We start from the raw sequence: 64514 nt of genomic DNA, 5'->3' as shown, positions 1-64514 counted from the left end.
AACATGTTAAACATAACGGTTTAAAATGTCCGTCAGCCCACAGCCACATGAATGTGACTGTGCTCCAAACACTGAGCAGAGGCCAAAATTGTTTTCCAAATGGTGAACAGGAGTCTAGATAAAGTTCACTCAGTGTACCAGTTAAGTCAACAAACATGTGTCTTGTGCAACATTAGAGTTATTAGAGTTGTTATTGCTTTACAATGAAATGCAACTGGGTGGTCACCGATGATTTGTAGCCTGCACTATAGTTGATTTGTTTTGAGAGGTTTCTTATTTTACAGAATGTAGCTAAAAAGTGCAGCTGTTGTACCTTTCTTAGTTAAGCTCCCTGATTTGAGCCAAAGTTGACGTTATGCAAGAAAACAGAGCCAAAGTAAATGAAAGTCAACAAGTACCACTGACCCTGATGTCATCAGGGCCATGAAAGGGGTAATGACAGCTAAATTGGGTCAGTGCATTCATGTTTGTTTATACAGTATGTTAGGACACATTTCAATCAACATGTAAAATGAAATAAGTAAATTTAATTTGTTTAGCATACCCACTTTATCCTGTTCAGGGTCACGGGTATGTATCAGATCCCTGCTGTGTAGGGGGAAACGCTGTATACTCGAGGGCTCTAGTTTTCAGAGCTGAAGCCAATGAGGAACTAGGAAAAACTGCAGTTCATTGAATAACCACTAGGGGCTGGATCATCAAGGCCGTTTCCATTGATCCCCATCTTTACAGTAGTAAATTAATTATTTACAGCCTCCATCAATAAAAAGTTGTGTTCTCTGTAGCTAGCTGGCTATGGTTGATGTCTAGCTGTCATCGCTTTGCACTTCGCATTGTCTTGACTTCTTAGTTGTGAATAAGGACCGAAACCCTAACCATAGCAAGGTGTTGAGCATAGCTACAAAAATAATATATTTTTTGTTGCCGCGACTGGTTCTGGGTTAGACTGAAAGGGTACGCAGGTAGCAACTGCCTTCCCCCACAGCCAAAGGCTGCGATCTGGTAAATCACGCCAGCAGCTGCCAGAACAACTGGCTCCTCCAGCATATGGTGCTAATTAGCATCATAGGTTAATATGAGCTAAGCCAAGTGAAAATAGCTAAAGCCTGCAAGTTCCGCCCATTTGCCCATTTTTGGATTAACCAGCAGTTGGACAGAGTGAGCCTCGGCAAGATGGCAACCGACAGAGAAAATCAGGCTTCAAACTGACTCTCAGAAAACCTATGGAAGACGACAGGTGAGTTTGTCCAGTTGTCTATGGGTGTATCCTGCAGGCAGAGCCGCCGCAAGGGGTGTGCGAACCGTGCGACCGCACGGGGCCTCGCGCCCCAAGGGGCCTCGCGCTATGGGCCGTTTTTTTTTTGTTTTTTTTCAAAAAAAAATTTTTTCAATTTTTTTTTTTTTTTTTTTTTTCGTTTTTGTTTTTCGTTTTTTCCCTTATAGATATCAACAGACACGTTCCATTACAGACCTAAATGTGTACTAGTCTGTGCATATCAATAAATATATGTGCAATGATGCGCGTGTCTGTTGTTCAATACAACTGCGTCAGACACAAGCTGCTCTGATCCAGACGGTGGAGTTGGAACAAACTGCCACACAATGTCGAGAGAACGAGACAGATTCAGAAAATTTCCATCAGGGGATGAAAAAAGAAAAAAAAACTAAAGAAAATGGAAGAGTTTAATGCCTCTCTGAAAGGCACGTTTGATAAATTTGTTACAAAAATCACCGATCCGCCCGGGTCTCAAGCAGCCGTAGGGCCCCGCGTCGAGGCAAGCCCAGATGATGATGAGGCAGGGGAAGGTATCCAGTATTTTGCTAATTGGAGAGTTAAAATTGCGCATATAGACACTCAATCCGACCCGAAAAACCCAAAAATGTTGCGCGAGGGCCCCCCCCCCGCCATTTCGCACAGGGCCTCGCAAATCTCCCAGGCGGCTCTGCATGCAGGTCAGGCAAAGAGGAAACAAACCAATGTATAAACTGGCATAAATTCACCTAATATGCATGATTTCCGGTTACAAGAGGATTTACCTGGAGAAAAACCCCACAATTACAGTGAGAAGTACTATAAGTACGATATTTTTTATTTTTTGTATTTATTTATTGGTTTTCCTGTTTCATCAGTTTTCTTCTATTATTTTCTTCGCAGCCTTAAGTTCTCCTTCTCTGCCTTCCTTTAGCTCCCATTGTCTCCTTCGTTATTGACACCTGTGCCTCGTTTACTTGTCTTGATTGTGGCACCTGTTGTTTTCAGACCTGTGTGTGTATTTTTTTATATATATGTATATATAATACCTTGACATTGTCCTTTTATTTTTTCTTCTTCACAAAATAGTCTGTTCTTATATCTACTTTTTTCTTTTGCTTCTGTAGCTGCCTGATGTGACTTATTCTATTGATAAATTACACTGTTTATAACTTCTGCCTCCACTTCTTCAATTCTGTGAGGCTGCAGACTTTGATAGCACTTTTCTTTACCTCAGAAAAAAAGGCCACAAAAAAATCTAAAGTGGTCTTTTTAAGTAAAAAAAAAAAAAAAAAAAAAAAAGGAGGGACTTTAAATGCTTCCCTGAGTTTGGTCAATATTTCTAGTAAGGTGAATCAAAGCTGTCTGCAATCATCTTTCAAGAGGGTTGGCTGTGTTGTTTTGGTCTGTAGGGACACCCACAGAAATTTGTCAAAAGAATTTTGGGAGAACGTCTACTCCATCATCTCCACAAATGTTTGGATCAGAAGGTTATAAATGAACATCAGTCATGTGATCTGACACCTCTCCAGCTGCAAGGCACATGTTATGCATGGAGCTTGCGTGGCAGAGACAGGCACGGATAAGTCTCAAATACCAGTAATTTTGGAAGCTAAATCCACAGCATCTGTAAAACAACTGAAGATAAAGAGCAACTAGAGGACTAGTTCCAATCATGCCTCAAAATCTAAACTGGAAAAATGTTTGACTCCTCTTTACCATCAATGACATGCCAAAATTTTACTATGAAAAGGCTTAAGTGCCCGCACCTGATTGAAATAATTAATGATATACTATCAACTCTCACACAAGACACATGAGGATTTTCACCCAGACAGCTCAGTCGCTACATGGACAGTCAACAGGAAGATGTAAGCCTGACATACATAGCAATGTAAAAATCAGAATACTTGCTGTTAATTGGACCACATGTTGATTCTGTTTTGTGTTCTTATCTGACATGAATGCAAATGTTGGAAAATAAGGCTGTCAAGGCTTCAACCAAGAAGATAACACTACGGAAACAGAGGAGGAGAAGGTGAAGCGGAGGATTTTTCAATTCCACTGGATGTGACAGAAGAGCAAATAGAAGATGATGATGCTCCGATGAGGGTTCTGAGACCAGGAAGGCGCTCTTGTTCTTCCATCCTACAGGAGTTGAGTAGAATATCATCTAACAACCACCAGAAAGATAGGAAGAATTTCGCTGTGGCAGATCCGAGAATGAATGATACACACTACGGAAACAGAGGAGGAGAAGGTGAAGCGGAGGATTTTTCAATTCCACTGGATGTGACAGAAGAGCAAGTAGAAGATGAAGATGATGATGCTCGGCTGAGGATTCTGAGACCAGGAAGGCGCTCTCATTCTTCCATCCAACAGGAGTTGAGTAGAATATCATCTAATAACCACCAGAAAGATAGGAAGAATTTCTCTGTGGCAGATCCGAGAATGAATGCTACAGATCTGAGTGATGACGACACTCCACAACCAGTTTTGAAAGCTAAGAGGAAATCAGGAATTGGAAACCTGAAAATAAAAGTAGGAATTACCTTTCTCACATTTTTTTTTAAACATCTGACAATGCATATTTGTGATGGGAAAGTTATTGTGGTCTGTGTAAAATCTCCAAGATTAGGTGCAAAAAACTGACACCTGCACCATCAGTGAAGAGGAAAAGGCAAACCAAAAAGAAAAAGGTAGGATTTGTTATAGACTTGGTGCGAAAAGACATCAATTATTTCCTCTTTACTAATATTCTTTCAAAACTTTCCCAGATGGAGCCGTTACCTAAATGGCTAGTGGACCTGATGGTCAACATTGAAGAGGCAACGACTCATCAGCTGGTGGTGGAGTGACATCATCACAGGTGCTGCGAGCAGATTGTTAAACATGCGGGAAGCATAAAATTAACTCTTTTGCATTATCTGTAAATACTGTATGTATGCAGAAAGTACTTGCAGCTTAAATCTTTGTATTATCCAAATCAATACAATTCTGTTATACTTAATAAAGTTTGGTATCCTTCCTGAATACACTGACCGCTGTTGACCTTTTTGGTCTTGTTGTTTTAGCTTCCTTTTTTTTCACATGTGATTTAAAAAAAAAAAAAGTGAGCACTTATTGATGAACCTGTTTTTGAAATAATCTATGCATATATTTGCAAATCATTTTAATAAAAGACTGAAAATGGAAGAGATGCAAAACCATTGTTGCATCCGCAGAAGTGTTTTATTAGAATGTCATTTGAAGAGCAACGTATATAAAGCTGCAGGCTCCAGGTTGATTGACTGCCGGTCATATTTCCACTTGGACGTTTCCTGAAATGATCCGTCGTGACTCCCGGCTCTTCGCCTGTGCCAGCTGCCAATCAAAAGTCCACACATCTAATTCTACATAAATATTTCACTTTATATCATTTTACCTGATGTGGTATCAAAAAAAAAGTGTATGCAGCAGATGGGCAGAAGGTGGACTGTCAGGAGATACAGTATTCACTGGATGTGATTGAAAAGTGAAAATAAAGGTTTACTATATGATACTTACTGATACTTTTAAACACAGACATGTTCTGCCAAAGAATTAAAGTTTGAAACAAAGATGTGTGGAAACCCACTTTCATCTTATAATTGAAGCTCCACATGGGTATTACATCTATTAAAAGCCATGGTTCATATTCTTTTGCCAGTCGTATTTTACCATTCAAAATCATACATTAATTGTAAACTGACGTGAGTGTGAGCATGTGTGATTATTCTGTCTTGTTTGTCTGTGTTGCCCTTCGAAGACCTGCCCGATGTACAGTATGTCCTGCAGCATATCATCACAACATGCTGTTTTTCAAACAAACAAAACAGGAATGTTCAAGTCCATCATCACATCTATCCACGCGGATCATGAAAGCTTACGTTGCAGCATTACCGGAGTGCGGCATGTATTTGTAGTTCAAATTATACATATGTCATTTGTGATGCATAGTTGTGACAAATACTACACTAGGGAAACAATCAATTGCGCCTTCCTTCTTTTAGACAAACATGTTGTGAATCCAGCAACAAAATCCATAATGCTATGGTTATGCAACTCTGGAGGGGAACGATCCTGTTTTTCTGTCTGCCTGATAAGAGGAGTTTTCACCAATAAGAGTATAGGAGAAAAACAGAAATTTAGTGTCAAAATAGTCTGCACAATGTGTCAGCATTACTTTCCAAGATAGATATTAAACAACAATTAGGCAGATGTAGCCTCAGATGAACAGTAACACATGGCCTGTAAAAGTGTCACTATTTTGCTCAATGAAAACAAAGCCACAACTAGACATTGATGACAAAATGATTCACAAGCTTGTTGAACTGCCTTCATGAGCAGAAATTAGTTGTACAGTGAATAATCTAAATCTCTCATATATTTGGATGGATTTCAGTAATGATCTTCGATTGTTCTTGGGATCTTTGTGCTGCATGACCCACTTGCAAGCTCACTTTAGCTGTCAGATTAATGCCTTACATTTGTCTCTAAAGTACTTTATGCCGATTCAGTGATTACAAGGTGGCCAGGCTCTGTGGGTGGACAACAAGCCAAAATCATCATCCTTCCATCACCGTACTTTACAGAAGGTATGACATGTTTTGTTTTTGATTTAATGGTTTTGGTTTGTGCCAAACGTTACTGTGTGCATTACTGAACAACCAAATATTTCCAGTTTTGTCTCATGTGTCCAAAGGACATTGATCGAGAGGTCTTGTGGTTTATTTACATTCAACTTTGCAAACCTGAGCTGTGCTGTGGTGCTCTCTAAACCAAGAAGAGGCTTTTTCCTTCCTTACAAACTGACCAAACAATCCATACTTGTGCAGTCTTTTTCTTATCACACTGTCACAACCTTTAACATTTGACTTGCTGACTAATGGCTGTGAAGCATCAGATGTAGTTTTTACCCTTTTGCAATGTTACCTGAGTACTGTATGGTTTGACCTTGAGGGGAACTGGCACATCACAGGACATCCACTTCCTCAAAGACTGACAGCTGTCTAGGATGCTTTTTCACTTATAAATATTCATTCTCACTAAGGAATGAATGACTTCAAATACTTTGGAAACAGCCTTAGAACTTTTCACAAATGGATGGGAGGTTGCAATTGCTTTTCTTAAATCTTAGCTACTGTCTTTACTTGGCATTGTGTTGTGCACAGATACCTGAATGCTCTAGACCAGCACCAGAGGTGGTCGTGCTGGCTGATGATCAGCTAATGGAGAGTATTTACTCTCTTAATCCCCATGGCCTAAATGTGTAAGGTTATTAACTAGTACACTTTTTGTTAAATAATGAAACATTTATGATAGATAGTATATTGTTGTTCATATGAGGTTAAATTCTCCTACTTTAAAATCTGGTAAAGACAAAGTATTTTTTTAATCATGTGTAAAACTTTACAACTTAGGTTTTAATAAGGGTGTTTTTATGGATGTTTTTCATCCGTAACTGTTTTCTTGACATCAAACATAAAGACAAGGACCAGTGATTTTGTCATCCCAAAAAAAAACACGGCTGTTTTGATGTACAGTCACTTTATGATCCTGTGTCAATATTGACGATGGACCTTGTGATCCCGGATCTACCTACGTCATGCAGGGTGACCCAACGTTTACATTAGCTTTGTCAAAAATATTTTATATCTGTTGTCAGTGTGTCAATCATTAACCCGTATGGAGGTCAGATCCCCGTACAAATACTGCTGGTTCACAGAAATCGCTTAAGAAGAAATCTACAGCCATATAGAGCAACTTTAACGGACAAGCCCAGAAAGGCAAAGAACTTTATCAGAAGAACTGAAGATGCCTGGATTACATAAGAAGCTGATATTTGTAGCAGCGGTGACCCTGGCCCTGGTCTCGGCCGTGACGAGGTCATCCCCGGTGGTGGGGCCTGAGCCCATTCGTTGTGCCCCCTGCACGCAACAGAAGCTGAACGACTGTCCTGCGATTCCAGCAGAATGTAAGCAGGTGCTGAGAGAGCCCGGCTGTGGCTGCTGCATGGCCTGCGCTTTGGAGAAAGGAGCTTCCTGCGGGGTTCACACGGCCTCCTGTGGCGAGGGTCTCCGCTGCACTCCCAGGCCAGGAGAGGCCAGGCCCCTGCACGCTCTGACCAGAGGACAGGGCGTCTGCGTTGAAGACGAGGGCCAAGGTAGCCGCAACAGCTCTTTTATTATGTTAAACCGATTGTTTTTAAGAGCAATGACTAACTTGTTTTCTAAATCTCTGCGGAAGCTGCTGATGGAGTCCCGGACCATGGCTCCCTGCACTACCTGCTGGGACTGAACGCTCCCTCTGACCACCAAGAAACTGCTGAGGGCCACGAGAGCATCAAAGCCAAGGTCAATGCCATCTTCAGCAAACTGGTACAACAGGTGAGGAAAAAAAACTAAACGAAAACTCAAACGTGACTTATCAGTTATGTAAAGAGTAATTTGTCAGTCTTTCCACAAGAGGGAGTATATAGCCCTATGGGTCAGTGTTGTTTTTCTTGAGGTATAACTTCAATTATGGGATTTTCTCTGGCATTGTGGTGTATTTGTTATAACGCAAATATGGTTCTCGCTGTTTTTCTCTGCACAGGGTCCCTGTCATATTGAGCTACACGCAGCACTGGACATGATAGTCAGCTCTCAGCAGAAACTAGGGGACAAGTTTACAACTTTCTACCTCCCCAACTGTGACAAGCATGGCTTCTACAAGGCCAAGCAGGTGAGATTTCTTTCTTCTTCTTTTTTTAATTTTGAGAAAGTTAACGTCATTGCACCTCCCTGGGAGGGATTCCTCCAAAGCCAGCGGGTGATTTATTTGTGAGGGTTTTCCTGTCTGTTTCCATTTCAGTGTGAGTCATCTTTGGTCGGGCCGCCTGCTCGCTGTTGGTGCGTCTCTGCTTGGAATGGGAAGAAGCTCCCAGGATCAAGCGACCTCGTCGGAGATGCAGAGTGCCACCAAGAAGTCACCCACTGAGGGATGAGCTAACACATAATGCTCAAAACATGTTTAAACACAAGAAATCCTGCTTTTTAACTCAACTTTAGGTTAATGTATAAATCTTCAGCAATCTAATCTGAAGACTGGTATCATAATGGGAAGTATCTTAATTTATTAACATGATGAATGGTACACAACTTTATTTATTCTCTACTTGTATATTCCGTCTTACATTAACCATTTGTCATTTTTTGCATTTTTTTTTAAATATTTGCCTACTTTTTCAGTTGTAAATAGGGCAACACTGTATACATTGGTGTTTCTGACTAAATAACTCCATTGCACAAAACCTCAGGTCTGCAATCCTGCCAAGCCCATTTCAGAGTCTTTAGGACCTTTTTTTTCTTTTTCTTCTTCTTCATTCATTCAAAACTGGAACTGCGTATGGGAAGAAACAACACAGCTGCTCATTCATTCAACCTGTTGACATTGTCTGAATGTATCTCCATTTCCTCGATGGGCATTTGGGGGAAATACTTAAAGTGCCACAAGTATTTACATGGTGGCTGAGCACAAACATATCAGGACTCATCCAGACCGCCGTGAGGTTTGGGATGGGTTGGTCAGCATTTATCTACCTCTGCTAGTCTCTGCCGTTGCCCTGGTTGATCAGAGGGCTCTTCTCAGCTTTTTATCACATTATTTGACTTATTTTTTTTTATCTATTCCAGCAGATATTCTTTTGTACATTTGTTTATGCCTTTGTTTGTTTTAGAGGTCAAGTGTGTTGGACCAGAATTTTACTGAAGGTTATGTGCATGAAATGCTGCTATTTAGTTTGTGCTTTTATTGTGACAGTGTATATATTTTTATTATGAAAGTGCATAAATAAAAGGTTATTTAATCACAATGAAATCATGTTTATGTGTCCAATCTGTTCAACTGAGGGACTGAAGAAAAACAATGACATATATGTACTGCCTTTATTAAGTAAAAATAGACTTCTGGGCGGGGGGGGTGGGGGTACATGCAAACATATTTACTTAAGTCAAGACAAAACAATATCATCATCTACACAGAAATCAAAGATAATGGCAGAAGACTTTATATCAAGTACTCAGCTTATGCAAGGTAACAAAAAAAACAAATCCACAGAGAGAGAATCGTCCCGGTCTCCGTAGCTTGATATCCAGCATAAAAACAACAACAACATCAACAAAAAGTTAAATTATATCCATGGTAGAGTTTGAGCTGCACGGCCCCATCCGACTCCCCAAAGCAGGAAGCAAGTGGGAGCAAAGGAATTTACATGAACAGGAATTCTTAGTAAGACACTGCATGCTTACACTGAAGGACAGATTCATACAGACATACATTTCCTGGTCACCATGACCACAGGCAATGCCTTAATAATAAATCACAAGCATCCTGTGAATGATTACGCATCACCAGCATGTACATATATGCAATGTCAATAAATTGTGCGTAAATAAAGACCACATTCGTCACCCTTTGTGACATGTCTCTTTGATTTATGATCAGTTTAAGGCCTCTGAGATGAATGGGAGTATCGTTTTCCCAGGTTAAAATAATAATAAAAAAAAAAAAAAAAAAAAAAAAAGCTTAGTCCATCCTTTGCATTTAAGTCCAAGGATTTCTTCCTGGTACACTTTCTCTGTTCCCCTTGCTCTTCCTTAGAGAGAAAAAAGAAGGTCCTGCAGGCAACAGATAGAAATAGAAAATATCCATACATTGGCCAAGCCTTCTCTTGAATTCTTTTCCAATATCCTCAGTGTCTCCATTTGTTTACAATTCTTCTTGTTCTGTCCCAACCTCCCTCCCTCCCATCCCGCTGGACTCCTATTGGATCTCAGAAATGTAGTACTGGGCGTCTCCTCGCTCCTTCCCATCAAACCCTGGCAACGGCTGTCCGTATTTGTCCACACACCAGCAGAAGCCTCGCTTTCGGCCTTTTGATGGACGGCACTGAAAGCAAAGGGGAGGGAAGGCAGATGTGGCACAGTTAAATGTAAAAAATCCAGAGGAATGTGCAGCCATTTGAGTAACTAGCCACTTTAGTCAATGAAGTAGAACAGTATAGTTAAGAGGTATTAATGTTCAGATTTGTGCTGAGTCGACGCAGTCTTGGCTATCCAACATGCTGTGGTATTTTGAGCTGCTTTTATGGTCTACCTCCTGTTACACACACATATAGAGGCTTTTAAGATAAACAGAAACCTGGTAAAATATTTGCTCAGTCCCGTTTGTGAACAACTGTGAACCAAGATCTATTTTCAGAAGCCAGTGGCCAGTACGAATCATCTGTTGCTGATTATACCCCACAGCTCCAAATTATGGGTACTACAAATGACTTACAGAGTCTGTGGAGCTACCCAAGGGCTGCTATTTTACTGCCAATTTTACTAAAGGTCAACCTCCACTCCAGTAAAACATGCAGCCATTCATTTCAAACGCTACAGCGACCATACTGCTGCTCCACCGAGGAGCCGGTGCTGATCAGGGGGGGAAGGCGCCCTTATTTGGTTTGATATGTCAAATACGGGGTTGATTGAGAGGCTGATCAAAGCCTATAGATGATTCAGTGGTTTTGATATTATTTATCGCTATGAGTGAATCCAAGCTGCATAACTACAAGTTCTGCAGCAGGAAGGAATAGAGCATTATTAAAGTAATCTTAATCTTCAGCATGATTTACTGACAAACAGTATTTGCTTCCAACTTGAAATCATTACTTTTTTCCCTTTCTGAGAGGCATTTACTGTTAATAAGAGCTATTTTTATTTATTTAAGTTATGCAAGCATCCAAATTAAACTGTCCCAAGATGAAATGTCTGCCACTCCTTCAGCGCCAGAGGGCTCAGCGCGGCGAAGCCGGCCCATTCTACATAAACACAGACAATGAGCCTGGTGTTGTAAGGCTGCTTATGAGATGATTGCAGGTCAAGGAGAACACTTCCATTAAGCAGGAGGGACTGCTATGCAAGAAGAAAAAGCTGCCTCGGTGATGCAGCGGTGCAGGAGCCTTAAGTGCCTCCATATGAATGCATCAGAACCACTCATTTATTACAACCCGATCGTGGGTGAACCATGTGAGCGTGGGGATGGCTGCAGCTCTATTTCTGTGTCTGCCTCTCAAAAGTCCAGCAATTATGGGGCGAGCACATGGGGTGCCGGTGGCCACCTTGACGTCTGTCTCCCTGGGAGATGGCTGTTGTCCCAGTCGTCAACCCCGCTGGGGTTTGGCCCCTGTGGTTCCTGTTTTCCAGAGGCAGTGGCTAGGGTCTGCCTCACTGGTGTGGTGGTGCGGTGATGAGGCTCTAATAACTACCGATGACTACGAGAGGACAGCAACAAAGCTGTAATTGGACTGCAGCAAAAAAACTAAGGTTGGAGACACTAGAACCCAGGATTTGATCTCAATCAATGTAGCCTATAAGGAGGCAAATGCCAGTTTCCTTTATGGGTCATATCAGATCGAAGGGATTACCTAACAATGAATTAAAACCTTTTCTTTACCTGCTTTTTCTTATAGAATCCCTTCTTGTCACAGTTTGGTATGCGGAAACCTCTGGGGTTGAGGATGCTGGTCATTTTGAAGCTGCTGAGAATGCTCTCCATCTCTCTTCGACAGGGACCCTATAAAATGAAGGGGACATATAATCAGTTGGTTTTAAAATGTGCACCCTTGAAACTCCTGTGTTGAGAAATACAATGCAATTCACACTTTTAGTAGCTGCATTTTCTTTGAGTGCGATTTTGGACATTTTTGTGAACAAACCAAAGCTGACTCATGCTGTATCATGCACTGCCCACTTTTAATACCTAAATAATGGTGGCGGCAATATGAAAAGGGCGGTGGATGAATTAATCTGACTTGTAGAGGCTTAGCAGTTTGCAAAAGCTGCTTAGAACTCTTACAAGTAACACAAAGGATGGGGGGGGGGGGGGGGGGGGGACTTTAAACAGCTCAAAGATGGAGCCAAAAGGTTTGTCCTCAAGTCCAAGTACTCCAGTCACTAATCAGAGCAGCCAGTCAAAGCCCATTACGAGAGTGTGCTCACTTCTCTGGCCAAAGAAAGATCAAAATAGCAGCAGGGCTTCCCAACAGGCACTCACTTCGGCCAATCCATCATTCACTGGCTCTCAGTACACCCGGCACGCGGACGCCTTGTGGCCAAACAACCGCCTGACCCAGGTCAGCCGCAGGGCCATGGTACCCGTTTGCTGCCATGCCACTCTACTGCTCCAGATCCCTGCCAACCATCAGCACCGCTACCCAAAGCATTTCATCACCCGCAGGAGGAGAAAAACACCAAAACACAGTGGAAGAGGAGGAAAACATTTCCCTAGTGTGCTCTGAAGGCAGGAAAAAAAAAATGTTTGCGGTACTTACATACTCTGGCTCCTGTTTGGATTCTAAAGAGAAGTTTTGTTGGTCTGTGATGACTGGTCCTGGGAGACCCTCTATTTTAAAGACCTGGGTTCTCTTCTGCTGTTCCCGTCGCAGCACATCCGACTTTGCAGAGGAGAGGAAGGGGTGCAGCGGAGGCCTTAGTGGTCCCTTGGGTCTGTGGGTGCTGTACGAAGTTTGGAGACATGAGCTGGTGGGATTCTGCTCCTTATCCTGAATGTCTGTATGCTCTGTGAACAGTGTGTTTATTAACAAAACAGAACATTATTTATAATCTATAAAAGAGAGCATTTGTCTTCATATTTTCTTAGCAAGCTGTGACTCCACGAGAGTTTTTGAGATTATAGATGTACAATATGGGTTATCTGCACTGCCAACAAGACTCAAAACAGGTCGTGCTATGTGAAAATCAGGTTTGAATCTGAAGATGAAACACAGTTCCATCAATAGCGTCTCATCCTCACACTTTTCATGAATGTAGAGGAATTGTAAAATTCCTCTCTAGTTGTACTAAATCAAAATATCTGAAAGCATCTACAACTCCACTGTTTCTATTAGAACTTAAGGCTGATTTATGGTTCCGCGTTACACCAACGCAGAGCCTACGCCGTAGGGTACGCCGTGACCCTACGGCGTAGGCTCTGCGTCGATTTAACGCAGAACCATAATTCAGGCTTTAAAACAAACAATCGACGCACATTAATCTGTAAACCCAAGTACTTTCAAATAAGACGCGCAAATTTTTTTTTTTTTAACATAAATTCGCTTTTTTTTTTACCTGGGACTTCATTGACCGGGGCGGTGGGTTTGACCGTCAGCGCGCTCCGCTTGTTAGTGGCGTTCGCACAAGCGCCGCGTCCCTCCAGCAGAGCCTGCAGGGGTCTCGTCTCCCCCGGCTGATGCTGACATGTGAGCCCGGAGCCGCACCTCGCCGTGTACACGCCGCACGGCTGGCCGCGGCTGAGCGCGCAGGTCAGGCAGCAGCCGCAGCCGGGCTCCCGGAGCCGCTCCGCGCAGTCCTTGGGCAGCGGCTTGCACAGCAGCCGCGCCGCCGCGTCGCACGGCTCGCATCTGATGACCGGCCCGCCCGCACCTGACCTGCGGACCAGCGACGCCACCAGCAAAGCCGTGCAAAGTGCGAAAAAACAGGAATCCATAGTGTAGGCTGCGATATGTGGGCAATGTATGATTAAATAAGAGATAAAAACAAAAGACAACGAGGGGGGGAGGACTTTTCACTGGTCAGTTTCCCATTCACATAAATCCAACGGGCAAAAAACGTCTCAATATATATAGACCCCAATGACTGTAGTCACACCCCCGAATGGCTTGTGGTGCCCTGATGAACTGCCTCGACTCAGATTTGTACATCACAGACAAGTTGCAGCCTATTCGAACCCTTGAAGCCCGGCTCGGTCAAATAAAATAAAACACATGTTGCCTATTTATCTTTTGTTTCACCTACCTTTGCAAATCGATGAAGCGTACTAGGACCACATAACCCCTCTGATTAGTACTAAAATGCCCCCCATCTGCAAAGCAATGTATCAATATCTGTCTCCCTCGAGCAAATAACGCCAGAAAATCCACAAAAAGAACATTAGATCTGCATCTCGTCTGAAGCGTCCACACTCTCGTCCACACATCTGCTGTGCGCCCTTTTGTCCACAGGGGGCGCCAATGCACTCATCAACTATGGGTTATGCTGTGTATCTGTCTGAAAGACCCCGTGACCCTGCACAGGATTAAACGGGTATAGAAAATGGGCGGATGGATGGATGGATGAATGGATGGATGGATGGATCTGTCTGAAAGAGACACACGACCCAAACAATACAAGAATACACTGAAACAGGGGCCATGTGGCAGTAAGGGTCATATCGATGGGAGGTGAGTTATTATTTTGAAACCATAAATAGCTTTAACAGTAACATTAAGTTATCAGCCCGTGGAGTAAACACATTTACAGATCTGGGCCTTGACAACACTAGAGTAAAATCCACATTCATAAACAAATGCCGCATTAGGGCCACAACACTGTAATGTATTGGATGTGCCATACTGATTGATGATTGTTGACCGTGTTCAAAAGTCTTTTATTGTATGTAAATGCTGGATGTTAATTGTTTAATGTTGTACATTGTTGTAAAGTTGTGTTGATACTGCTCAAAAAACTGTTAGAAAGATTTGTACTGTTTTTAAAAACTAATTTTTACTGAAAAGAGGCACATTTATTGTTTGGGTTTTGATTACCTTTGTTAACGTTATTGTTAACATTATTACAGCTACCTATAGTATTTAAAATACTCAGTCATTGTAATTAACAGTTGAATACTGCTGTTTTAAATTTCAATAAATATTAAGATTCAGATTCAGATCACTTTATTCATCCCAAAAGGGAAATAAGTGTGTGTGTGTGTGTGTGTGTGTGTGTGTGTGTGTGTGTGTGTGTGTGTGTGTGTGTGTGTGTGTTCACATATTGCTCCATAGCTCCAGTATTTCTCATTTTCTTTTCCAAAGGAGTAATAAAGGACCATTAGCATGGTATCTCCTTAAAGTCTCAAGTATGACTCCATCTAATTATTCTGTCTCACTTATTTCTCATAGTGAATTTTAGGAGAAATTTAGGAAAAACATTTAAGACAAAATGGAAACTAAAATGAGGCTGAGATGAGAATCTCAAATTTGTCTGCCGAGCTGTAGAAGAGCAAACTTTGAGCAGTAAAATTTTCCTCTGGAGTAGGACCAAATGCTTTCCAGCAGAACATTAAACTCTAATTATACTATAAGGGTTGTTCACTTAATCTATCAGTATTTTGAATCTTGAGACCACATGGCTAATTTCTAGATATAATTTTGTAATGTTTTGTTTATATTAAAGTCACTGAGAGACGTAATTTTAAAATGTATGATAAGGACTAATATCTAATTAGGAAAATAATGGTGGCAGAGCACTGAGATGGGCTGGCGGCCTGTCCAGGGTCTACCCTTGCATTTAACCTGAAGAAAGCTGGGAAAAGAGTCCAACAAAAGCTCATGGCTCTGAGTAGGAATAAGAGGGTATAGATAAAGGATAAATGGGTAGATGGTTACAGAGTTAATAAATCAGGTAATTTTCTCCCACATGTCTATACAGTCTGACTCCTGTGGGCAAATAAAGCGACTGAAGGACATTGGAATGCATGCAGGATGTAAGTAGAATATCAAAAAAGCAAAAATGATAGGATCCATGTCTGCCGGCAACATCTTAATACGTGCTGATATAAGAACACAGGTACAACCGCTTATTTCAGTAATAACCAAAGCAGTCTACCTCGAGCAGCTCAATTTAGCACAGAGCCACAAGCAAATGGAGGAGCCTGTTATTTACCCACAATGCAGATGCAGCTTCTTTCTTGAGCACTAAACCTCATTAAATGTTCAGGTAAAGGAGTTAAGATGTTCTTGTTCTGGTTAGATCAAAAAAGACGCTGCTAAAAAGAAAAAGTAATCAAGCCCTTGGAGTTAATATCTGCTCGAACCTTTTTAAGTGGCAGCAGTGACTTCAAGCAAGTGACCTTTCCTCTTCACAGTCGTTTCAGCTCATCTATGGGATGTTTAGTGTGAACGTCTGTCTTGAGGTCAGTCCACAGAATCTCCATAGGTTTCAGTTCTGGGTTCTGGCTGGACCTGCTGCAGCAGTGCTCAAGTTATATCACGCTTCAGTTGTCTTTTTTCCTGACGGTGACAAATAATCCAGGTCCAAAGGCAGTAAAGCAAACTTCAGGTGTGCAGCAATGTTTTTTCTTGCATTTTTTGTTGTTTTTTTTTTCCTTTGGAGAGCAGCTACTTTCTTCATAGCTTTCTGCCTGATGTTTTCCAGTTGCAGTGATGTCTTCAAGCCTTTAACTGTTAAAAAATGTAAAAAAAAAAATAAAAAATAACTCTTACTCATGGGTTCATCTTTACATCACTGAGGATTCTGCATTGTGACATTGAAGTCATCTTGGCTGGATCCCCTCTAAGAGTAGCCACAGCACTAAACTGTCTCCTTTCATAGGTAATATGTGTAACAGAAGATTAATTAATTCCTTAATTGAATCCCAAACACCTTCAGATTCCTTTGTGTCCACTTTCAGTCTTATATGTAGCTGAACTGATTTAAAAAGAACTTTATTGTCCACCATCGTGGGAAAAATCTTTGACACAGAAAAAGCTGAAACGAACATACAAGAACTAGCAGATAAGGTCTCACAACATGTAAAACAGAAATTAAGAGATTTTTCTTCATAAACTGAAAGGTTTATGCCTGAATAGGGATGACACCCAAATGGACTTCCCCCAATCCTCATTTTAACTCCATTACGTGTTTCAAAATATATTACCTCAGAATTTGACAAAATTAAAAAATGGTTTGACAATAAAAAGTTATCATTAAACTTAAACAAAACGAAAATGATGGTATTTGGAAACAATAAAAACAATCAAGCACAGGTACAGATTGAGGGTGTAAACATTGAAAGAGTACATGAAACTAAATTTCTTGGGGTAATTATAGACTAATAGGTAATTATAGGCTGGAAATCTCATATTAAACACATCCAACAACAAAGTATCTAGAGGCATCTCAGTTCTGGCCAGAGCAAAGCAATTCCTGGATAAAATCACTCCGCATTCTGTTCTGTTCCCTAGTTGTGCCTTATCTAAGTTACTGTTTAGAGGTTTGGGGAAATACGTACTTATTCTTCAATTCTAAATTAATCAAATTTTTTGACATAGTGGAATTCCAAACTGCACAATTCATGTATAAAGCTAGGAACAACGTATTACCATCCTACTTGCAGGAAATGTTTTATGACAGAGAGGGGAGGTATAATTTAAGGGGTTCTCTAAATTTTAAGACTATGAAAAGATTTTCTATATCAGTCAGTGGAGTTAAACTATGGAACAGAATGGATTCAGAATTAAAACAATGTCCACACATTAACCAGTTTAAAAAAAAAATATTAATAATGAATTAATAATTTAAAAACATGACTCTCATGAGGTACAAAGAGGAAGGGGTTTAGCAGCTTTTAGAGGCCTGATATAACACTATTGGGTGAATGGGTAGATCTGTGTATATCTATACATAGATATAGAGCAGATACAGTATAGTGTAAATAAGTATATTTATATAAATATTTATATGGGTATGTGTGTACAAATATATAGAAATATTCAACTATGTGTATGTGTGTATGCATGTATAAGTATGTGTGTGAGTATAATTACAGTATATAATAATAATAATAATAATAATAATAATAATAATAATAATAATAATAATAATAATAATAATAATAATAATAATAATAATAATAATAATAATAATAATTAAAGCTGCAAGCAGCGATGAACGGGCCCTCGCACTCACGTCCACCGCCCCCCATAAGCATATCAGAAATGACACCACCCACGACTCTCTATGTCAAACCATTCAAAAGTTATAGCAGAAAAAAGGAACAACCAATCAGAAGAAGGGGCAGGGCTAATTCAGGCCAATGAAGGTCAAGGACTCCATACAGAGTATGATGACACCACTCACGACTCTCTATTTCAAACCATTCAAAAGTTATGGCAGAAAATCGGGACAACCAATCAGAAGAAGGGGCGGGGGTAATTCAGGCCAATGAAGGTCAAGGACTCAATACCGAGTCCCATGACACCACCCACGACTCTTTATGTCAAACCATTCAAAAGTTATGGCAGAGAAAAGTATTCTAGGGGGCGCTGTTGAGCCGTTAGGCAACGCCCATTAATGCAAACCATGAAATATCAAATTTATCACCAGGCCTGGCTTGCATGCAAAATTTGGTGACTTTTGGAGAACTATCAAATATGGACCAATCAGATGAAGGGGACGAGCGCTTTTTCGCGTCTAGCGTCGCCACGGTAACACTTTTGAAAGAGAAAAGTAATGCGTGTAGTCGCAGGATGGAGACGCACATTTTGATGTATAACACATCTGGGTTCACGATACGGTTCGGGCTGAATTTGGTTCTCGAAGGAATGGCATATATTGCTCCAAAATTACGCGATTAATTCAGAATGTTCAAAATGGCCGACTTCCTGTTAGGTTTCGGCCATGGCGCCAAGAGACTTTTCTTTTAGTTGCGACATGATACAGGTGTGTACCGATTTTCGTTCATGTACGTCAAACCGTATTATGGGGCTTGAGGCACAAAGTTTTTTCTGTCGAACCAATCAGATGAAGGGTGGGCGCGATTTTTGGCGTCTAGCGCCGCTACGGTAACGCTTTTGAAAGAGAAAAGTAATGCGTGTTGTCGCAGGATGGAGACGCACATTTTGATGTATAACAGACTTGGGGGCACGTTACGGTTCGGGCTGAATTAACTTTCGAAGGAATGGCATAAATTTCGCCAAAATGACACGACTAATTCAAAATGGCCGACTTCCTGTTCGGTTTAGGGCATGACGCCAAGAGACTTTTCTTTCAGTTGTGCCATGATACAGGTGTGTACCGATTTTCGTGCATGTACGTCAAACCGTATCGTGGGGCTTGAGGCACAAAGTTTTCAAGGGGGCGCTGTTGAGCCATTTTGCCACGCCCATTAATGTAAACCATTAAATATCAAATTTTTCGCCAGGCCTGACTTGCATGCAAAATTTGGTGACTTTTTGGGCACGTTTAGGGGGGCAAAAAGGCCCTCCTTTCGTCAGAAGAACGAAAGAAAAAAGAAAAAGAAATTCCTACAGATACAATAGGGCCTTCGCACTGAAGGTGCTCGGGCCCTAATAATAATAATAATAATAATAATGTTATTTAGCAGTGTGAGTACAGTGTGTGAATATTTATAAATACAGGATCAATGATCAGTGAATGGGGGTAGGACCAAATAAGTTTACACTTCTTCCTATTCCTTTTTTGGCACATGTAAATCAAGATAGCAAGTTTTAAAGGAATAAATTCTTTGTTTTTGGTTGTTTTATTTTCTTAAACTTCTCATGAAGTGCTGCTTCTTTTTTTTTTACATGTCCAAAAATAAAATAAATCAAATCAAATCAAAAAATCGAAATGTCGTTTCAGTGGCAACATGAACCGAGGTTGGTTTGACAGGTTTGACCAGAGTGAATGTAAGGTGACATTAGTTGGCATCATAGGTTATTTTGAGCTAGACCAAGAGAAACTAGCCAACTTGCAGTAACTGAACTAAGCTGGTTGTGGTCCAGTCGGTTTCAGGCTTGCTCATTTCACCCATGTGACTTAACACAAAAAAATGAAAGCGTTCTCAAAAGCCATCTTCAAGAAACCTGTGACTAGCATCACAGGGGGACTTGTCTGTTACTGTGACTTAGATAAAGATCAGTGTTATTTTTTTGCTACTGCATCACATGTTTTTTAAGATTTCTCACTTCACTTTGATTACACTCAGCTGTTTTTTTTGTTCGTTTTTTGTCTTTTGGGCCCAGGATTGGACAGCCAACCATAGCAAGCAGGGCAAAGCAACACTAGCAAACAGCCAAATGACAATAATAAGAGAAAACAATCATGAAGAAAAAACGTTCGGACTTACCCACCAATCAGCTATCAACATAGTCTACTGTTAACCCGTGCTATATCTGTAAACAACTATTATTTCACAAAATGAAGGCGTATGAATAGAAACCTGGCGGTGCGTCACTGCCTTCTGGCCATTTGGTGACGTTATGTTTATATTCTTGTAAAACAAGCAAACAGTAATATAAAAGAAGAACAAAACATTAGGAGCTCTTAAAAGTTCTGGTACAGCAGATATTGCATGGGTCCTTCCATTCGGTCAGTCCAGGTCATCTTATGTTGTCCAGTCAATTAATAAATAATGCAGCCGGTTATATGTTCGGATCATGTCTTCCTCTGGAACCACATGTTGGCCGACTTTACTTTTCATTTGACAGTAAACCTCTCTGTAATAGTAGTGAACTGGTAGCTGTAAGTTATTTTGGAAAATGATATTTATCAAGCAAAATCCTATTGAATAGTTTACATTTTCTGCAGAAAAACGTGCATAGATTATTATGAGAGGTATATTCATTTTGAATTTGATACCAGAAGTATGTATCTGAGTAGCTGGGAAAGTTATAATAAAGGAGGTCTAAAAATGCTTCAGCACCTCACAACTAATTAAGTTAATTGGCAACAAAACTAACATCCCAGTGAGTCTTTCTGAGATAAAGAATAGGGAAAGGCTCATCACTCTTTGAACAAGTATGTGAGAATGTGGTTCAACAATTCAAGATTTTCTCTCTGTTCCACCTGCAGTACATGGAATGAATTAAATATTCAGAGAAATCTCTTTACACAGGAGACAAGGCCAAAGGTTTTTCATTAGATAGCTATGACCTCTAAGCTCTAAGGTAGTAATGAATTAGAAATATCTGCAGTTCTGCAGTGGAAATCATTGCATCAGGGCTTAGTAAACACCCTGCATCCACGAATGCAAGCTAAAACTTCCATCCATCTGTCCATTTTCTATACCCGTTTTATTCTTTGCAGGGTCAGCCTAAGCTTTATAATACAAAATAAAAACATATCAAAATCAAACCAAGAGACTCAAAAAGCGTCTCTGAGGACAAGATCGACTCTCCTATGGTTTGATGTAACTTGCACATTTAAAACGATGCCATGGATTTATACAAAACAATCCAAAACTGCATTCTGTACATATTACGACAGCATAGTTCTGTACTAAAAGATTCTGGGTGCTACACTAGCTCATCTGGAGTCCAGACCTGTCACTCATAGAAAATATCTGCCTCTTCACGACACTATAAAGATGACACAAGAGATTAATTCCCGCCCAGCTGCTGAAATCCTTCATTAAACAAAACTAGAACATATTGCTTTTTAATAGACACCAGCTTGGCAAAAAAAAAAAAAAAGTCTGTTTAAAGAAACGCAGGCCGTGATGACCATGGCTCTACTTCAACTTTTTGAAATATTATATGTGCATGGTTCCTTCCATAATTCTTGATTAACTACATCTGCGGTGTTTTAAAGGTCATTATTAATAAGTCAGAACAGAGAGGACTGCACAAAATGTGCAGTCACCTCAAGAGAAAAACAGCACTAAGGTTGAGGTGTACCATTCTTGTGTGCTTTTGGAACTTCTGGCAAGTCAATGTCAAATCCGTTGCCAACACGCCCTGGCGCACTGCCATCCGGTAACAGACAGCTCTACAGCAGAGCAGCGCTACTGGAATGCCAAAAATTTCTTTCATTTACTGAAAAAAGGTTTGCTGATTTTCCTCCCTTTCCTCCACTCTTAGCTATTTGGATTGTGTGTGTGTGTCTGTGTGTGTGTGTGTGCGTGTGTGTGTGTGTGTGTGCGTGCGTGCGTGCGTGCGTGCGTGCGTGTGTGTGTGCGTGCGTCTTAGCCACCTGTGCATATTCAGCATTGCAAAGAGCAACGTACTACAGGAATGTCGTCCCGTTGAGCAGCCACTCAATAAAGAGGGAGCGTGAAGAATGTGCCTTGGCATACACAGGATATTACTGTACATGTGTTTAACATAACCTGCTGTCAAAGGCTGCACTGGCCAACCGTAACAGCGTGTCAAATATTAATCTGGTGCAATTTTCCGCTGCTTTAAGATGATTTGGATAAATCAGATATAAAGCGCTGCAAGTGTGGTTTATTGGCTCCAGAAACCAGACTGTCGACTGTGTAGAGGCCACTTGCTAAATATACTCACAGCTACTTAATGACTGCTTCTAGAAGTATTACTTTCGCTCTATTTCATCAAAAATCTATTAAAACCTTGTTGTTGTTGTTTTTTAGCACAGCACTTGTTTTCCTCACAGTGCTTTTAGGTTTAATTCTTGTGTTTAGAACTGTACAGTCGCCATTTAAGAGTTTAATGGAGAGCAGGGTTGGCCTACTTGCAGATGCAGCTCTTCCATCTGATTTTATCTAGTTATACAAGAGTTTTGCACCCGAAATGTCAGTAAATGTATTATGTAACATTATGGTCCTGCGGGCTCACTCTCACGAGAATACGTATATTGACCAAAGACCGGTCAAGGGTACGTCTTTAACTCGCTGCCTAGAAGAAACAGGAAGACTGGTTAACTTTTCTCATTGAACTTCTAAGTAATGTCTTATTATCGATTTTTGGCTAGCTGTGTTTTGTCGCTGTTCGTTTCTTGTTTTGATGTGCCAATAAACTTGTCCACTCTGCAATTTTGTTTTTCTCTTCTCTTCAATTGTCAGCAGATGTGCAAACAATCGATTTGGACGAGCATGCGTACTTGTGTCCAAGTTCAATGTGTTTTGCTGAAGAAAGAGTATTTTTTTTCTTGCCAGTTCTTGTAAAGCTGTGCGGGCTATTGCATGGCAAACGTGCAGGTTTTGTAACGTAAACGCAGCAGAATAGCTGTTCTATGTCGATTACCATCTCGGCTAACAGACGTTAACATCTAACAGATGCTAAAAATGCCCACAAATTTGTTATTCAAGTGTTTGCTTGTTTTTTGTTTTTTTTTGTTCAGCTTTCATTGCTTAGGATACTATTATGAGTTGTGTGCACTCTAGCCTAAAATAAAATGCTTCGCCATTGGTAGTCTCTGTAAGTTACGACTATGGCTGCCACTTTATATGCCAGTTAAACTGGACTTTAGCTGGTGAACTTGTCTACATGCCCCGCTAGATTTACGCTGTACTGATGCTAGATGTAGCAGTAGTGCTAACAAGAAACTGCACTACCAAATCTCCTGATCTAAATGCACATATCTTAATCAGCTGAAGTTGTATGAAACATATCTGGTGTGTTTTACATCCCTCACTTCCAAATATAAACTATGCTTTTCTCAGTTGGAATTTGAGGATGTCTGCGGTGGTCTAGTGTGCCTGTGCTGATTGAGCGAGTGTGCAGTTACACACTGTATAGAGGTGTGTTGCTGTAAGAGTGGAATGAAGGACACAGCAGATCACATGACAACATCTGCTACATTTGCTGTTACCCCCCCACCCCAACGGTCTCATGACCGTCTCGTATAATTGCCCCTGTCTGAGGGCTTTTCGAGAAGACCCCTCTTCCCAGATGAATTGGAAGCAAAGGTCTCTATTGTGATTAATATGATAATCTCTTCCTTTTGATTCTGCTCTAACTGGCACCCATTCTGAACTTCAACTATGTTCTGATTATTAGATGTGGTCGGAATAGTGAACAATATAAAGAGCCACGAGGCCAGAGGCCACCTTTCATCTGAGTCCAGGGTCGGTTAATCATTTTTTGGAGTGGTCTGGTTGTGGAGTTGTCATGGCCCCCATTTCTGGAGGCTTGGCCCCCGAGGCAGTCCTAAGCTGTAATTATGCCTGAGCAGAGTATAGTGCGGAGGGAAAGGAACTCTCAGCACTCAGCCTGATTGGGCTGAAAGTGGCGCCGCTCTCTTTGGGTCCCAAATCCCCCCCCACATACCCCCCGGTCCCAGATTGCCACCACTTCCTATGTCTAATCTAGGCATAATCGACATTTAAGCACACATCGACGCAAGTCCTTTATGCACATTTACTCTCATGTGCAACATAGTAATTACACAAATCTAGAAACTTTTTTGCAGTTTTAAAAGTTTCGAATTTAATGCAAAGTATTGTGTCGTTTAATGAAAAAATACATCATTTATATAATACATATGATTAATAGGAATTTTGAGTGTTTGTGCCATGACAAATGGTTAAACTAAAAGAAATTCATCAGAAAATATCATTTTCTCTGGAACAGTCATGAAATCCTTTTTTCCCTCATTGACACTTGCAATCTATTATTCTCTTTTAAACAATGAAAAATTATAGTTCATGAAAGGAACAATGTGTTTTGCAGATGCAGGCCGTTTTGTGCTTCATCTGAATGTGACCTGAGGTTTTTGGCTGAAATGAAGAGAAAAGATGGAAATTTATCACTATTGGTTGTTGAGCAGTCAGCATAAAAAGTTATGATGATTGCACCAGACTCTCGAAAAATATATATCAATAAATCAGATACTCCTTTGTCTCCTTCCGTGTATGGCACAAAACAATTGCAGTCTTGACACATTTTGAAGTGTGTTCATGTTTTTATCTCATGAGGTCTGTTATAAAAGCCCATTGTTGGTGTCCTCAAATCCTTTTCAGGTTTGGTCTCCACTGAAAACCAAGCAGGGGCCTCATATTGTGCAGCCATCCCATAATGAACTTTCTATTTTTGTCCCTCAACGTTTGTTCTGCCTCAGAGGAAAAATATGACCCCTACCTCTCCAATTAAGTGGCCATAAAAACGCTCAGAGAATGAGAATGAGTTCTGCCAGCATGATAAATAAGACCTTTCACATCCACATTAGCTGCATAATGTAACTTAAAGAGACTGGTGAAACTGTGAAATTTATTGTAATGCTGCTGTTTTGTTGTTTTGTAAAAGTCTTAATTAAGCCTTCTTCCCTCTACGTGCTACAGTACGTGCAAGCAGGAGTTACATCAGTCGATCCTCACAACAGTTTATTTTAACCAGCCAAGCATGCACGCGCTAAGCATGGTGGATGGAAGAAGCTGCAAATACTTAATACTTAACGACCCCTGAAATATAAAATACCACTTGAGAGCATTTTTGTGTTGCCAGAAATGAGCATCCCTTTTCAATTACTTGTGCTCTTTGGTTGCAACGTCAGTGTCAAGATTTTATTCACTTTTCAGTGACTCCAGCAACGTCATCAGTGTACTCTGCCTATTTAAACTACCGTAGACATTTTTAGATCTGTGTGACCCTCAAACAGTTACAGGGTTGTGTTATGGCAGATTTATATATATATATATATATATATATATATATATATATATATATATATATATATATATATATATATATATTCAATTCAATTTTATTTATATAGACCCCCAAGCAATTATTCCATAACTTATCTTCTTATCTTTTGCATGCGTGTTATTACATGTGTGAAATAATGGCTTTCCTGACACGTTCCTGTATTGTTGAACAGCTTGTTGGACTTTCCCCAACCCGCCCCCCTGCTCCTTTTTTTTATTTCAAGGCCACTAAATAACAGCATGAAGTAGGGTCTGGGATCTCTGCAGTCACCACGCCACACCTGGGCCTTTGCTTCCTTCCTGCCCTCCCCGGGAATTCTTCACTTTCACCACCTGCCAAAGGACAGTATGGGGTGGAGAGGGGGAGGGGGGATCTTTCCTTTTTAAGGCTAGGCTGTGCAATTTTATTCCCTCTCCAGATCATTACAGCAACCTGTACAAACTTGTGAGGAAGTAAAAACTTGATTTTACAGCACTTCTCACTTGAGGCCTTGCATGCGTGCATATGGATGTGCTAGTACGCTAAGCTCTTTAAAGACTCCTTTGATTATTTCATTTACAAGAGGCAACAAGTCAATAAATTAAATCTGACAACCCCTACAACCACAGTGCTACTCCAAAGGTTTTTTGTCAGTACTGTCCTCTGCTGGCTGCAAAATTGAACTGAAGTTATTCATTTCATTGTACATATTTTTTACCAGCGTTGTATGTATATGCAGAGGAGTATACCATTACCAAAACGCAACGATGCAGACACTCACCGGCAGTTTTAGATTCACATGCCTTCATTTTACGACATAGTTTTGTATGAGCAGTTTAATTTAAGGGGAAAGTTTGGGAAATAAGGAGTTTATTTATTATTGCATGCCTGAGTAAAAGTCTTAAATAGATCTTAAATAGATCTTAAATATCTTCAATGAACCAGTTCCTTGCAGTACATGGCACCTCTTGTGGCAACAAGAAACAAGTGTCTGTTGACTATGGATTACAAGCACCTGAAGATCAGTCTTTGAGACTTTAAGCAAGTTTGTGTTGCTCTTTATAAATTGAACAACCAAAGATCAAGAGTTGCAGCAGGAATGTCTCTGAGCTTCCTTGGATTAAGTCGGTAATCCAATACATAAATCATCATCAATGTATAGATCCGTTTTTTTTTTTATAAGATCAATTTTCTTTTTCCCCGTCTGTCCCCTTTGCCGCCTCACTTGACCATTTTGATTAATCTTTCAGCTAAATTAAACCTAACCTGAGAAGAGTGATGCAAGCACAAATAAGCAGAAACCTGTCCTCTCAAGACGCCACTCCCATCTCACTGTGCAACCTGACATGGCGTAACTTCACATACCAATATAAACACGTGTCTCTTTGGGCCTGGACTTGTGGTTGCAAACACCCATTCATTAATCTGCCAATGTGTTTTGGATTAAAACATAAATAGCGATAAATGAAGCAAAGTAAAAGGTTTTTGTCTGCACCTCTCGCGTTCCAACAAACGTAAGCATTGTTTCTTTAATCAAAGCCTGCTCTCTTGCGTTGCCACCTCAGGTCTCCACCAGTAGCTTCTGCGAATATTTGCCGGTTGCCTGGCAACTGCCTGGCAACTGCAATAAACCGACCTTATCAAAATTAAATAATATGTCACTGTTTAATTACACAACAATCGAACAATTCAATATCAGAACACACATAAGCTGTTCACTTGTAACATGTTATACACAGAGACACAGATGACATAGTTATGAGGTACAGATAATAAGTAAAAAACAAATAAAACAGTGTTCCCATAATCAATGCAAGAACACCAATAGCTTTGTTGTGATTGTACATCCCTCTCTGGATACAGCGGTTACCCAACACAGAAAAGTACAAAAATATCACGATAGTCATCTAATACACGATGTACACAGTTAACTTGGAGAATTAAAAGCTCTATTGTTTTCCCAGAGTAAGTATATTTTATATGTCACTGACAGATGACTAGTTTAGTAAGCAGAATACAAAATATACATGTATTTGTGCAACTGCAACCCTTTTCTCCCATACTTCCTGCAAACATTCGTTCTCCCAATACAGCAGCCTATTTTTAATTTGAGTAAAAACAAAACATAACAGAGTAGATTTTTAAAAAGTACCTTTTTTTGAAATACCTGCTCTTACTGGAAAAGGAGCAATTAAAATAGAAACATTTGATAGTAATAAATAGAATACCAATTGTTCCATCTGCCCTCCACAGTATTGATGTATTTTTAACAAATGTATATATACTGTATATATATATACTGTATATATACACATTTTTTTAAAAATACATATACACACACATATATATATATATATATATATATATATACATATATATATATATATATATACACACTTTTTTTAAATACATACATATATATATATATATATATATATATATATATATATATATATATATATATATATATATATACTGTATATATAAGGGCTTCATTAAAACATTTTCTACGGTTTCTCTGATGTGAACACACACGCTCATACACTCATGCTTGTATAAAAATCTCAGAGACAGCTTTTAAAGTGGTCACGTTCAAAAATCTAACAGAGTTTAAAGAAGCCACTTACATGCTTCACATGTTTAGAGGACCATAGTGTAAAAAAAATATATACATTGCATAGATTAAAAAAGAAAAAAGGAAACATAGTCATAATTGCAATGCCACTGGTTCCAGAATCCAAATAACACATATCTGCTATTTGCTTTTTCCTTGTTTATAACTCTGTACTGAAATACTGGACAGCTGCAGCACAAATGTGCCTCTAGATTACCTACAGTTGTACAGTTTGTTAATAGCTTGAATGAAGTTTGTTTTGGTTAAATATAAGATAAGAAAATAAACAACAACGTAGAGCTTTCTGTTTTTGTCCATTAAATGCTATGCACGAACTGGAAAAGCAGCCATCGTGTACTGAATGTTGGACTAATAATTATCTATGAGACATTACAGTACATACATATTTATATATATTGTTTTTTTTCCTTTCCTGGCTAATTAAGGGTTCATACAGAAAAGCGAAGCATTCATATGTTTCCTTTTAAAATAAGTCTGGTGATGGTAATCATTAGCCCGTCTGCCACATCCAGTTATTATCCAGGGTTAAAGTCCATGTCATCACCAGCTTTGCTCCTTATTCCGTAGTCCTTTGTCCAGTCTTTGTCAACATTTAAACCTCTATCCAGGTGATCCAATCTTTCTTACTTGCTCCTTTGCGAGCCAATCATCACCTTGGATACAAAGTTGACTATGGCGCTGGCTGGCTGCTCAGGGTCGTGCTCAGCAAACAGATGGCATACGTTGTCCATGGAAGTGCCAGTTTTCCTCGCCACAAAACCGAAGATTCTGCAAAGGTGGAGCAAAGTGGTTAACAGCAGCACCGTCACCTACCTCAAACTGACCAAGTGTCTTTAAAAATAGCTGCTTCAGCTGCGTTCTGGCTGCAGCCCCGGAGAAAATTATAATCATTTACTCACTTTGCTAACGGGTGCCCGTCTTTCTTCCACCTATGAGCAGTAATGAGACTGTTATTAGCAGAACACCTAAAATACAACTAAAATCAAACTAGATTTGAGTCATTTCTTTTACTTTTTCTGCCTGATTGGAATAATGACATTTTTTTCTCAGAACTGATACTGACCACAAATATTCAAACAAAAAAAAAAAATCACTCACTTTCTTTCATCTGGGTCCAGAGCACAAAATATCACTGTGTTAACATTGTAATGCCTCCTGAAAAAGAGTCTAAAAAGAGACAAAAATGATGATTAGGATGACTGGACGTACAGTAGCTTTGATAAAGGGTGTTGAGGCAAATGTTTTACGCACTTCCTCTGGTTGTCCGTGAGGGTGATTCCCTGAGAGGAAACTTTGAAGTGGACCACCGTGGAGGTCGGCGGAGGGTTGACGCTCAGGGTCATGCTGGTGGCTTTCTGCACTGCCTGGCCGCCTGTTAGCGACTCCATATCCACAGAACCCAAGTACCACACATTACACGCTGTAAAGACAAAAACACATTCAAAGTTTAGGTTTTCAAAGTAAAAAACAACTAGAGTGAGTGCACGACAACAGGACGGAGAACACTGCTTGGTTCCAAAAGTGAGCGAGGGCACCGCCGAGCAGAGGTGTCAAGTAACAAAGTACAAATACTTTGTTACCTTACTTAAGTAGAAATTTTGGTTATCTATACTTCACTGGAGTAATTATTTTTCAGATGACTTTTTACTTTTACTCCTTACATTTTCACGCAATTATCTGTACTTTTTACTCCTTACATTTTCACGCAATTATCTGTACTTTTTACTCCTTATGTTTTAAAAACAGCCTCGTTACTCTATTTCATTTCGGCCTTTAAAGAAAAACTATCCAGTTAAATTGCTCCATCCGGATAGAGTGAATTTGGTTGTGGTTGTTTCAGATGTTCTTGTCCAGTTTTGTTCTTACATCCGTTCCCTCAGATTCCTGCAACTAAACTTGGATGTACATTCCAATAAAGGTTAGGAGAAATGATAACATGCCTATGAAGTTTGACTTTTTGCACCATTACAATACTTATAGGCAACTAGTCATCATATCTTCTGCTCTCTGAAACACATGTTAATGCTCAATAGTACACATATATGCTTCTTTAATATATTTGCATTATACTAAGATGCATTGCATTCATTTTCAATAGCTTTTTTCCCCCTTACATTACTTTTACTTTTATACTTTAAGTAGTTTTGAAACCAGTACTTTTATACTTTTACTTGAGTAAAAAACTTGAGTTGATACTTCAACTTCTACAGGAGTATTTTAAAACTCTAGAATCTATACTTCTACCTGAGTAATGAATGTGAATACTTTTGACACCTCTGCCGCAGAGGGATTGTGTCGGTGTTTACCGTCTCTCCGTGCATGTCTCATAATGTCTATTAACAGCGAGTGATCTAAGATGCTACATTACCTGCGCCCTGCTTCAGCAGCTCAGCGGCAGAGTTTGTCACTGACTGGGAGGTATTCTCCACAACATCTTCGAGAGGATCTTTGAACAAAAACATCGGAGATCAACAGCTACACCAACAGCTATAATTACTAAACGGCCACATAAAACAGTCAGCTATGATTGTCAGTTGGGAGAGGCAACACAACTTAAAATAATGGCAACTTTCTTTCCTGGTCATTATCTTGAATAAAATAAAATGTGCAGGATGTGTGTGGGTGAACGTTTACCTCTGTCAGGTATGATAAGTTTACACGGCAAAGCCAAAGGAGTGATTGAATGTTGACAGACCAGCGCGGTTAAGCTTCCTGTAAAAACAATAGCATGTGAGACCAAAATTACAGTTAACTGGGAATGTTCACAAAGCACCACTGACTGTCTTGCATCATTACCTCAATAAGAATGAGGTAAAGATAAAAGAATGATAAACCATTCATTAGGATCAAGTTATTTATTGCACTGCCCTTATAAAACACACACATACACACACACACACACGCACACGCACACACACACACACACACACACACACACACACACACACACACACACACACACACACACACACACACACACACATGCAATTATTATTGAGCGTACTGAAAAATATGACATAATTTGAAAGAAAAAGGATAATAGTACAGTACACGGACCTCTAGACCTCATTGTACAGTATTTTTTGGGATTATACAAAACAAACTACCAATGCAGCAAACACACCAGCAGAGGGCAGTGTTGCTCATGAAGTCTCGATATGTATTTAAAGCGTACTCAAACAAATGTCACTCCTGTAAGATGGCTGCAGGTTTGAACCGAACAGGTGCTTACCAAAATACGGCTCATTAGGACAACCCTTCAGCCGCACTCCTTTCTGCGTGCACTCAATTAGGAAGTGGCGCACCAGTTCGTTGGACAGATCTCCCCCTGTAAGAAACATGGAGATGTCATCCGCCTGACACCACAGATACACTGTACCACCAAGCGTGAGATCACAGCTGTCACTAGTTATGTGAAACATATTAAGTGGACACATTCACACGGTACAAGAGGTGCAAGAGCAATCCTACGTGAGGAATGTCGACACAAAGGCTCGGACAAAACCGTGCTCCTTGAGGTGGGTTAGGTTTCACACCTTTAAGGAGTTACAGGGCTCTCAGATCAATGGAAAAATACCATATTATCATTCCAGAATTTATCAGTTTCCTTCAAGTAACCGAAGTTCAGTGCGCAACATGGCGAAAAACTACAACATATTCATCACTAACTGTTTTGATCCTGTAAAACATGTTCATGTACAGTAGGTTTATAGAATGATGATTCTCCTGATATCATAAGTGCATTTTATTCCATTTGAGCAACACTGAAGTAGACATTAGACATTAACGTAACTGGCGCATGTGATGCAGTATAAATGCATTCAGTAGAGCCACTATGAACTTCATGAGGTTTTAGGTTTTTTAAAAGGTAAAACTCCTTTCATTTGATGGTCCTAAGTCTAAATAGCGGTTGTCGAAGCTCCCCATTAGAATTCCTGCTTGATTATCTAAATCCGAAGATTACCAAAAATTACTGCAGACACCGAAGACTGAAGACGCTGACTCACAAGAGCTTCACACACACCTGCTTATATATATATATATATATATATATATATATATATATATATATATATATATATATATATGTATATATATATAAACTGTTTAAGAAAAAAAAGGACAAAAAGCTGTCTTTCAGCAAAAATTCATGTGTGAATCTCTGTCGCAAATAGCTCAGTCAGTCTTTGTTTTTGCGTTGACACATAGCCAGAGAATGCTTGGACAGTTTCCTCTCTAGACTTTGTTTTCTTTCTATAAAAAAAACAGACAAAAAAACCCCAATCTTGACAATGGTTAGGGGAATATACTGTAACTTTTATATCGAACAGTTATGTGGGGCAGGGAGCTTCCCTAAAGAATGCCCTGGGATCAGAACAGGCTCATGGGGCCGGCATATCCTTTGTTTGGGGGGTGAAACATTAGCCGTACACCGAAGACTATCGGGAAAAGAGAGGTCCGCTTGTTTTCGTCGCGGTGATGCCCAGGAGAGAAACACATAATCATGAAAGTTCACACACAAACAGAGAGAGAAGGGGACTCTCAGGTTCCACAATGCGGGTGAGTACAGTGGGCTGTAACTGAAGATGCTGCGGCTGTTGTTGTGTCATGCAAGACTCGTGTGGATGTGCACGGCTCTGTCTGGAACAATGTGCACAATCCTAACAACTCAAAGGCCTGAAGTGGTGTCATGGGGAGTTTAGCAACTTAGCGAGATATTTTAAAGGGGAATGTTGAAGACGGAAGGAACGAATTTCTGCATTTCTGCAGTCTTTTAGTATTTAATTGTACCACACGATTCTGTGCATAATGAACAAATGCAAGAGTGGTATCAAATAAATCAATACTGCTCCTATGATCCTTCCAACAAACCAATTTTACATCAACATGCCCTAACCACATGGACCGTACCTTTTTTGCTCTGTTGGAGAACTGACGGCGGCGGTGTCGCCACCTTCATAGCCAGACCGTAGGCCCCCTTAAAGGAGTGGCTGTCCCGCACGATGAAGCAGCCCGGCTCCTTGTCCTTCAGGACTGAAATAGCTGAATGAAGAAAAAAAACAAACAAAAAACACTTTTAAAACAGGCAGAAAAAGGTGGGCTCCTGGCTGATGCTCAGAAAAAGCAAATGTGGGGTTCCTACCTTGATCCCTTGAGATATCTGGCTTGTACCAGAATTTCGATGTGTCCTGTACAAACTTGACCGTAACTTGCTTGACAGCTAGCACATCTGGAAAACAGGGTAATTATTAGGTAAATATACTTGAGTAACATGTGTTACGACCTCTTTAAAAGCTTGTGTTTTGGCAGTTTGCTGATCTGGAGGAAAGACGTCGGCAGAGATCTTAGAGAAGAATCTGCGGCTGCCTATTAATTAAAAAAAGGTTATACGGCCATTACCAAAAAGCACTCAATACAGCTGCTGTTTTTCACATTAAACCACATGACGCCTGGAACAACGTCCTTTACACAGAATAAGAAGCAAAATGGAGACATTTGGTGTTAATCCACAGGTGTGGTGATCTGAACACGCTGCAGTCAGCCGTGTCCACCATGAACTCCTCTCTTTACATACATTATTCATGTACTTAAATATGAGGCATCTGTGCAGAAGTTAATACTTGGCTCAAACTGGATAATCAAGTGGGACGATGACCTAAAGCAAGCAAATGTTTCTCGGATAAATCGACAACAGAATGGCTGAAAAAGGATAAGCATCAAGCTGTCGCAATGGACCAGTCAAAGTCCTGACCTCAGCCCGGCTGAACTGCTGTGGCAGGACTTTAGGAGAGCTGTGCATAAACAAACTACAGGAATCCTCAATAAAGTCAAAGCGATGTTGTAAACAAGAGTCTGAGCCGGAATTGCTCCACAGCAATGTCTGAGAGCGGCGAGGAAAATCTGAAAACATGTTATTGTCCCTAAAGGTGCTTTTACAAGCTATTTATTTAGTTTGCACATGCTGCTTCTGATTGGCTCCTTTTTGGTGAAATAAATAATTATGAAGGGTGATTTTATGTGTTGTTCATATAAGATTGATTAGATTAAGATAAGATACAACTGTCAGCTCCTTTAAATCAGGGTTAAAAACATTACTTTTTACTCAAGCGTACTCCTAAATTAAACGTACCTGCTGTATTCTACTGCCCTTATTTTTAACAGCTTGTGCTTTTCATTATTTTACTTCTTTTCTTATCATCTTATTCTTATTTTTTTCAATCTTATTTGTTATTTACTGTCTAATTATGTCTTGCCGCTTTTAATGTCAATGTAAAGCACTTTGAATTACCTTGTGTTGAATTGTGCTATATAAATACATTTGCCTTGCCTTGCCTAAGATTGATAGAATTTGGTAAATATCTAATTTCATGACCTGGTAAAGACCAGGATTTTATTATTTCCTGATAGGAAAAGCCAACAGCATGGTAGAGTGTACCTTCTTCCAACCCCTAGCTTACCTGGCAAAGGTGAGGTTGCGTGTGGCATCTGAGCCGACAAGTCGGGCAGCACATTGGGGAAAGGAATACTCAAGGAACTCCCACTGTGTGGACTGGAAAATCCGCTGAGGGCCGGAGAAGCCGTCCCCAGTGAATGCTCTCCATCCGACACCCGCTTCTTTTCCGGCAGAAGTGGGGGCTGCATGGGAGGAGTCTGTGACTGGTTCTGCCCATCCAAGGAGGTTAAAAGACCCCTGGCGATGCCCATGCTGGGGCAGGCCGTGCCGTAGCACTGGCCCGAGTCCTCGTGCTCGTCAAAGCTTTGAGCGGGACTCCGGCTGAGGGCGTAGCAGGCCATGCGGCTCCGCTGGCTGCTGCGAGGAGAGCTGTGGGCGTTGGGAGCAGGGTGGACGTGGGGGTGGTGCAGCGGAGGAGAGTGGTGGCAGTAGTCCAGGGACAGGGAATGCTGCAGGGGCTGTCGGGTGGACGCACAGCTGCTCAGGGAAGAGTGCCGGCTCAGGAGGGGATGTTCTGGCCAAGGCTGGTTCACGGAAGAGCTTGAGTTGCAGCAAATGAAGAAAATAATCGATGATTATGATGATTTTTATGAAACATCTGCTTTTACCATCAGGTAAAAACAAAAAACTATTACTAAATTTAAAAAAAAATGAATGATGCCCTAAGTCAGATCTTTACCTGTCAGTTTGCTGATGGGAACATGCAGAACTTAGCATCCTGTGGCAGTTCATGGAGGACTCCGGTAAAGTTTCCATCCCAACGTGACTGATATCAGAACATCCCTGGGGCGCTGTGTGGATGCAAAACAGAAGAATTCACTTGATGGCATTTCTTCTTTGAAGAGAAAAAAAACATATTTGGAACAAGGAGAACCATGGAAAATAAAATATATAGCCAAGGAAAATCTGAAAAAAAACAACCCCTGTGGAGCACAAAAGGAAGCTCTGCTTTTTATATGATTAGTGGAGATAAAATCTAATGATACCCCACATGGCTTTGAGCTATTCAGTCGATACGCAGTATAAAGTAAATCAATGAGCAGGGTCACCGTCTAGAAGTTTAAATAATACTATCATAATTCCTATCTAAGTCGGGTATAGCCTCAAGCGGCAAATCAACTCAATGTTTTTCACTCATGTTTATTTGTGCACAAGTTTATAAACAATAAGCAAGATCTTCCGGACACCTTTCATAATTTCTTTAGTTTTTCATCTGACTTGCATTCATACTCAACTAGACACAGTGTCAATCTACATTTACCCTTCTGTCCAACATCTTTTCATCAGTTTAATATTTCATTTAGAGGTCCTAAACTCTGGAACAATTTAGATATGTCTCTGAGGTCCACATTGTCATTTATATCCTTCAAAAAATTGCTGAAAAAACATCTCATGTCCTAATTTCTCAATGTATTCTCTATTATGTATCCTTGTTTTCTTTTCATGTTTATAATTAGAGTTTTCCTATGTTTGTACATTTAATTTTCTGTTTACAGTAGATGACGGGGTGGAATTCTGTACAAGCCCTCTGGGCTTCGTTCCCTCCTTGCACTATTTTTTTAAATTGTGCTAAATAAATAAATACAAATACAAATACAAATCAACAGAAACACAAAAGGTTTTAACTCGGTCTCCAGTTTTTTCTGAGTTACTTTTACAGAAATCATAGTTGCAAAGCTGAAAAGACTGATGAGTTATCCACGTTCCCTTTTCCCCTCTGTATACACAGAGACACTTTCACAGGGGAAGAAAAGTTGTGTTTTTCCCCTATACCAGGTTCCTGACCCACGGTAACCATGGAGACGCAGCAGAACTGAATGCAGGGCTTGGTGCCAGGATGCTTAAGGTAGAAGGAGGCACAGTGGGAGCACAGATCTGCTCCCAGGCCTCACAACCTTTAGACATACTGTAGATCTCCATAGAAACAAGCCAATAAGAGGTTGAAAAAGGAGGGTTTGGTGCCACTTGAGATTGTGTTTGTGCATCAGGTCTGACATGACGAGTTTGTTGTGCAAGTCATTACCACAAGGACATTCTTCCAAGTTCAGAGAACGGTTAGGAATCTCCCTTCTTTGTTTTTTTCCTTTCCCTCAAAATACTGAACAAGATGAACCAACAGGAATGTCACCACCACTCAAAGTATGTACCTCTCCCTCAACGTCTCTTTTGAAGTTCTCTGAAGTTCAAGTTCAAGTTTGTATGTGTATATTTATGTATGTGTATGCATATGTATGCGTATATATACGTATATATATTAAATATAGTAATAATGCACATATATATACCTTTGGTTTCTACCGTCATGGTATCAATCATTAATATGTGTGCAGACAAGGTAAAAAAAAAAAGAAGTTCTCTGAAGTTCAAGCAAGAATAAAGATACAGAAAAGAAAAAAAAGTCTTTTTTTTTTTTTGTCTTTTGTGCAACCTCTGTTAAGATATATCAAACCCGAAACAATCTCACACATTGTGGCACATTGTGTTGAATAAAAAATGGTTGAACTGTAACAGTGGTGTCGCTTTCATTTTTTTCAAACATTATTGACTGAGCTGAGGAATATTAAACAATTTTGAGTGTATTTCCCACAGACTATGAGTTGAGGAAAATAGAAAATTTTGTGGAGTTGTGGAAACTTAAATCATTTAAAAATATAACTTAAATATTTTGGTGTAATCAGTTACACAAAAATGTTTGAGTTCTTTGAACTTATTCGGGTTAACAGTGTACTGTTAAGATATATCAAACCCGAAACAATCTCTTTCAGTTTCATGGAATGTTTTCCTTTTACAAATCGATGAGCGGGACAGCACATTGGATTAATTCTGAACCCACCGTGACTTGTGCCGAAGCCTCCGTACGACTGCGTGCCGGGAGACGGGATTTGCCGGAGGTCGGTCAGTTCTGACATGTTTTTCACTGTAAACACACACCAGGATGGGACGAAGGTCACACACAGTTCAATTGTCAGATAGAAACCCGGTAACTACGATGGTGAAAATGGGCCGCACTCACCGTAAGGCGTCGGCGGAGAGATGGGGAAGGCGGGAGTGGGTGGAGTCATCTCACTGGCAGCCTCGACTCCGCCGTCCACATCTGGGCCCTGGACTCTGTAATCTGCAACGTCACTTCTGTAGAATATGTGGTTCTGCAAGGAAAACACACAAATGTAACCCAGCTTAAGGCAGAATGACACAAGAGAAGAGACTAACGTGTGCACTAGGGCTGTTCGATTTTGCCCAAAAATAAAATCTCGATTTTTTTCTCTCAAAATCCGATTTTCGATTACGATTATTTTGTGAATTGACAAAAGGCAAAGAAATTATTTAAAATATGCAGTTTTTTTATTGAACATTTGCCCCATTGGGCTTTAAGTGCAAACTTTGCTCTTATTAAACCAAAAATGAATGAATAAAGTGCAAAACTCTGTAAAATAAGTTGAAAAAAAGTTTAAAAAAATATAAAATATAAAGTTTTATCTCTGAAAAAAAAAAATCAGCAAATCAGCACTTGCAAACATAGAGTAAGTTATATTTCCAATTGAATAAAACAAGACATTTTCTAGGTATTGAGAGGTATTTCCATCAATCATTAATATGTGTGCAGACAAGGTAAAAAAAAAAAGTGAAAAATCGATTTTACGAGTTTCACGTTTTAACATCGTTCTAATTACATAATCGCGATTACGATTTAAAATCGATTAATCGCACAGCCCTAGTGTGCACATGCGCTGAATTCACCTGGGACTGCGGGACACGCTGGGGAAACGTCCTCGGGCCCCGGTACTCCTCCGTCTCCCCCCACCTTGAGTTACATAAGCCTGTGTGATCCATTAAATCCCTTCCTTGGAAACTTGGAGTCCGCGTTACACCCGCTCGCCCATCACTGGACTCGACAGCTGCGTACACACAGGTGGACACCAGCGAGAAGGTCATCAAATATTAACAGGTTTAATCGGTATCACTGCTTTCAGGGAAGTTGGCACAGAAAAACAAGCTGAAAGGGAAAATAACACTGCCTTGGCCTCCGGTAACTTTCAGGCTTTTGTGGCATTTTGTTCCCTTCTTTTCCACCTTAAGAAAGCTTTTGATTACCTTTGCTTCTTCACCTAGTTTTCAGACAGGGCAAATTTGGCCAGAAATCCCACGGCTACGGCCGAGGTTTGCCTCTCGCTATGTTTTATGAGAACAGCTGAGGAATGCCAGAGGTCTGGACGGTGGGCTGGTGGTGACCAGCGGGTTGTGTGTGTGTCTGGAGAGCGCGTGTGTGTTGGGGGGGTGGGGGGGTCAATGTTGTGACTCTTCTAGGAAGCGCTGCCACTTATCACCACAGTGTTAATTTGAGCCCTCCCGCCGAGCTCCAACCTCCCAACCCTAAAGAATGCTAATGATGCAGAAGCACTAATGCCTGAGATCATTATTCACTTGGTCTGCTGCAAGCATGGCTGACAGGGACAGTCGGTACGTTTACATGCACGGCTGGGTCAAGCTGACTGGCCCATTTGTTTGGACTACTGTCCTGGTTCCAATCGGTTCCTAAGCCCTCCTCTGAAAGGGGAGTCGATTCACTGAACAAAGGCTTTCCATAGACGGCAATATTTCCCCCCTTTCACCTTCCCAGCTTTGCTCTTTTTCCATTTGACCTGTTACTTCACACACTAGAACAATTCAATTATTTAAAGATGGTGCCAAACTGGTACCACGCTGAACGGTGAATCGGACAGCTATGTAACCCTGCAACATGTTATACTTTATTTATCAAAAAAGGTCACTCGTTTTGTCTTCGGTTTCCTCTGAATACATTCTTCTTCTGGTGTTTAGGAGTTGTAGAGGAACTGCAGAGTGACTTACTTGGCCCCTTCGAGTCAACTTGGACAAGAAGTATTTTGACTACTGATTGTCGTATTATCCGGGTATGTTATCAGAAGTAATATCTGTCTTTACTTAAATGAAACAAAACGTGCTCCTTTTCCCTCAAGATGAAAAATGAATATGACTTCCTGTCGTCTAAATATAGCTGGGATGCAGTGCTACAACAAAACCTTCTCAGCCATGTCTTTTGACTTCTTTTCATAACAGCCAGTTTTAAATGACCCTTAAAGCTGGATAGAGAGTTAGAGTTGGCTTCAAGAGGAGACTAAGAAAGGAAGTTCAAAAGAAACTGGTTGTTTTAGATTGTGTCTAATGGTTTTAGCTTATTGATTTAATTGAGTTAGGTGTTATATAAATAAACATATTTTCTTGTTCTGCATTTAATTTCAATTCTTAGTATTTTATTTTGCTGAGGTTTTGTGACGTTTCCGGTTATTTTCACTATTTTTAAATTTTCTTCTATTGAAATACGTTTCTTTGTTTTTGTTTTTGTATTTGCCTCATTTAGTATGAACTTATTTATCTTTAGTTGTACTTGGATTTATCTTTAATCTATCTGTTTTTGGTTGTTATTTGTTTTTTTTCACTTAGAAAAATTCTTGTTTTTTCATTTTTTTCTGCTTATTATTATCTTTAGTTTTTATTTGTTTTTGTTTTTTGTCTTGTTTTTCTTTTTAGTTGTTGTTCTTTGTACTTGTTATCTACTTAGTTTTATTCTGTTTAACTAACATTTTGTACTGTAAGTTTTATAGAAATGTATATTTGTACTGTTGGACCCCAGGAAGAATAGTTGCTGCTGAGGCAGCAACTAATGGGGATCTGAAATAAATAAATAAATAAAGCTGGATAAGTTCATGTAGGGTACAATGCTTTCAGCAAAGACATTTCAACACATGTGGTTTAAGCGACCCCCCCCCCCCGTCATGGCTGTAATCTCTGCCAACAACACAAGCATGATGGGAATCAATAATCCTGCAGAGATCAACATGCTGCACATATGTAACTAAATCAAGGTGATTCAGGTATATAAACCAAAAGACCTCAATCTGGATCAGTCATCGTGACATCTCTAGTCTTGTAATGAGAGCATTGGTAAGAACTCAAATATTCTAGAAAGCTAAACCCCACGGTCAAGTTCATTTGGGGGGTTTACACACCTGAATGATCCTAGGAGCTACAGTATGTTGTCAGGAGCAGCTGCCCCTTGTAAGGTCTTTCAAGGCAGGTTGACCCTGTTGGATGAGCGATTCAAATGCATGTATGAACAAGTTAAAAGGAGGAGTACAGCGTCCCTCGTATGCGCGTGGGTTAATGGAGCCAGATCTGGGGGATCACCCATGCGGCCGGATCAACCAGGCTTAGCCCTCCCATGGGCTAACACTGGCAGGAGGAGCCATATGAGTCAGGTAGGTGTTGTGTAGGTGGCGTGATGGAAGGGGCCTTGAGCTTGCAGAAACTGGCTCGTTCCACCTCAGAGGTACAGTAGTGCCACATGAGGTGTAGTCAATGCAAAACAGTATACTGTAGTTGCAAAAAAAAAAAGAGCCTAACGAAGGATCCAAATAATGCTTTGTGTTCAGAGGGACACAGATGTCATTAAGGGTTTTAAAACCCTTAATTATGTCCCTTACAAGGAAGTACGGTGGGCAAGAGTAATTAATCAGACCTGAATGAAATATGCTATATTTGACTCATGTAAATACTATAACTGGAAAGAATAAGGGCGTTCGCTTCAGCTTTGCATGTTAATGTATCACAATGAGCTTAATGAGACTCAACATTGGTCGTTGCGCCCGCCAGTTGTGATATTAACAGTGTCAGAAGCTATATAAATGTTTGAGGTGCAGTTTTTATCCTCAGCACGCATCATAACTAAGGAAAAAGCTGCATCACAGCAACAGCACTAGAAGGCAGTTTTGTTTTACATTTAGGTGATGATGGATGTTCTTTTCTTTTTATTCATCTTTTTCTGGGACACACCTGGGGCCATAATCTCAGCTGAGGTGGAACCATCAATAACTGGCCTTTTCTGAACATAGGAGTCTACGGTAGGCGGCCAAACGTTACTGGTACAAATCAGTCGGACATCAGTAATATCCAAGGGATGAGGTCTTTCCACAGAGAGAAAAACTATTCCAGCAACAGCCGTCCATTATCATAGAAGAAAATCAGTAGCAGTTCCTTCCTCAGGTTGTGAAACACCTTGATTAAACTTCTGCGGTGCATCATGGAAATAATGAAATGTGAATGATTAAATTCCTTATAAATTATTCATCTGCATTTGTATCGCCAAATCTTGCATAGAGATTATGAAACTAACTGTACCAGGCTCTTAAATCTTTAACATCATGTTTCAAGAAATAAAAATAAAAATCGGTCTTGTCACACAGATTAAAAGCAAAAGGTTTGCTTTAAAGAGTTGGGATGAATTATTCACAACATCGAAGCAATCTGACCATCCTTTCTTCAGTATAAATAATTTACTTCCCATTCTAACACAAATATACAAACAGAGCTTTGAACTATGACTCTAAACTGAGAACTGTAAAAAGCAAACAATCCCTTCTCTCCTACATCTTGTTTTACAAATGAACAAAGCTGAAGCCTTTGGTGGTTGTTTTTTGGAAGGAAGCGATGTCGATATGTGCAGACAGGTAAGCCTCTGGAATCAAATGGAAAAAACTGCGCCTGCGGGCTCGCTTGTTCCTCTTCTGGAAATTCCTAACGCTTCCCCTGGCCGATGTATACGCAGCCAGAACAGCTTTCTGGGTTTTCTTTGCCTCACTGCATTTCGCTGCCACTGCACCGACCACGAACATTCAGTTTAGCTACGAACACAGACCGTAACATATGTGGATTAGCTAAATGTTGCAATCTTTGGAGCATGAGGACATAGATAGCTTCACTTGATTACAAAAAGAAAAATGCTAAATGGTTCTTGATGTTTGTCTAGGACACTAAAGCTCCAGGGGCAATGAATTGGAGACACAAGATCTACTTAATTTTGTAAGATCAGACATTATTGATGGATATCTGGATATCTACTGATTATACAAGAGCCATTAAAGTGCTGTTTGTTCAAAAAGACGTAATTAATACAGTGATATCGCAAATAAGGACCTGGGAGAGTTTGGGCAGACGAAATCTTTAACTGTAGTTATATGTCATGATTATAAGACATTTTCAAAGCTTCTGGTTCTGCATATTTCTGATTTCTTTTCACGTAGCTTCAGGACAGCCGATCCTTCACTCAGATAGCTGCAGACAAGTCTGAACGGTGCTCTCGCTTTAGAAACGTACTGAAAACATCTGAAATCTTGGCAAGAACCCTGCTATTTCTGCCACTAAAACACGCCGGGGGGGGAGGGAGGAAGAGAGGGCACGCTTTGTTAGCTTGATTTTTCCAGTCAAGGGGAAGGAAAGCTGAGCCTGTCGGAGAGGAACGATTCTCTGCACGTTACTGGAAATAATGTGAATATTTTTGATTATGTCATATCCAGGTAGTTTGGTGAAAACAAACCCCTTCCCTGGACAAACACCACCACACCACCACACCACACCCCGCCCGGCCCGTCCGAGTAGCTCACCTGTCTTCTGCTTGCTTTTCAGCGTTGCTGCGTTACTATCGTTGAATCTGAGATCGATGCCGTTTGAACACTCGCTGAAGGAGCCGTTGGGGTGCGTCCCGCCGTTCTTTTTAACGGACGTGCTGCGGCTGCGGCTCAACGCCGGCATGAACGTGGGATCCAGGTCCATGATGAGCTGGTTGAGCTGATCAATGGAGTTGTCAATATCCTTCGTGAGAGATTTGAACTCCTCGTCCCGTTTGATGTTGTTGTTATTGTTCGTCATCGCTTGGTCTTTTTGAGGCGCGGCGGCGCTTCTGATAGCGTCCCTGACGGGGTCTTGTCGTTGAGGAGGCAGGCCTTCTTTGGGCGCAGCGCTCACCGCTTTGCCCCCGGAGAACCTCTCTGCGTCGCTCCGATCTTCCGGCATGTAGATGAACTGCTGGGCAGCGACCATCTGCTGCTGCCGGACCCAGGACTGCGTGGAGTAGCTTCCCTGTCTGTACACGTGCTGCTTGAGAGCGGGAGCGCTGCCCGGATTGGAGGACGCCACCGAGTTACTCCTGGAGCTCAGGCAGGCCCGTCTAGCGTCTGCGTAGGACCTTTCGTACTCCTCCACGTGAGAAGGAGCAGTCTGATGCAGGAGGTGGTGACTCTGACCCGGGTGTTCCTCTCCCCCGGGACTCCCGAAGCCGTCCGACAGCAGGGAGTTCTGACTGCTCTTGTGGCACGAGGACGACAAGGTTCCCAGGCTGTCCACGCTGTGGAGATCATGACCTGTGATGACTTCATCGTCGAGGATGTCCGTTTCCCTCTCGCGAGGTCGGGCGTCTCCGTTCACGTGCAGTTGTGCAGGACCCGTCTGCTGCACGCCCCCTCGAGGGCCTCGGTCGTCCATCTCTTCCAGCGACGGGTCCTCGAGACCAAATCCACTGAGGAGCCGCTTCAGCTGGACCTTTTCCTGCTGGCTGGGTCCCGGGTTCACCCTGACGGCGTTGTTGGAGGTGACGGGCGCGGGTTTGTCCGTCCACAGAGAGGTGCTGGACAGGCCCGAGTCGCTGCTGACGGACAGCGTGTGGTCGCTGTGGTCGGGGCTGGAGGTGGCGGAGGTGGTGCGGGCCCCGCGCCCCAACGTGGCCTCTCCTCCTCCGCCCAGGCTCCTCTTGTTTGCTGCTTTGTCCTGAGTTAGGCCTTGATAGTGCGGCGCTGCAAAATAGAAGAGATGCAGCGCTTCATACAGTCAGCTGGTACTGGCAAACACGCATATAGACACAAAGACGGCGGACTCACACAGACAAACAAAGTCAAGACTCCCAACATGAACAGACAAGTCCCTCCCCCCAAAACTCCGACATTCTGGATCTGTGATTGACAAGGTCACTTGTAATCATCCTCCACCGCATAAAGACGACATTCCAGACAAAACAGAGAACAAACAGCCGCACCATTAAAACAATGACAGAGAAAAAGATGTGTATCGTGTTAGTAAATGCAGACAAATCACGTAATTAGATGTTTCAGGACAAAAATGCAACCAAAATCTTTGATATTCTAAACTGAAACCAATCCATCCTCTACGATCAGGCCACCAGGGTAACTGTCAAAGCCTCAAGTGCAAAACATGTGACACAGCCAAAGGTGCTCTTTTGTATGGATTACAAATGAGATGTTAAAACTCCTGCATGTTTCTACAAGAGTCAGCTTGAGATATCTCTTCACCCTCGCATTCCTCACTCTGCTGCGATTAAGCCTCCTTACTTACTCTCAATTGCCCCTTGACCCCCAGCATATGTCCAAACAGCCTCATTAATCCTCAGAAGTAGCCACCCCCCCCTCCCCAAAAAAAAAGAAATCACAGTCAGGTCAGTTATTTGGTCACAGCAATTCAAGACATCAGGTTCAGTCTTGAAGACTTCTGCCGAATGATTAGAAGTTGGGAGTAAATAAAGCTGCCGCCTCAATCTCACTCTGCCCCAACAAAGGAGCGCTTGAACATGACTCCTAAGCTTCTCCCTCAACCTACCGCCTCAAGTACTTGCCTTTCAGTAAAACCATGACCAGAGGATCTGAATACCAGACACGCATGATAAAAGGCCCCCCTCCTCCTCCTCCTCCTCCTCCTCCTCCTCCTGCTCTGCTCCTCAGCTCCTGTTATGTGTGGCTTTTACCCTCTCCACTCACACAAACCCGCATCCTGTCTCGAGCAGCTTCGGCTCAGAGCTCAGAGCTCAATGCAGGTCGTTTCCAGCAGGAAGCTCCTGACCAGCCCCTCACGTGGCCCTTCCAGCCAGGTGTGTGCAGCTTTTCAACCACCTTTCACCTTGATTCTCTCCATTTTCTCTGAGTCACCTGTGTCATCATCACCTCTCACGGCCACACCGAGTCTGTCTCAAGAGGAAAAGCTCTTACCTTCACCGTCCGTGCCAGGTGGGCACACGAAACAATCCCAGTGTCCATTGCAAGCAGACGTGAGGAGGTTAAGAGACAATGCACACACGTGACAGCAGGTAATAGTGAGGGGCAAATCAAGAGAGTTTGATTAAGTTAGTCCCGCTTTCCTTCTCTGCTGAGAAGATGAGAGTGCCTGCACTCTACACACGGGAACGAGAGGGGGGGGCTTGAGATCTCCAAATAAGGATAGAGGAATGTAAACAAGTAAGGCGGGGCTGCGGGAAGGAGGTGGGCTGGCGGAAACAAGTAACCCTACCTCCCTGCGTTAGGGGACTACCCCACTGGGGAGAAAAGGTTTGGGGGGGTAGGGGGTAGAAGGAGAGAGAGAGAGGACAGCCTCGAAAAGAGGATCAGAGGATGAAAACAAAATTCCTGCAGCTCAAGACGTTTTCACTCTGTAAAAAGACACTTTTTAATTAAAAGGAATCATTAACTTGTGCCGGGAGCCCCGGGCAATTTTCATGAAAAGTGGCAGCCAAAGTTGTTTTTCTCTCACACTTGCGTGTCAAGAAATTACATGCTTGCTGTCCTCATGTACAAAACTAGAAAGAAACAGATGTGCCGAACGCAATTACGGGGTTCAAGGGCGCTTTAAAAAACAGTTTTATCTATCTGAATTGCACTGACAAGTGAGAGATGGTTTACCAAGTATGTTCTTAACTCGCTCAGTCAAACCATTTCTGCTCTTGTGTTCACCGCGTCGGCCGTTGCGGAAAAGGTCAGTCCCTGAAAAATCCACCAAGTGCGGTGCAGAAAGCAGAAAAACCCACAACTGTTCCTTATGCTGCTCTCACATCACAGGAGGTCTAGCTGTGCATGGCCGTGCAATTACCCGGCCTCTTCCACGCCGTCTCATTTACTACCATACCGCATCTCCCGCATACCAAAAATGTGAATCAGAAACATCACAGCCCTCCTATTTTCTCCAGCGCAGCCTTCCGTGTGTGTACATAGCTCTTAAAATCCTCTGAATATAGTGTTACAGTTAAGTTCATTTGCATGAAATAGTTTCTCACCTCTTACACAACTTGGACATGCAGTAACTTTTTGTAACCAATTAAATATAAAAGTACAGACAAGATTTACAAGCGATGCACCTGCAGTGTTGCAAAGTTGTCTGTTTCATGCAAGAAGCAGCATATTTAGTGCTTTTTAGTGAAATCTGTAACTGATTAAACCTGCGTGCATGTATGCGACGTCAGTCTTTGTCACTACCGACTCAAACAGCCAACCACTAGGGATGGGCGGTATGGACTAAAAAATGTATCACGATAATTTCTGGCATTTATCCCGATAACGATAAAAATGACGATAAAAAAAATACCAATTCAACTCCATCTTTTCAACTATAAATCTATCTCGCTCTCAGATCTGCCATGTTTTTTACACAAAAACCTCATCAACGGGAATTTATCCATCCTTCCTTCCTTCCTTCCTTCCTTCCTTCCTTCCTTCCTTCCTTCCTTCCTTCCTTCCTTCCTTCCTTCCTTCCTTCCTTCCTTCCTTCCTTCCTTCCTTCCTTCCTTCCTTCCTTCCTTCCCTTCCTTCCTTCCTTCCTTCCTTCTGCTCTCTCCTTCCTTCTTTCCTTGTTTTCTCCCTTCCTTCTCCTCTTTCCTTCCTTCCTTCCTTCCTTCCTTCCTTCCTTCCTTCCTTCCTTCCTTCCTTCCTTCCTTCCTTCCTTCCTTCCTTCCTTCCTCTTTTCTTCCTTCCTTCCTCTTTTCTTCCTTCCTTCCTTCCTTCCTTCCTCCTGCCCTCTCCTTCCTTCTTCTCTCTCCTTCCTTCTTCCCTTCCTTCCTTCCTTCCTTCTGCTCTCTCCTTCCTTCTTTCCTTGTTTTCTCCCTTCCTTCTCCTCTTTCCTTCCTTCCTTCCTTCCTTCCTTCCTTCCTTCCTTCCTTCCTTCTGCTCTCTCCTTCCTTCTTTCCTTGTTTTCTCCCTTCCTTCTCCTCTTTCCTTCCTTCCTTCCTTCCTTCCTTCCTTCCTCCTGCCCTCTCCTTCCTTCTTCTCTCTCCTTCCTTCCTTCCTTCCTTCCTTCCTTCCTTCCTTCCTTCCTTCCTTCCTTCCTTCCTTCCTTCCTTCCTTCCTTCCTTCCTTCCTTCCTTCCTTCCTTCCTTCCTTCCTTCCTTCCTCCTGCCCTCTCCTTCCTTCTTCTCTCTCCTTCCTTCTTCCCTCCTTCCTTCTTCCCTCCTTCCTTCCTTCCTTCCTTCCTTCCTTCCTTCCTTCCTTCCTTCCTTCCTTCCTTCCTTCCTTCCTTCCTTCCTCCTGCCCTCTCCTTCCTTCTTCTCTCTCCTTCCTTCCTTCCTTCCTTCCTTCCTTCCTTCCTTCCTTCCTTCCTTCCTTCCTTCCTTCCTTCCTTCCTTCCTTCCTTCCTTCCTTCCTTCCTTCCTTCCTTCCTTCCTTCACGTTGTGCATGGATTTAACGCAGAACCATAAATCAGTTTTACACAAAAACGTCATCAACAGGAATTTATCGTTTTTACCGCGAGATGACAAATTCTTATCGTGGGGAATTTTTTTGACGGTTTATCGTGAACGGTAAAATATCGCCCGTTCCTACCAACCACATGACGTTTTTAGGGGCTGCCTACGCTTATGTCTTTCAGTGAGCCACTCGGACGGTCGGTCGGTACCAACCGCCTCTGGCCGGACAGCAGATCAGGAGAACATAAGTTGGTTTATTTTTTTTTATTTAAAAAAAAGAAAAAAATGTATATGCGGTTGTGTTATCAAGTGTATGTGAGTTTGGTTTGTGTTATAAGCGCTCAGGCTCATTCCTGGATGTTTTTACATAGGTTTAAGGGGCGTCAAGGGTTATTTAGTCATTTTCTTCCAAATCTACATCTGAATGGAGGCGCAAAGCTGCAAGACAGATCTCAAAAGCAGCACACTCCTTGGCACACAGAGGGCAGGCTGGAATCGAGTGGCTCACTCCACCTTGTATGACAAATGACAAACTTAGACATTAATCATTAACAGTCTGTGTGGTTTTTCATAAGAAATTATGAAATTGCACCAATTTGTGAAAAAAGGGCATAATATGTCTGCTTTAAAGTTAATGCTTCATAGATTTTAGTGACACTTGTGATATTCCTGCTTGGAGAAGACGTCTGTTGTCTACTTATCTACAGTTTGCCATGGGTTTTCCAAGGATTTTGTCTAAAAGTCAAATAATTAAGGAGGAATACATTTCTATCAACAATAGGCTCCTTATAATTTAGGCTTATGTCCATTAAATGGACACTAAGTTTTGGAATATTGTATTCTTAATATTTATCAGGACGTTTTTAACATCTGTAGCTGGATTCAAGTTATTTGTTGTTGTTTTCTAACTATATTCTCTACTATATTAAAAATGCAGACAGCAAGGCCTGTGGATTGTTCCGATTAACATTTGAACCTAATCTAGGAATAGGTGGCAGCTATTTACATGGCTGTGTATGAATAGAGGTGAGAGTTAAAAAGATCCTGTATCATAACCTGAAATTAAGAAAAGATTATAGAGGCTACAAAGGGATATTCAAACATAACCTTTACCACCTTCAAGCACGACCCAAAGACAACAACCTGCCCTGCCTGAGTAAACAGCCTTTCAGAAAAAGCAATCTTTTACTATTCAACTCTTCATTCACACACTGGGATAAACACACACGATGGCCATCGAAGAGCAGCCACTGAAGCAAATGAGGTTTTCTTTTCACAACCTTAGCACTGCGGTGCCAAACAGCTCCTAGACATCCTCCTGCAGGCTTGCCTCTGGGTGGCAGCTCCCCGGAGCAAACCGGGGCCTGAAACTGGGCCGCTGGTAAGTACATGTAGAATTCCAACAACAGCTCCGAGGCCTTCCTCTTACATGTAGTGTTTACATGAGAAAACAAGGCTGTAAATATCCCACATAAATGCTTTGGAATTAAGGCAACAGAAAAGGGTCTTTGCTTTGATGAATTTTTAAATTTGAGCGGTTGATCTTTCACTGCATTTCCAAAAGCGGGGGATCAAATTCTGCTGTATTTTAAACGAACATTAAAAAAAAAACACAAAAAAAAAGGAACAGAAAAGGCAGCCGTTTTCATCAAGCTGAACCTACGCTTGTTAAAACGCTCAATGAATACTGGAAAAGGGTGGATCTGTGTTTTAATGCCGCTACCACGTCGCTCTATTCTGGGAGGTTGTTGTGAATTCTGCGGTTCAGCGGAGAGCAACAACCGCGGCTCGGACGGGGCGTCCCGTCAGGGTGGCTGTGAGTTAGTGTGTGTGTGTGTGTGTGTGTGTACTTGTGAAAGCATGTGCATGTGTGGGATGGTTCAAGCACGCCTATTCATTTCACAAGACAACAAAACCCAAATCTCTTGAGAACTATCTGCTCTTCCTCTGAACTCAGCATTCCCTGCATACAACACCACTCCTCTTTACTTTACACGAAAACAACACTCATTGCCATTCCCATCATAGTACACGCCATGGTAAGATGTAGCCTGGGGTTACGTTTTCTGTCTTTTTGGTTTTTTTCACCATAGTAAACGTCTTGTTTCCGTCTGCATGGCTTTTTAAGCTCCAATCAGAAGTGAAGTCCCTTTAACCTCCATTACTGTCTTCATTCATGAAACATCTGGTAGTATTTTTGCTCAGATAAAGTCAGACTCATCATGTAGAACCTGGCGCTGCCACAACAGAGTCCCGTGAGTCACGTCGCAACAAATACAGCATAGCGGCCGTACCTTCGCCATCACAGATGTTCTGGTACGAGTCCCAGCGGGTTAGAGGATCCGCTGTGTTGTAGTCCACAACAACATCTGGTCCGTTCTGCCACCTCTCAGCCCCTGGATCCAAAAATAACACTACCGTTAGTACTGCAGAGCTGTGTAATGTCTGTTCTTGACAAATATCACTATTTGAAAAAATGTAATAATTAAAAATACAGCTGGGTGCAACTGAGGCCACGTTTACACATAGCCGGGTATTTACAAAAACGGATATTTTCCCCTCTACGTTTTCAAACATATCCTCGTTTACACAAACCCGCATGAAAACGCTGTTAAGGTGCTATGAGCAGCCAAACCTGCAGGGGGCAGTGTAACGAGAAGCGTAAAGTCATGCAAGCCAATCGGAATCCTGGAAAAAAAACATCAACAAATGACACGTGTGAAGCCTGAATAATATGGTTCCGCGTTAAATCGACGGCGTAGCCTGCGTACGGTGCGCGTCGCCGCGTACCCTACGCCGTAGGCTCTGCGTTGGTGTAACGCGGAACCATAAATCAGCCTTGACTGCCAGTTACTTCCAAGACGGAACGAGAGTCTTTCGTTTGGAGTGACAGAGAAGTGGAGTTACTTTTAAGTGTGACTTTAGAATATAAAACAGGTAAAATACAAGAAAATAACGACGGTGGCCAAACAAATTGTAAACACAGGTCGCACAAATGATGCTGTGACGTTTCTGTTGCATAATGTGACGTTCTGAGCCTAAATCTCCATTTTCCTCCCTTTTCCTCCGTTTACAAGCAAACGTGAAAACAGAGTTTTTGAAAATCTCCACTTTGGCCGGAGTTTTCAGAAATGATCGTTTTTGGTGACTTTGAGCTCCGTTTTCGTGTAAACGAACGGCCAAAACGCATGAAAACGCCTCCGTTTTTGCTCCGTGTAAACGAGGCCTGAAGCTTCTTACCAAGAAGATTGAAATTATTTTCCTGTGTGAAATGTAAATTATGAGGCAACAGCGAGGGGGAATGTAGTTGAGGGAAACAAATTTAAATACATTTCACCTTTTAAAGTTCAAATAAACCAGATAGTCAAGTCAACTAGCCCCTGGTTGTAACTTTGGATTCACAGGAACGTATACTGAATAGTGTTTTTATTTCTTTCCCAGGTTAAATAGACCAAAACATCCCAGGAAGACTTTAAGGAAAGCAATTCAGTTGTGTTTTATTAGGACGGAGATTCATAGACATCGATGTAGCACATAACAAATCCGACAGACCCACATACTTTCGCTCCTGTGGGGATCTGGGGCAGCGCATGCTGTGCTTCTTTACTCCTCTGTCAGCACACACTTCACACTACATTTCCCCTCCCCAGCATTCCTCATCCCCTCTCACCAGGAGGCAGAGGGGGAAGCACGAAAATAAAAATGAGGAGAGCATTGTGCCCGCTTTTTCCAACTAGCTCTTCCTGTAGATACTTCTTTAAGAGTTGGGACTCTACCTGGGATCTTCTCGGGTCCCTCTGAGAACACGAGCTCCACTTTACCGTAGTCTGGGAATCTTGGATCTGGAATGAAACGACAGCAAACTCAGAGATGCCATGAATGTATGTCATTCAGGAAGATGAACGATGATGTTTGACATTCAGCTAGCACACATAAACATGTTTAGGAAAACAAGATTACTGGGCTAAAAGTGCCAGGTATAGATGGAGGGCAGACCGAGCCTCGCAGACATTATGTGCAGCGGAAGAGCCGGTGTTGACGAGCGGCCGGCAGGTTGAGGCCTGCTCTCAAGGTGTTTTTCAGGTGTACCTTTGTTGGCAGCCTCCATGTCCTCCTTTTCAAACATCAGGTTGTAACCCTGCACTGCTCCCGTGTGGAACTGCAGCCGGAAAATAACTTCACGCTCCGATGTGATGTCACTTTTATGATAGCATTTAATCTACAAACCAACACATAAAAAAACATCATAATCAAGACGCGCAGCACTGAAGTTGCCGTTTTAGAGGAACGCCTCGAGTTGTTTCCTACCATGATGTCTCCTTTCAGGAGCTGGGCGGGCTCCAGGGTGATGCACACACGGTCTCTGTGGCCGGGACCAATATGACTTAAACAACAAACACAGAACACAGTCAAAGCGAGCCAACGTGTGGAAGCAATTACAGATATTTACACGAAGCAGTAACTCAGAATTAAAATGAACAATAAGCTAACTTACACAGAAAACTCCTTTAAAGTTACCCGACGTTCTTTGAAGTGAACAATAATGTTTAAATGACTTGCGTAAGCTACTTACTAGACACCAGATGAGTAAACCGCCTGCATCCCTTGGTAGACCTTGATGTATGGGCGACACACTAAAAAACACAAAAACATCTAAAATTACTGTTTTTCACGAGTGCCTTCTTGATAGCATGACTTCATGAATTCAGTGACGTAGCTTTTCTAATTACTTAAGTCACAGCTGAAGTTGTGAGAAAGGGATTTTGGCTCCATGATGTGATAACAACTTTTGTTTCAATGACATGAGTGAAAACAGCAATTTCCAAACTTGATCTGGGAACTGACGAGTTTGTCTCTTCACTTTTGTTTGTGTACAAAACCTCCATGTGCCTGAGCATGCAAGTCTGTGTTGTCTTTAAAAATATATACAAAAATATATACAAATATATATATATTGTATATATATATATATATATATATATATATATATATATATATATATATATATATATATATATATATATATGTATTTGTTTTACTCTGTTGTCAGGGGGAATGGCAGCTGTGTGTAATGGTAAACAGTAAGAGTTTAACCTCCAGTGGCGTCAAAGTTGGGTATCCCGTGAAGTAAGACGCAGTGCAGAAACGAGGCGGAGGCGTTGATCTTCATGGATCCACTCAGTAAACTGTTGAGGATCCAAACATATCTGACAGGAAAGCATAACGGGGAACATTGACGTTAAACAGGACAGGGATTCTCACAACGGAAAATAAACCAACAGTGCTGTCGTGATATGAGACAACTGGCATTCAGGGTCTAACAAGTGATGAACTAAAACAAAAAAACAGAACCCAAGGCAAAGATAATCAACTTTTAAGAGATTAAAAAAAAACAAACAGAAATACCTCTTCATTTTTCCCAAATTCATCTTAAAGGGGACCTATTATGGCATCTAATATCTATTTTAAACAGGCCTTGAATGTCTTAAAAACAAGCTTTTGATTGTTTTTGCTAAATAAATTAGAAATTCAGCCTCTGAGCCATGTCTTTATCTTCCCAGTTTCTAACCTCATTATCTATGCGGGATTCTGAGTGGGCGGGGCTATGACAATGAGGCACTGTGCTGATTGGCTGCCTGAATGACGCAATACACCGCTACGAAAAAATGGCGGAAGCTCCAGCTGGCGGAGTTATTATTACACCGTGTTCTAACTGCATGCAATGCGAGCGAGCGTCAGCGACAAAATCAATTCCATTGCTTTTTTTTCTATTGCACGCAGCGACGCGCCGTTTTGAGCTGAACATTTGTCGGACACCCTGCTTCTATTTTCTTCCTGCCGCTCGCGTTGAAAGCCGGTTGAAAGCGCTGTAGGAAACGGTCACGGCTGAGGAACGGCTGATCCAGTTAGTTGAAATGAGAAGTTATCTCTATGACACCTCCTCATTTCACGACAAAAACATCAATAAAGTGGCAGCTGGCTGGAGGGAGATGGACAGAGAGCATCCGATGTCACGCCGTGCAACGCGATAGTCGGACACTCGCATGCAGTTAGGACACGGTGTTTAGTTGTGCGCGTGGTTTGCATTTTGGTTAGGTAACGAAAGGGAGCAGAATCTGAACGGCTCGTAGAAGTCACATCACACTGGACGGCTCATCCGGGCGGCTGTACAGACACTGCAGAATTTGGTTGCTTTCCTCCTTCTCTGAGTTGGCAGGCTGAGGGGAGACCACTTTATATATGTTAAAGCAAGAAAAAACGTGTTTTTCATAATAGGTCCCCTTTAACAATGACTTTAAACACGCTCCACATTGGACAGAGCACAGAAGAGACGACAAGCAACTTGTGATTTATTTATAAAACTGAGCCAAAAGAACAAAAGAAAGAAAACACAAAAGATACCAAACCCTGGCTATAAAATACACTGAGAATATGGTAGGTGGACTGTTAATTTGAGTGAATCAAGCAAAAACCAAGAAATAACAACCACGTTACACCATTCAGCCCCTTCAGCCCCTTCTTCATTCTGTTTCCACTATAATGGCAATGTAAGGTAAGACAGGTTATCATTGTAATGTGAAGAAAGTTCTTTCAACTGTCTGAAAAGCAAAAGCTTTAAATATACTTGCATTGCAACAGGCAACAACAGGATGTTGACAAGTGCTGGATTATTACATGTATATTTCTCAACCCATCCACCACCTGCAGCTGTGGGTCAATGCCAGCGTCAAGTGTATTACTGTTGTCAGGAATGCAGTAAACTGATATCATTGCAAACGTTCCGATACTGCTCATTAATATTACTGAACATCCCCACCTATTCAAGCGGATCACGCAGTGTTTCTGCATATCTCGCCGATATTACAAATACACATAATGTCCTGTATTTTCTTTTAAGCAGAAAATAGAAACTAAAGAGTGCGTTTACATACTGTAGCATCTTTTACTCATAACTGAATCCTCCTCGTTCACTCATTCAAACCTCAGTGACGGTAGAGCTGAATGAGACGGGAATAAACAGCACCGACAGTCTACTCTACTACCAGAGCCACAGCTACCCCCAAATTAAATGCTTTGGGCAAAGCAGTTGTATCCTACAACAATATTCTTGTGCATCCTGTCCATAATGTTTTAGATCAAACCAGAACAGAAAACATCTTCCTCTGAACAGCTTTAACATTTGAGCATCAGGTGAATGTGATAACATGAGATAGCATAAGCTTTATGTAAATTAGTCAGAGAAATCTGATTTTATTTTATTTTTTTGAAGCATTTTTCATTTGAGCATCAAAACAGAGAACAAATCATTGAAAGAAAATCTACCAAAATCTGTAGTAAACTGCTTGATGTTGCAACAGTCTGGCATTTTGACAAACGAGCCGATGGCTCATGTTTTTATTCTGAATATGGTGGTTTCTTTTTCAAAAACTATAAGCAAGAAAAAAACGTAAATTAGACAGCAGGGCATTGCCAGAAGAAAATGAGGCTGCTTGCAGGAGCGACTTCTCCCCATCAGTGTGAGCAGAGATGGATCTCACACAGGATCGGTGTTATAACTGATCCCCCCCCGCAATCGCAGTCTCATTAAAACTACAAACAACGATTGTTTTTCGGCTTCAACACACAGCAGTGAAACATCCTATGTTTTCTGTTTAGTCAGGTGGGCCGAAGGACACACGCTAAGTCAAACAACGCCCGGTAAGACGTCTGTTACCGAGCAGAAGGGTGTGCTTGTGTTTTGGGTCTTACCGTTTCTGCGAAGGTGTCATCAGAGCTGAGACCTTATCATCGTAGTATTTCCTCATGGCGAAGCGGTCCAACGCCTGATCAGCACTTCGGGGGAGACAGAAAGACGCACTAAACGCTTCGTGTAATTACGACTTAAGAGAGAGATTACACTCTGAACTGTAATTGAATAGAGTTAACCTTCACTTCAGTTTGGGAAACCCACACACACACACACACACACACATACGCACACATAATTGACAGGAGGGAAAGTAACTGGAGAGACAGAGGATTCCAGCAGAGAGGAAGAGAATGCCAGTTTTAAGTAAACACAGAGGGGGAGAAGGGGACAGAGAGAGGCCAGAGTGTGTGCACAGCTTGGTTATTCAGACAGACCTAAAACCAACAGGCGCTGCAGCCTTTTCACTGCAGCTCTGTTTCTCTCTCTCATCCGCCATTTCTCTGCTCCCCACCAATCTACTCCATTGTATATTTGCCTTATTGTTTTCCTATCTCTTCCTCTAATCCTCTACCCTCTGTCCTTTACATTCACTCCACTGAGCCAGTCTTCCTCTGTGGGGCAAAAATACGAAGGAATCGAAAGCTTGCGCGTACTCATGCAATGACATCTGCCGTGTGCAGAAAGGATTTACATAACGGCAGAACACCAAGGCTGCACCGAACCTCAGTTTTTGCTACATCTCTTGACTTCGCAGCTCGGGTTCGAGCGGATTTTCTTCACGATGAATACTTTTCTTGTAAGCGACACGTCACCCAGAGGGCTTGCCTAGCATGCCTCAGAAGCTGATCATGCAATTTAATACAGGGTGATTCATGGCTTAAATGATGTGGTTTCCCTTTGAATCTGAAAAAGGAAACCTTTCTTTTACTCCCTTTCTGAATCACCTTAACCCTAAATAAAGGAGGGTAGATAGAAAAAAATAAAATCAACGATGGTTGACCAATGCCATTGGCTATGCAAAGTGAGGCTTCACGAATGGCTGTGGCTTTCTGTTGATATTGCTCACTTCCAGCAGCCGGGGTTAGTCACGCAACAAAAATCCTGACTTTAGGGAAAAGAAAGCATTTATAGTCACTTAAGGAGAGTTGAGACACATGGTTGTGGTTACCTGGCTGACACGTCAGTGAAATGCACAAAGGATGAAATGACAACACCGATTCGACCCTTGCCCCCCTGAAAAACAAAACACAACAAGATGACAAAGAATGATTCACCAAGCATGCAGCCCTTGTGGTTTAACTATATTTGAAAAGCACAAAATGGTCTCCAAACATAGCACATGTTGAGCAATTTTTCATAAACACATCATTTTCAACTAAAGTTTGAAAAATATCTAAAACTACTGAGTCTCTCACTGCTTTGCAGTTTAGACACTGTTTATCAGTACTGGCTGAGCAACAGCAGATTTTAAGTATTACATTATAAGTTAAGCATATAGACTAAGGGCTTTTGTTTAAGTCACTCTTGTTTTTTTATTTTTACTCAAGTCACAAACAGTGACAGTGTGGAGACTCAGAGAAACATCAGATACAGAGCAGCTGCTCACAATGAGAGCCACAAGGAGCAAATCTTTATCATTTATAACAACTCAAACTTAATCAATTTAACAATATTGTTGCATTCAAGATAATTCAATTTCATTATTTAATCCTTAAAGGGAAATTAGATTTTCGCAGTAGAGATTCAGTCAGTCCATTAGTTTTACAGTCACTTTAAAGAGCCATTGTATGAGGTTATAGCCGTAGACAGGCGCCCTGTGCACTTGTGTTACAGACTGAATAAACTCTTCAGCTTTTTAATCACTGCATTATGTAAAAGAAGTTCAGTATTGTCCATTATGGTTTGCAACTTATGCAACATTCTTTTATGCACAGTTGGCACCAGAGCCCTTTAAAAGGTCAATCATGCAACATGGACGTTCTGAAGAAAAAGAAAGTGTAAGTATACAGTATTCAATATAGCATTTCCTCTAACTGCCAGCCATCCTTGTTCTTTTACTCTTAGATACAAATAACTTGTCTGATTCCCCTTTACTTTGTATTCCAGGCAGCAGTACCAAAAGATGCCAAACTGCTTCTGGACGCCGTTGGCCAGTCAGAGAAACAAAGCATGTGACATAGGAGAGTGACAAGAAGATTAGTATAAAAAAAATACATAAAAAATGGCTCGATTTCACAACAGACTTTTCATAAGTTGAATAAGTATATTGCTGGCCAAGCAATTGAAACTTGAGAGGTTTAAGTGAATTAAGATAGTCAAATGTGGCTCCTTTATGTCTGTAGTTCTGAGCAGCTGTTATCTCTCCACGAGAATCCCTCCCTGATCTTCCAAACTGAGGGCACTGTGACCACTGTCCACTGCACATACACTAGCTACTCACAAGTGCTTCACACAACCAAAATATGCCAAACATACACTAGTGTTTCATTTTTCAAGAAATGTGAAAAATGTAACTTTATCTTGAGTAGATGGCAAGGTCACAAACTGACAAAGCCAACTGATGCAACGCGGCCTGTGAGCTCACCCTGCAGTGTATAACGACCACATGGAGAGGGTCAGCATTGAGCCAGCTCTCCATGGCCTTACAGATGGTGCAGATCTTGTCCAGAGGGGGAGCATGTAGGTCTGGCCAACCTGTATCCAGTGTCTAAAGATAAAAACAAATCAGTGTGAATCAATACACACCAGCTGACACAGCTCATGCTATGTACCGAGCAATAATATAGCTACAATAATGGGTTAGATAGAGTTGTTTAAAGAGGACTGACAGACTTACCCTGGGGTTCGTTTTAGAGAGATCGTGTCGTCTCTCTGACAGGTTAATGATCTAAAGAAAGTACAACACAACAAAGCACATGGTGTCAAATGTTATCTGTAAGATTTCAGTGTAGTGCTCTCACACTCTCAGCATAAGTAAAATATGTAATCTGAGATCAATACTTTAATGTCAATATCCCACTTAGGCACCTTGCCACAGCACTTTTGAAGAGACAGTAAGCGGCATATGGACCAGCACTGACCAGGTAATTGTCTGCATGCTTGGACTTGAGCATCCGTGTGACGTCCTTGAGGTTGTGCGAGTACATCTCCTCCGAGCAGCCCCGGGGGAAGGAGACGGCTATGATGCGCTCCGTGATGTAGGTGAGATCGAGCTCATATCCCTCCTCCATCATGAATCTCTCCTGTTAGAATAAATCAAAGCAGACAAAGAAGAGGATGAGGCCCTTCAGTTCTCTTACGACATTCCCATTTTAAGCAGGTGACTTTATTTGAGTCAATATTTGATGGTCAAAGTCCTCGGGCGTTAGTCACCGCGTCCAGGTTTTCCACAGCTATCTTGAGCGGATGACTTCAGCTCCAGATTGAAAAAAAAAATAGAGGATATCTTGTTTACACTGCAGCAGTCAACAGTACGTGCCACAAATGGCATACTAGTTGAAACAAAACAAGGACTTTTTAACACATGGCAGATAATTGCTACTTATATCTCTACTGAGTGGTCGTATCAAAAGACCGGACACTAACAATCTAGTTACCACAGATAGTCAGTTGAAGCCACAGTGACAAAGAGAAAGAAGGAAAAAAAACATTCAAAAAGATTTCCAGTCGAAACCAGTTGTTCTAAATCCCTGAATGGCAGCATGTCCCTGTGACCTCATGGCCATGAACTTCCTGCTGTAGTGGTCTGGAGAGAGCCCGTCTCCCCATGCCGCACCACACCCCACAGACACATCCCTTACTCTATTATGTAGTCATCTCTGTGCAGCCGGCCTGCCTGCCGGCCGGAGGGAAGCAACTTGTCGACTAGTTCCAACAGAAGCTGTCGGCTGAACTGACATTAAATCAAATGTGCAACGCTAGAAATATTAAAATATTAAAGTAACCCCCCGCCCCGCAGTAAGCAACAAGGTGAAGTATCCTGTAAGAGTGCACTGTTCTGCTGAGAAAACGAGAGTTAATATATCGTTTACAATTAATAAAGACAGAGCACTTCGCTTTACAGCAGTTGTATTCCCTCACAGCAGGCCTGCTGCTGCTCTTTTAAAGCTGTTTGAGAATTGCCGAAGGAACTTTATAAAGAGGTCGAGGCCTAGAGCCAATATCCAAACTCCCAAGAATCCAAACCAATCAAGTATTCATGGGAAGTGCCAAATGCCCTTCATCGTGGCCCCAATCTGCAAGCCACAGGATCCAAATGTTTGGCCAGATACCACTGTGCACCCCAAGAGGTTGGAGTCAAAACAGAGTTAAAGATGTGATAATGGGATTTAAAACATGATTATCAATCTATACTTGCAATTATTTTCTAATAAAATGATATTTTACATTATATTATATGTTACTCAAGCCTTCCCCTTTCAGAAGAATACGGTCAAGAAGTTAAATTCTTTAACCGCAATTGTTCATAATCATTTTGACCGGAGTTTTACAATTTTTAAATGAGATAAGGGAAGTTCATACTCACCAGTGAAGCAAAACTATGATTGTTTCCAAATGAAACCAAGGGATTAAAGCTTAATTAATGATTGCTTTGGTCAAGGTACACCAGAAAAGAGGAATCATTACTTAAGCTCCAAGGTCTATTTGGCTTCAGCTGCTTGTACAACTCCCAGACTCCAAATACCTGGTGCACGCGGTGAAGCAGGAGGCAGGAATGGGTGAGGAAACGTGTCCCTACATACACTTTTAAAAAACCCACTGATGTGAGAGCACAGTGATTCCTGAATGGCACATTAAAGGGGACATTGCTGAAATGGTGGGAGAAAAAAACAAATACTTTTGTCATTGCTTTACGCTTCCTGTACTCCACCTCCTTTTTTCCCCCTTTCAGCAGTGTAGTAGTATTTTTTCTGAGCAGCAATGCCGGTTGTTTAGATGAAGGCTTCAGTGAAGCAAAGCCACATCAAGAGTGAGCATAAACAGGGATGGGGGCGTGTTCACGTCACAGTCTGCAATGACCAATGTATGGAGCGTAACCGCTGCTTGAGGAGGCGCGCCACTTGAGAAACACCACAATACTGAAAACAGGACTGTTATACATTTATCTAGGTAACTTATTACCCAACATAAGATTACTGCTTTGCATTTATAACAAACACAGACTCGTGAAAAGAAAAACATGACGAAAGAAACCCTGAGATATCATCACGGCTCTTGAAAGATCCCAGTTGTTTGCAGTGATTAAATAACTCACCGTCAAGACTGTGTTGGAGAATTAAGTTTGAGATTTGCTGCAGGCTACACTCCACCACTTTGAGGGGGCACAGGGAGGGAGCTATGAACCCGGGAATGAGAGTAGTCTTGGCTGAAACCAAATTTCAGAGCGGAATGAGAAAGGCCGTGTGAAGAGGTCATCACTCAGGGCTTTCCTTTTTTTTTCTCTTCGTCTGTGTTGGTGGTGGTGCCACAAGTCAGGGGGAGGTTCTTGTGAATTGCTGGAACTAATGGCTAGTTTAGTCCTTTTCTCCCGTGACCCCGAGGAAAAACTGTCAACTAATGAGAAATTAATGAACAGATTGGCTGGTACTTAGGGCTTTGTGTATTTTCATGGGTTTGGGTCATGGCAGGAAGACGGTTTAGTACACAGCCTGACTGGAAAAGAAACTCACATGCTAAAATTATGTTGGACTAGCAAACATTTGCAATGGTATCTTTTCCATAATCTTACGCAATGTCACAACATATACTCCTGCAATACATGCATAATGGGTGTATCACTTCATCCACTGCTCATCTTACTCTGATGCCCCCATCACTTTCAAACAGGATACATCTTGACTAATCAGGTCATGTGGCCTTTATAAATTACTACAGAGTTCAATCTTTATGTTCCTTAGCAAATGTAAGCTTTATTTTCAATAAGCCTTCTGATAAATGCTTTTCTTGAAGCTACACAGATGTTACAGTAAGTCCCAATACCTGGAATTTTCTTTGCACTCTGTGTCTGTATGTGTTTTTGATTGCTAATATAATAACACCTTTCTGCCAAAGATAATGTTTCACCATTACCATTTAGGGTATTAATGTATTGAGTAGTTCTTATCTCAGTCTTAGAAGTTAAGCTGTCTCCTTGGATTTCGTGTTTGCATAATATACATTTATAATCTAACTCTTCTAAAAAATAATAATACTAATAATGATAACATTGTTTTCACAACCAAAGGAGGTGTATTCCTAAATGGTTGTTTGATGAAAGAGAGGTTAGTCACTGGATCAGTTAGGGTTTTAAAAAACTTGTTGCCGCTTGAAACATATTAATCGCTGCAGGTTTCGCCATATTTTGAAAGTGCATATAATATCTAACCAACACAGAAACTAAAACACAGAGCAAGGGTTGGACTCTGCTCTGGAGTATTTGAGAAAAACCCTGAGCAACTTCAGCTGTCAGGTGTATCAATGTATAACCCGAAAATGTTTAGTTATTATTTAAAAAAATGTTAATTATGCATCTTTTTTTTGACGATGAATGATTTACTTCCAAAATGTATTAAAAGAAAAAAAATACATTGACCATTTTTAAATCATATTGTTTTACTGCTCAGGATCAACAGTTGTGTACATAAACCTTTATCTTTTATATAAACCAGTATCTTGTACTATGCGTGCAAAGGTGATTTTTTTTTAGAAAAAAAAAGGGAAAAAAAATGAAAACAACAATCAAAATTCAATACAGCTTAATCATTTAAAAACTTTTCAAAACAAATGTTCAAGGTATCTAAACATCAGCATACTAGCATATAGGCGATCCCTCGCGGTTCTAGCATCAGCAAACTTTTTTGCTGCAACATTTTTATCCATGTGTCTGTACCGAATGTGGTACTGCTTTCGTACTAGACACATACACTACAATTCCTACGTTTCTGACACGCTGGTTTTCAGCCACTTTACTTTAACAAGTCACTTCCTGTTTTAATGTGACAACATAGCTTAAGAGAGGAGGCACAGTCACCTGTGGGAAGGAGTAGTGGGAGAAGGCTGCACAATACCTGATACAACACAGTTAACCGACATTGTGCATAGATAAAACTGAAATATTTTAAATTACAGTGACGCCCAGGGTTTTTTTAGTGCCAAATACTGTAAATAGTAATTCTCTCTGGATTTAAATGAAACACTGTAAAGTAGTTTCTGGAGGCTGGTAAATGTGTATGAGGGTTTAGTTATGCCAAGTAGCGGACCAAAACACCAAAACACTGTGAATCACGCTAGGAGCTGCTCTGCATCTGTAAATAGCAGTATTTTCATTTCATATTACTTTCGTACTTAAAACAAGTGCATGTCTTTACAGTGGTATACTGAAGTCTCCTTAATGTGCTACAAGCCACTTCTTTCCAAGCAGGCACCTTGTTTCTGGTTTCAACTAATCCAAATCAACTCCATAGAAATGGACTCAACTAACAGTGGTCAACTATCACATCCATCACTTAACATAATAGATGAGTCATTCATGGGCAGTACTACAGTAATCAACCTCATTTTTCGACTGCAACCTCCAACCTCGCCCACTAATCATTCAAGCCGACATGACTGACTTGCCCCAGCACGCACCAAAGATAATTGGTCTTTAATTTGCACTGACTGCTTTTGTTCCTGGTTTGAAGCACAACATGAGCTCACGAAGGCAGAGTAAGCAGTGGCAAGGTACTGAAATCCAAAGATCCAGAGCCCACCCATGTCAGTGAGAACCAGGCTGGCAGAGGAGTCAGGTAGGCAAGAAGATTCGAGAAAACAGGTTGCCAGGTCTACGGTGAACAAGCTGCAACAGGTTTCCTAAGGTCAGGATGCTGGGGGATTAGGGTGTGTCTGGCTAGCTACCCCAGCTCCAACCCCTGCAGGTAAGTGCTTGACTAGGCTCTGTTGGTGCTGTCAGCCACGTTTACACATGCATGACCATTACTTGGAACCTTTTGCAAATGCCTTTCTTTCAATTGGCCTGAACACCAATGCAAAAGAATTCAAACAATTGCATTTATGAATAAAATAAATGCTCAGGGGAGCAGGATTTGTGTTGTCTGAAGTGCTTGGGTGAAGTCTGGTCCTATTTCAGGGCCCCCACCCTCAGGGCTCATGCAGCAAGATGGGTAAAGGTGGAAAGGGGGTCTATATGATATTGAATGTGGCATGGTTGTTGCTGCCAGACGAGCTGGTATTGTATGAGTAATTCATACACAAAACCGTAGGATTTTCAGAGAAAATCAAGAAAGAAGAAATATCCAATTACCGTACTGGACAATTTTCTGGTAAAAATGCCTCATTGATGCCAGAGGTCAGAGTAGAACGGTCAGACTGGTTTGAGATTATATAGAGGGCAGCAGCATCTCAAATAATCACTTGTTAAAATCAAGGTATGCAGAAGGCCACTTTGCCTGGACCTTGAAGCAGATGTGCTACAGCAGCACACGGACACACCATGTTCCACTCCTGTTGGTTGAGAACAGGAAACTGAGAGGCTATTCAAACTTGGACAAGTGACAACTGGAAAAAGGTTGCTTGGTCTTTGATAAGTCTTGATTTCTGCTGTGACATTCAGATGATAGGGTCAGAATTTAGGCAATTTAGGCACTTTCAGGCTTTTAGAGCTACAGTATCTGAGCTTTGTTCAAACATTATGGCCTGTCTGAGTATTAGTATATTCTTCCATTCATGACTCAGGCGTAGTTCTGATGGCTACTGCCAGCAGGATGATGTCCCCTGTCCTTCTGTTACAAAGGTCAAATAATCTCAAACTGGTTTCTTGAACATGATAGAAAGATCACTGTACTCAAATGGCTTCCTCATTCACCTAATCTCATTAGAGATCAGAGTACTTTTGAGTCGTGGTGGAACAGGACATTTGATTCATGGATTTGTAGTCAACAAATCTGCACCAACTACATGATGCTATCTGGTTAAAATAAACCAAGATTTCTAACAAATGTTCCAGCACCTT

At 41.3% G+C, this 64514-nt stretch overlaps 3 protein-coding genes across 3 annotated transcripts; 1 reads left to right on the top strand and 2 right to left on the bottom strand.

Moving 5' to 3' along the window:
- Positions 1 to 7020: 7020 nt before the first annotated feature.
- Positions 7021 to 9113, top strand: LOC133452760 (insulin-like growth factor-binding protein 1). Its single transcript, XM_061732368.1, has 4 exons — positions 7021 to 7436; positions 7520 to 7659; positions 7868 to 7996; positions 8126 to 9113. Exons 1-4 carry the CDS (start codon positions 7088 to 7090, stop codon positions 8249 to 8251), a joined length of 744 nt encoding a protein of 247 aa, XP_061588352.1. The 5' UTR covers positions 7021 to 7087; the 3' UTR covers positions 8252 to 9113.
- A 191-nt stretch (positions 9114 to 9304) lies between these two features.
- igfbp3 (insulin-like growth factor binding protein 3) lies at positions 9305 to 14288 on the bottom strand. The gene is made up of 4 exons (XM_061732367.1): positions 13426 to 14288; positions 12630 to 12877; positions 11753 to 11872; positions 9305 to 10201 (listed from the first exon to the last, which is right to left on the bottom strand). Exons 1-4 carry the CDS (start codon positions 13802 to 13804, stop codon positions 10076 to 10078), a joined length of 873 nt encoding a protein of 290 aa, XP_061588351.1. The 5' UTR covers positions 13805 to 14288; the 3' UTR covers positions 9305 to 10075.
- Positions 14289 to 27896: 13608 nt separating this feature from the next.
- On the bottom strand, positions 27897 to 58766 carry LOC133452757 (tensin-3-like). Its single transcript, XM_061732364.1, has 26 exons — positions 58606 to 58766; positions 58362 to 58412; positions 58110 to 58232; positions 56694 to 56758; positions 55585 to 55668; positions 52930 to 53042; positions 52409 to 52469; positions 52144 to 52219; positions 51925 to 52054; positions 51612 to 51677; positions 50130 to 50231; positions 42988 to 44172; positions 38270 to 38427; positions 37545 to 37677; positions 37365 to 37448; positions 35211 to 35322; positions 34536 to 35071; positions 33221 to 33307; positions 32989 to 33120; positions 31310 to 31405; positions 30712 to 30789; positions 30446 to 30523; positions 29329 to 29497; positions 29176 to 29244; positions 28977 to 29006; positions 27897 to 28845 (listed from the first exon to the last, which is right to left on the bottom strand). Exons 1-26 carry the CDS (start codon positions 58756 to 58758, stop codon positions 28701 to 28703), a joined length of 4116 nt encoding a protein of 1371 aa, XP_061588348.1. The 5' UTR covers positions 58759 to 58766; the 3' UTR covers positions 27897 to 28700.
- Positions 58767 to 64514: the final 5748 nt, after the last annotated feature.

Source organism: Cololabis saira, chromosome 10 (genome assembly GCF_033807715.1).
Source record: "Cololabis saira isolate AMF1-May2022 chromosome 10, fColSai1.1, whole genome shotgun sequence".
Lineage (NCBI taxonomy): Eukaryota > Metazoa > Chordata > Actinopteri > Beloniformes > Belonidae > Cololabis > Cololabis saira.
This window is presented reverse-complemented; position numbering and strand designations above follow the sequence as displayed.

Excerpts from the sequence above, each read along its gene's own strand:
- LOC133452760 (XM_061732368.1), top strand. The coding sequence starts at position 7,088 with ATGCCTGGATTACATAAGAAGCTGATATTTGTAGCAGCGGTGACCCTG. Across the intron at positions 7,437-7,519 it reads CGTTGAAGACGAGGGCCAAG|CTGCTGATGGAGTCCCGGAC; the intron begins GTAGCCGCAACA and ends TCTCTGCGGAAG. Across the intron at positions 7,660-7,867 it reads TCAGCAAACTGGTACAACAG|GGTCCCTGTCATATTGAGCT; the intron begins GTGAGGAAAAAA and ends TTCTCTGCACAG.
- igfbp3 (XM_061732367.1), bottom strand. The coding sequence starts at position 13,804 with ATGGATTCCTGTTTTTTCGCACTTTGCACGGCTTTGCTGGTGGCGTCG. Across the intron at positions 11,873-12,629 it reads CCAAACAGGAGCCAGAGTAT|GGTCCCTGTCGAAGAGAGAT; the intron begins GTAAGTACCGCA and ends TTCATTTTATAG. Across the intron at positions 10,202-11,752 it reads GATTCTATAAGAAAAAGCAG|TGCCGTCCATCAAAAGGCCG; the intron begins GTAAAGAAAAGG and ends CTTTGCTTTCAG.
- LOC133452757 (XM_061732364.1), bottom strand. The coding sequence starts at position 58,758 with ATGATGGAGGAGGGATATGAGCTCGATCTCACCTACATCACGGAGCGC. Across the intron at positions 58,233-58,361 it reads TCTCTAAAACGAACCCCAGG|ACACTGGATACAGGTTGGCC; the intron begins GTAAGTCTGTCA and ends TTTTATCTTTAG. Across the intron at positions 38,428-42,987 it reads GAAAAGCAAGCAGAAGACAG|CTGTCGAGTCCAGTGATGGG; the intron begins GTGAGCTACTCG and ends GTGTGTACGCAG.